This window comes from Chroicocephalus ridibundus, chromosome 2 (assembly GCF_963924245.1).
Source record: "Chroicocephalus ridibundus chromosome 2, bChrRid1.1, whole genome shotgun sequence".
In the NCBI taxonomy this organism is placed as follows: domain Eukaryota; kingdom Metazoa; phylum Chordata; class Aves; order Charadriiformes; family Laridae; genus Chroicocephalus; species Chroicocephalus ridibundus.
Window position 1 is genome coordinate 95,581,221 of NC_086285.1, and position 72,089 is coordinate 95,653,309.

Genomic DNA, 72,089 nt, shown 5'->3' on the forward strand with positions numbered 1-72,089 from the left:
CATCCTTACTTACACTTCATTCCAAGGATGTAATTTCCTTTACAGAGTGGGGATGTGTGCAAAAACAGTAGAACCTGTTCTTACTGATTGACTGGATAAGGAAGCCAATAACACACAAAAAATGCTGAGAAAAGAATCAGATTGTTTCTGAGGTGAGTATGTCAAGATTAGATAGTTTCTTTTTAACAAAGCTCAGATGAAAACTAAGCTCTGATGGGCTTCTGCTTACTAGCTGCCTTTGTAACCAAAATATTCTCAGTTTGCAATCATCTATGAAGCTTCCAGTCCCCCTTGGCTTCTTGGTCCTGCATTGTGAAGATAGCCTCACAGTTATCAATCCTACTTGAAAGTTACTGTCTCATAGGTGTGCAAAAGTGGTAAAATGATCCCAAAGACAAATGCTGACAGTCTTGCTTTTTCTTTCCCAATAAAATAGTTTCTTGCACAGGCCGAAATGGCTATGGTAGCTTTTTCACTGAATTGCATAAAAATTAGAAGAAAAGAAATACCTGCAGTTAAAATGATGAAAGTGGATTTATTCACTGAAAAAAATTAATAAGTTTGTATGTAAATAGCTGAAGCTATCCCACTGTTTTTCAACATCTCCTCTATGAAGTTTTCCAATGTGTTGAAAGGGCGTTATAGTAGGCATTTTGCAGTGTCACTGGCTTACCTCAAAGAGATATGCAATATCCATTGTTGACACAAACAGCCTGCTCTATTTTGAAATTCTTATATTTGCTCTCATCAGCAGCATAATGAAAGATTACAGCTTTATGAAATCAGCGAGCTCTCCCTTTTCAAGCTAGGTGTACTTCATTCCATTTTTTTGTGAAGGCTGCTGTTCTTTGGTTTTGTGTTGTTTTTAAACTAAAAAAAATAAATAATAATAATTACAAAAAACAAGCATAAACGGAAGTTGCAGGATATCTGAAAGGAACTGAATTCTGCAGATGAAAAGTTTTGTAAGTACCTTATGCTTTCCTGGATGAATGATCACAAATAGTGTCCAGTGATCTTGTCTTAGCTCACCACAGATAGACAATGGTCAAATAGTACTTTCCACAGTCTGTATTGTCTGTGGGTTGCTCTGACTCTCCCAGTTTCCAGTTTCCCAGCTTGCTGGCAAAAAGTGAGAACAACCGTCCCTATCCTCTGCTGTTACTGTCTCCTTGTTTAAAGAACTGTCCACAAGAGGGCTAGGCATAGCATGGATTGAAAACACAACAAATCCAAAAATTCACAAAAAACTTAATATAGGCACTAATATCATAACTGGATTTTGGTGTGGAACGGAATGTTTCTGAAATGCAACTGCTATGGTAGGTAGAAATTCATAAGCCTGTAAAACAGTTACATTTGTACAACTTGTGCACATCCATATGGCTTAACTGACAATTAGAAGTTACAAGTTAACAGAAAGGACCACAGAGCAGTGCTGTTCATAAAGACTTATTTGAATAAGTTGATTTTGTTTCAAAACCAAATGAACAGATAACACCCACCATGCAACAACAGAAAAAATATTTTCAAATGCTAAATAAGGAATTTGTCTTGCAAGACAACAGTTTTTCCCTAAGGCTACTCTGTACTTTCATGATTCATTGTAAAACTTCAAACTTAAAAAAAAAACAAACAAAAAACAAAAACACCACATAACACCTCTTCTGCTCTCTGTGTTGTTATTTCAGTGTGCAGTTGCGTGCAGTCACACCCGATAAGCCCATGCCAGCAAAGGCAGGGAAAAAAGAGAAACCAAAGTGAAAAAGATAAATTCTCCAGGAACTATTCCTTTGTTACTCCATTAAGAAAATTAAGTATGCTCTTTGGAAATACTTTTTTCCTTCATGAAACTGACAGATCTTAAGGAATCAGGCAAATTTGGGGGCTACCTCCACAAAAAATATTAATTCTTTCATGGACATAATGTGATTGGCTTTATCACGGTTCAAAGAAAGGAACGAAGTCTTTTATCTGACCAGCCTGATAGATGTCTCCAGCCCTCCCCTTTTTTTTGAAGCTGGTGGGCACACCCCTTACTAACTGCACATGGAATAGTGCTGACAAAACAGCCCACCACTGTCCTTCTCTCCAGCGTGCCTTTCTTCCAACAAAGCCCCTCAACTATTACTGTATTTGGGACCAAAACCATTAGAGATGCAAAGATGCAAAAAAACTGGCAAATTAAACTGAAATTTCAGTGAAGCCTGAATTTAGAAAAGCTGCAGTCAATATCTGTAGTTCAGACAGTATAAAATCCTATAGCAGAATTTATACATCTTTTTTTTTTTTTGCTAAAAAGCTCTGACTATATGATCCTAAGCAATTTAGGAACTCAGGTTTTTCAAAGCTCAATGAAGCTAGAAATACAATTTTATGACACTGTAAAGATACTTCTACACTATTCTGGGTACGAACCAACTGGGGGGTGGGGGGTGGGGAAAAGAAAAAGGTGCAAGTTTGTAAGAAGAGTAATACACGATCAAGGCTTTCTGTATAGAATGCTGAGCTTCACACGGTTTCCATAAACCCAGGGTGCAGACTGTGCTTAAAACAGCTTTTTTTTTTTTTTGCTTTTTTGCATTTTCTCCAATAAAAACAAAGAGAAAACCAGGAAAAAGGCATTTGGATTCATGCCCAAAGTCCCATTTTAAGGTTGTGTGAGTTTTTCTCCCAGCTACCTAATGGTAGAGAGAGACAATGGTAGCAAGAGAGCTATAAAATGTTCACTATATGTAAAAAGCTGTACTGAAAGAGCATTGTTAAACTTGCAAAATTAAGTACTCAAGACACAGCAAAGCAAGAATTAACCCTGCCTCCCTTCATATGCAACATCATGTAGTCTTTAAATACACCATGATGCAGGTGTTTTTTCCAGAGCCTCTCCCCACCTCATTCCGGGTACATGAAGAATGGGGTTCGAGTAACAAGCAGGTCTGATATTTTGGTTATTTTTGTTGTTCAGTGTGTGTCTCTAGGCCTCACCCATGCACACCACTCAAACCCTGAGCTGAAGACAGAATTATTCATTTTCTTATGGGCTTCCCTGTGGTGCTCATCATGCCAAGCTCTGTGAGCATCATGAAGGTTAATTTATCTTAACAAAACCTCTCCAAAGTGACAGGATAATATATCCCACTTTACAGATAGGCAGCAGAGGCACACAGGCAACAGTCAATGCTGAGCTACCCAGGATCCAAGTGGTGGGTTTTTGTCATGTTTTGTAATAATTTGCACTTTCAGGCACAGTACCCATTCACTTTAACTGCAGCGGTGACCGCTCAGTGCTTCATCTCAGTCCTCAGGATCTTTAGATGGGCATTCAGAAATGAGCACACACCTCTGTGAAACATCTGATGCAAGGGACTGTGCAACATCACTCAGGAACTCTGGCAGAGATGAACTCTACTTCTCCAAGCTTAGCCGCTATGAGGGGAAGGCTTCCGTCCTTTTCCAACACTTGTAAGAAATAAAGCAGAAGTACCATGTACAATGGCATCCTTTACTTCCCGGGCCTGAGCAGAAAGCCATTCTTAGACTAGGACAATTTTGGCTACTGAGTGAAGTATGAGCCCAGGTTAAAAATAGGAGGGCTTCACCTGAAGTAGAGCTTGCTCATAATTTCATGCAAATGAAAAGAATGAATTAAGAAATGGACAAACATCATTAATGCATTTTCTAACTTTCAACCTGTTCGTTGATACTTCAGGTCCTTCTCATATCTTTCTTTTCTATTGCCTTTCTCCTGTTCCTCCAGATTCTAATTGCAGGGGTTTTTGTGCAGCTAGTCCCTTTGCTTGTCTGTTCACTCTGTGAAGATGCCGTATATGCACTTAGCATTCAAGGCTGTGAGAAATTTAGGCACAATGAACAAACAGGCTTCTAAGGGGTATGATCTGTTATTGAGTATATGCAACTGCTATTTTTTCAGACCTTTGAATATGGCAAAATGTGCAGGAATTTTCACAAGAGTGGCAAAGGCACAACATACAAACACAAATGATAACTCTGTAAAATATCATGTCTCTTTTCCAAAGAGTAAGAGTGTGAGGGTATTTCAAATAAAAGATCTTAAAGATAAAACAGCACTTATTTCTAACCTTTGTTATAATCCCCTCTTCTTCCACTGTCGATTTCACAGATAGTCGATATGTTTGAATAAAAATAGGAAAAAAAACCCAAACCTAACCACCACCAGCACCTCAAACCCTGAAAGACATAGCTAACATAGAAAAAACACAGCCCAAATGCTGTTTCACAAAATGACACATTTAAAAACTACGAACATGGAGTGGATGGTTTGTGTGTATGCAGAACAGTAATCGGAACAATCAATCCCACAGAAGTAACAAAAAGCATCATTTAGCAAGTATTTTTCAGACTGGTAAGTGTCCCAAAAGCTACTAGTTTTGAAAGATCATAACTTTATTCTCTGTCATGATTAATGTTACAGTGTTACTCTCCTTGTGAAATAGCTATCAGTTGCATTACTGTTTCTGGGAGCCCATGGTGACATCATATACAGACATGATAAATTCTTGTCCATTACAAGAATTTGTAATATCTGTACATACAGATCTGTTTACATACAAATACATACGAATCTATACATACAGATTTGTTTAACTTTTGTCTGTTCTTCAAAGATTACAAATTCTCTGAGCATAGCCAAGTCTCTCACTGGTCTGAATATTGGTAATATTGGTAATATACTGTGCATGTGATATGTCCTTAAACTGAATAAATATGTAATTGTGTAAGAAGTCCCACTGATACTCTCAGGTTTGAACATTAACCCTCCACAAGTGTTTGCAGAATTATTACCAAAATAATTCCTTTTGGGTTATACTTTTACTAGCTCTGCTAAACTTGCACTTATAGAAGCACTGAAAAGTGATTTGTTCATTGGTTTGTTTTCCTTATTACAAATCAAGCTTGTTTATAGACTTCCTATATATTTTAATTACTTATAGCAAAGATACAGTGATACTGTTGCAAAGAGGCAACAGCGATATACTGGAGGAGGCTTATATGAGCACTTGTCCTTAGTGAAAAAAAAGCAACCTCCTTTTTTTAACTGTTACAAATCAGAAATTTTGTCATAAAATGCAAAATTTCCCTTGAAATAGGAAACAAATTGTTGAAATAACAGTAACAATGATAATAAGCTGAAAATATCAAACGATCAAAGAAAGTAATATCAAACAAAATATCAAAAAATACCTTTTTTGTTTTCATTTTTAACTGAGCTTGTTGGATAGCAACAGTCAGTCATGGTCTCATGCGGAAACATAAGCCATCAGCTGACCAGCTTCCTGCAGGGCAAGGCAGCCTATACCAGTGCATGTCCTTGTGGGACCAAAGCACTTCAAACCTCATTGCTGACTAGCTGCACAATAGCTTTAATTTCTAACTTTATTAGGCTTGGAATCGTAACCTCCACAGCCACCTTTTTCCTTAATAGTTGAAACAGATGCATAGACCTGAGATCTGTAGGCTGGGCATAGTGGTGAACATGGTTGGCCCTCTATGGTTTTGAAGGTGCACTTGATCTGGAACATGTACTGAAGTAGTAATAAGACACAGGATGAACTACACAATTCAGCTCCAAGGAAGCATAAATGGATCTTCCATTATTACATTTCTTTGGCATGTTTGAAAAGTCATTCCTGTGTGCATGGACATTCTGGCTATGACCTGGGAGAGTGTCCAGTGATGACTCCTCTGTTAGAATCATTGAAAGGGGAAAAAAGAGGCAGTAAAAAGCTCACATAAACCATATCATTCATGCCATAGAGCATAACTGATATTTCTCACATAAGTTAACCTACATGAAAACTCTTTCTACAGCACAAAAGGCAGACATTTTACAAAAGGTAACCAGACACATTCACTGCCCAGGCTCATACAGCATGGTTGATTGTGGACAAGCCACATTCATCAGGGTGAAATTTAACATTGATAGCATGAGGTGGATTATTTCTGTTTTCTGCTTGAAATATTTGACAAATTCATACGGCTTGTTGTAGCACATGAATAAAGTAAAAATAATAAGCATGTATCTAGGTTTTAGGATTCTTTCCATTAAATCCATTTCCTAATAAATGCATCCTCTGTTTCGATATCTTAATAACCATATATATTATTTTTTACCTCCCTGTGACATTAATTTAAGATTTCATTAGTTCCATTGACTACAAGGTATTTGGGAGAATTATTCTTGTTTCTAAATTACAAATTGATAAAATTCAATTTACCTATCAAGTGTCTTGAATTGGAATGGGCAAAAAAGAGAAAAAAAGTGATCTATTTTTGTTTTCTGCTTTCCTTCTAAACCAGGTGATGCTGCTTATATTCTTTTTCCTCCTGTCTAATTTACATTTAACTTGGCTGCTGATAATATGTCTCTAATTTGTAATTTCAACTGATTACTGATGACGTACATGGGTTTGAAGTGAATCCTATAATCAGCCTTCATTTTCAGGAGTGACTTAGGATTTTGGCTGTCCGTCTGAAAAGGAACTGATTTCTTTTATAGAAATTATTGAAACATCCACCATCTGAACCTGTAAAGATCACTATAGTGTGTGTCCTATCACTGAATCACTCACAGTCCTTGGCTACTTAAGATAATTTAGGTCCACCACCTTTAAAGACTTGTGCTTTTCTTTTGTTTTGTGGGTTTTCTTTGGTTTTTAATATATCCATCATGACCTCCTTTAAAGTAATTAAAACTCTGTGGTAATAGAAAATCTTTCAGGCAACATAATTGTTTTCCTATTTGGGGGATCATTTTGATAATTTCAATTATATTTGATTTATTGTAGTCATTTTTTACTCAGAATTATTGCTATGCTTAAGATATGACATCAATGGAATAGACCATTACCATGGGGAAAAGCCTCCCTTATTTTCATAAATAATGATAGGAATTCATGCAATTGCAAAACAACAAATGCTAAAACATGGACAAGAAGATTGCTCTCCAATGAAATGGCATTAGTTCTGTGAAAAAGATCTCTGCAGCTATGTCAGATGTCTTGTATGCATGCAATAATTTGGATGGTGCAGTAAGTAAGGTGAAAGTTGCATCCTGTACCATTGTGGAACTGCTGCCAGGAATGACAGAACCTGTCCAGTTCTTCATCCAACAGAAAAACATATTGCCCATGCAGATAAAATTCTCTTTAATTTGGTATGGCTTATATCTTTTTTTAATCTGTGTTTAGCAGTTAATTTCAGCTATTTTGCAGTCTGAGTGATTATCAGGTTCTCTTTTCAGATTCCATTTAGTCTTTGTCTCAGCCTTGTGAAGGTATTTGGTGTTTGCTTAGTGCAACAAGCACTTTCTAGATGGCTTCTTACTACAAGCAGCATGATGATTTTAGTCAGAGGAAGTTCCCTCAGTGCAGATGTTTTTCAGGGTGTTTTGAACATCTAATACAGTCAAGGTTAGTCTCTTGTCTAAACATTCTTAATATACATAGTCAGAAAACAGGGAACAGAGAAGGAAACATTCACTGCAGGAGGAAGCATTCTTTAATACGCTGTAAACACCTTCTCTGGTGTACATATATATATTACTGTGAGTAATCTGTAGGATATCAAAATCCATTTTGGTCTACCTAAATATTATTTCCAGAGAAATCTGTATAAATACCTGTATCTTAAGCACACTCTAAGTATCATCTTCTTTATCTGTCTTTGAAGACAAAATGAACAACATTTTAATGTAAGATGCTAGAAGCATAGTTATTTGGAGCAGGCAATAGTGAGTGCAGGAGGATTACTGACTAACTATTTTCACCACAAACCCTGTAAGAGGGAGAGAAAAAGGAGAAAACAGAAACAGCTTAACTCACCAAAAATCAAACCACTGCATTGCCCTCTTAGCCACTGAGTGTTTTGGGATGTAAGACCGAAGATTACATCAGTACAATAAAGGCTCCCTGCTCTCTCTACAATCGCAAGCTGTACACTAGGAAAAAAAAAAAAAAAGGCAAAAAAAAAAAAAAAAAAGCACAGCTTTACCCTGGCATCAGAGCCAGTAGAAGTCAGAACAGGTAGAGAGGTGTAGAGAACTGGGAGAGAGAAGGAAGGGTTAAAGGCATCATCGCAGCCATTAGAGGGAAAAGTTGAAGCAATACAGGCACAGTAGACTTCTCTCTCCCCTACACCCCCCTTTCTTTCCCCCACTCTCCTCTTCCCAAGCTGGATCAGTGTGTAGGGAGGGCAGTCATCACGCCATCCTGAGCAGTAGGAGCTGACGTTGGACGAAGCTGCCAGGTAGCTGAAAAAGGCACAGAAGGCAGCTGATATCCACTTTTCAACGTGGTTTTTTTTTTTTTTTTTTTTTTTTTTTAAGTCTGAATCTGGACTTCAAGCAACACAGCGCCTGAGACAGCTCATCTGAACCACACTGTATTGCAATACTCGCTCTTCCCAAAGAAAAAGACTCCACTGAGTAGCAGAATGCTGCCAGTGTTGCAGCTAGGGCTACAATACAGAGCCTTTTTGTAACATTTTAAAATCTCTTTCTGTTCATACATTTAGAGATACATACATTCATATAGCAATTCTTCCTTTTTTGAGGGCACCTTTGGCTTTTGTTACCCTGATGTGACTTCTTCTTCGTCTTGGAATGATGGGGATCTTTCTAGCTTATGTTGGATTCATTTTCTTTTCAGTTATCTATATTCAACAAGGACTTTCTACACAAGGTAAGATCACTTATTATAAAATACTTGTGTGTGTTTTTCTATGCTAAAACAGCCTCAGAAGGGGGGGGGGAGAGAAAGGGGGGATCGCAAGGAAAAAGAGAATAAATAGAAGGTAAACAACCACAATGTACAGGAGACGAGAACACCAAACATCAGGTTTAAATTTAGCTTTATTTTTTTCTGTAAAAAGAAACAGAAGTGAGAAGTTTCCCCAAAGTAAACAGGCTTCCTTTACTTGATTGCAAAGAGGAAAATAACAGACACCTTTGCAGAAGAGTAAAGGGGTGTTGGTTAATCAACATACATGCATTTAGGTTGTGCACATTAGTATATAGGCATGTATGCATACAATAAGTACCTACCCGTGCATGCTTAATTATTGCATTCAGACCAAGTGCCGGATGGCTAAATCTACTGCCTCCCTTAAAATATTGCAGTCTTCTTTTGTGCTGCGTCCCCTTTCCTCTCCTGTTACCCTGCAATCCTCAGAGTCAGACCTTCATTTCGATTCTGTGACTATGTGCATTTCTGGGCTCCCCCCCCCCCAAAAAAAAAAAAAAAAAAAACAAAACCAGAAAAAAACAACAGGAAAAAAAAACCAGAAAAAAAAAAAGAAAAAAGGGAGAAAAAGACAAGATCGACTTCTTTGAAGACCTCCCCCCCCACCCCCGTCGCCTTCCTCCCTCCCCGCCGAAACGCGCGCCTTGCATTTCAAGCAGCCCCGGCGCTGCAGGAGCCGGTTGTTTGGGACCTCGCGGCTGCGGCGACGCTGTCAGCACCATGGACAGAGCGCGCCGGGCCGCTCCCCTGCGCCCGCTGCCCGCTGCCCCCTGCGCCCGCTGCCCGCTGCCCCCACACGCTGCCCGCTGCCCCCTGCGCCCGCTGCCCCCACACGCTGCCCGCTGCCCCCACACGCTGCTCCCACCCGCTGCCCGCTGCCCGCCTTTCCCCGCCGGCAGCTCCCCGCCGGCTCTGCGAGGCTGTGCCGGGCTGCGCTCGGCGGTGCAATGGGGGAGGGCGCCAGCAGCATTCCCCTCCGCCTCCCCACACCGCTCACACGCACTGATCAGGAGGGGAGGGAACAAAGAAACCAAAAAAAAAAAAAAAGCCCCCCAAAAACCCCAAAACAAACTTACAAGCCCCGAATGCACAAAATGCACAGTCCTTTTGTCAGTTTAACTCGGTGACTAGCAATCGCTGACTGGTGGGGGCGGGGGGGCAGAAAAAGGGACGCCGTGAAATATAAAGCTAGTAGCTTTGCTGAGTATCTGTTGCCAAGCGCTAATGCAAGGGGAAAAAGAAGTAAAATTGGTCGAGCGTATTGCCAAATTATCCCACCAATTCCAGGCTAGCGAGGAAGCCTGGATAAAGAGAGAGAAAGAGGGGAGGAGACAGCAAGCAGTATTTCCTTCACATCATAATATGCTCTAGTCAATCTGTAACAACACATAACAGAAAGCAACATTGCAGGGTCTTTCCAAATTTTCTTCTTCTTGAAACACAAGTTTTATTTATTACATTGTTTGTCTGTAGTCCCCCTCACTTGCCTCATTGTGCAATTACGTTGCACAATTTTGAAGTGAGTTATAGGAACGGATGAGAAGGAAGTAAAGACTGAGACTTGAAGAAATACTGGTGCCCTGGACTATGTCCATCAGGATTAGTTTTTAAATCTAGCAGTGGTACATTGAAATGGGCAAATCCTGTTTGTTAAAGAACTGGGATACAAAGGTGAAGGTTGGTTCTAGAGAGTATATGCAAGGACTGAGAAACAGAATATGTATTGCTTCTTGGTCTGATTATGCAAGCAGAGGTTCTCAGGAAGAGTAACTAACTCAGGTAAACCCTTTGAAATGGGCATTTTGATGAGTGGTTGTAACCCGCACCTCAGAGGAGTGCCCGTTCCAACAGCCACTCCAGCCGGCTGTGGAAGGTTTAACAATTCACACTTCTCCAGCTCAGCCCTACGAAATACCATAAATCAGTCTGATTTTTTTTCCCTCTTCCAAATTGGTCTTGCACAAAATCCCTCAGTGAGTCTGATGAAATACTGCATTCTGCCCAAGGGTATTTGGACCTAATTACATAAAACTTTACTAGCCCATGGGAGCAAGCAGGGGGGTCTATAGCATTTCCCATGAGCAGAGCTTAGAGTGTAAAGAAGGTGGATTTATGCCTAAGGGAGGAAAGGCATACCCGGGTGTGAGAGAAACCGGGGAAGATAACGTGTGGGGAAACTGGAAAATCAGAAAAGAGGGGGAATGAGAAAAGAAAACAGATAAATTAATTAAAAAGGAAAAAGAGAGAGACAGAAGCAAAAAGGCAATACGAAAAAAAAAGAAAAAAAAAAACAGAGAATAAACAATGAGTAGGTAACAGGAGATCCCAATATCTTATGCATTTGTTTTGCAGCAAAATTCACTGAGTTTCCGCGAAATGTCACGGCCACTGAAGGGCAGAATGTTGAGATGTCCTGTGCTTTCCAAAGTGGCTCTGCTTCGGTGTACCTCGAAATCCAGTGGTGGTTTCTGCGGGCAGCTGAGGACCAAGAGGCTGGAGCTGAGGTGACAGGCACTCAGGTACTGACCCTCTGCCATGGGGTCCCCAAACCACCTGGGAATACCACAGGAGAAGGGGTTGAGAGGAATGGAGGGAAGGAAAGAAGTGGGGGGCAGGGGGGAAGAGGGAAGGAGCAGAGGGAGGCTCTGGTTCTCCCCAGGGACTTAATTTTGACCATGAAATAACAGCACAGGAACCTGCAGATAAAAATGCCCACCTCGAGGGATGGTGCCTTTGGTGGCTGTCACTCTCAGGATGCAGCTAGGGACATTCACAAAACCACACGGATTTCCAAAGCCTGCCTTTTTTCTTTTTTCTTTTTTTTTCCCCTCTCTTATTTTCCCTTTGGAAAGCAGCTGTTCAGAGACTGCTCCCCGTGCGAATTTTTTATTTCCCAAATGACAAGATCCTACACGTGCCCTCCAATTTACAGCTGGTGCAGTCGAGTTGGCAACCCTAACTCTCTGTGCAGCTGCCACAGGAGGGCACACGCTCTGGGGGGAGGGCCGAGGTGGGGGGGAAGCAGGGGGAAACCACTGCCTCAAAGATGCAAAAGTCCCCATCATACAGCAGCGCAATTTAAGCCTTCCGAGCGGGACAGAGGGGACCACGTCCACTTACATTGCCATCCCGGGACCCTCCTCCGCTGCCACCTCCACGCCGGTCTAGGCTTGCAGCCCCCCCCGACCCCACGAAAAGACGCCCAGGCGACTAGGGCGGGCCGTGGGTGCGTAGGGCACTGCCCCTCTGCCGTTCTTGAGGGGTGTCCGGCGGTTCGTGCCGGCTCTCCCCTGCGCGGCCCGCAGGTGGCAGACGCGCCGCGCCGCTCCACGGGCTCCGCGGCGGCTCCGCGGCGGGCAGCGGGGCGCGGAGCCGGGGGGACCGGCGGGGCGGGGGCCGGCGAACCCACGGCGGCGTTCCTTTCCCTGCAGGTGGAGCTCTTGCCCGAGCGGGACCTGGACAACGACGGCACGAAGATCAGCGTAAGTGGGGCCGCGGGCAGCCCCCGCCGCCGCGCCGGGAGCCGGGGACGCGACACAACACCCCACCCCGGCGCTGCCGGCCGCCGCCTCTCAGCGGGCACGGCGGGGTGCGGCGGGGTTGTTGTTGTCCCCTCCCGCCCCGGCTCATCCCCCTCCCCACCCGCACCGCAAACCGAAGCGGCCGGCAGCCCGCGGCTCCTTCCTCGCCGGCCCTGGTAGAGGGTGCCAGGACAGCCCAGCCCCACGCAGCCTACATCCCTGGGCACCCCTGAGCACGAAGGCATCAGCAAGCGAGACCCGGGCAAAACACACCCTTTGGCAGGCTCTGTTTCCACCCCGTGAAGCAGACAGCCTGCACCCATCCTTGTGCCTATTGTTTTCACATACCTGGGGCAACAGCCGAGTCTGCCTTAGAGCTCCAAAACTGGTTTTAAGGCTGAAATTTGGCTGTGAAGCTGCACTTCTCTTCAGTGGGGTGTGCAAATATTTAAATGGATGCTTTCCCAGGTTCATATCCACTGACAGAAAAAGAGCTCTGAAAGTCTTTGGGCAAGACCTCCCTGTTGGGACTAATCTCCTCTCTTGGCCACTGAGGCTCTTTCTTAGGAAAGTGGGATTCTGACACCAGAGTCACCGATCTGCCATTTTGAGATTAAACCACAATGTTGTCTTAAAATTATGAGCAACGTTGCTCCAGCCCTTGTCCAGGGAAAGGATGCCTTCCTCAGTAGACCTATATCCTGAGTCAGGCACAAGATACAGCCCCTGACTTCAGAAGAGTTCAGACCCTCCTCCCTCAGTGTCCCAAGAAATGTGCGGTGGTGGGGTCATGGTGTGGTGCTCACTGCAGTGGAAAGACACAGATACTATTAGGGAAACCCCCTTTGGGCTCATAAAGCAGTATCTTTCTCAGACACAATCCCTTCAGAAGTGCCTTTTAGATGCAGCCAAGGCTCTAACTACCAGCAAAGTTTAAAAGAGCAACAGATAGAGGTGAATCATTTCTTTTAAATCCTTTACTCTGCTGCTCTTTGATGCCTACAAATAACTAACCAAGTAATTACATCAGGTCAAAGTGCAGCTAGGTATAGCTAAAAGGCATTTATAAATGAGTGTTAGGTCCCAGTCCAACTAAATTGGGCCCGGAAGAGGTTCACAATGATTCCAAGTGTGAAATTGAGACGCAAACGAGGTCAGATCCCACTCACTGCAGGTCTGCGAATTTATTGTTATTCCCCACCAAAAGTCACTGAGACAAGCGATAGAGTAAAGGCAGAAGTAGAGGAAAGGCAGAGAAGAGAAGCAATGTTACAGAGCACAGCAAGAGTATAGTCACCACCACAGGCCCGACGACGTCTCGGCGGTCCTCCATAAGTTCAGCAGCATCCCATTGATCCGTGGTTGATGGTGGTGGGGGTCTTGGTCCCAATTCCCAAATTGTGGTGGGTTGCCGTGCCAGTTATAGTCCAGGTAGCCCAGGTCAGTCCGTAGCTTGACCAGTCAGCATGACGGTGGCCTTTGCCCAGCCAATTGTCATTTTACATGATTGCCATATAAACTTTTCCTGCTCCCTTGCTGTTTGGGCAGTGCTTGCCACAGTCATTGAGCTTCAGCAATTTGGGAGTTAACAACAGAGGCTCGGGTGGGCCCCGGGCTGGGCAGGGCCTGGCCACTCTGACAGCCAGAGGCCTGCACCCTTTCCAGCTGGGGGCAACACACCCTCCTCAGCTGCTGGCCATCTTGGGTGGTGACTGGCAAGCAGGAGGGTGGTCTGCAGAAGGTGCTAAATAGATACAAGCAAGCTTCTTATCAGCCTGCAAGCCTGCTGTTGATTTGCAGAAGCTTAAGCAAGCTTTGAGACAATTATTTTAAAGTTCTAGTCTTTCACAATGAGAAATCAGATACCATACAAATTCTAGCCATACTTAACATTTCCTATGATACTTCTCACCATAAACGATTTGTGTCATGGACCATATCTTCAGTTACATTTCTAGACTATCTTATAAAGGAGTGGTCTTTGGATACTATTCCACTAGACGTAGTGCTAGCAGCCAATTTATTCCTTATCAATACTGGCCCATAGTAATCCATAAGATCTATGACACAATATAGGCTGTAAAGTTTGTCCCATCTTTCAAGTTAAAGATCTCTTTCTCTCATTATGTGTGATAGTAATTCACAGTGGGGTATTTATACAGTGTTTTTATAAGCTTGCATAAAACTTTTTATATTTGCAATTAAAAAAAAGTCAACATTAGGTTGACAGTCTAAATACACTTGTTAAAAATGTAGCCTTCTTTTTTGCCTTTCTTGAAGGCACACAGAGAGTCTCCCTTACTATTACTGGGAAGTATCTTCATGAAGAGGAGAGCAAACTTTTAAGTGCATTTAGTAAATTCTTTAAAGAAATGGTAAAATATGCTGTGTTTTTAAACTGCTGAAATGCACCATTTCTATTGGGTTTAAATGATAATCAGGCATAAATTGAAAACATGTATACATGCTGACTGCAACCATTTCTAAATTTCAAATGCAAAACTCAAATTCTGTTTTCCATTAGTGCTATGCAACAACTTTGCAGATGTTGCATGGGAGCAAATGAAGGCAGAATATGACCTACAGATCCTCTGTCCAGTCATATGGCTCATGTGAAACTTCTTTAATCCCTTTACAGAATATGAGCTGTTCAGTAGAGATATGTTATTATTGAATATGATTTAAATAACTATCCAGCACTTTCTGTGTAATTAATATTGCATATGTTATGCCTGAAAGTATGCAATCCATACTTTCAACTCAGCTTGCCAAGTATAAATTCAAAGCTGGATACAACACAACAGCCCGTAAAGTCCATCCAGTACCTTAAAGCAATAATGTATTCACGAGTATTGCTCTTCAATTTATCAAGCAGGCAGAATAGGTGCTTTGCCAACACTGGTAACTACAGCATGCCAAGCTATCAGAAGCAATGTGCTGTATAATCACCAATACCACATGCCTAGTTTCAATCTAACAGCTCTCCATTTTTGTGGCCTACCATATATTCATTACCCTGATGTTTCCCCATTGCCTGTCACTGATATGATACAAGGCAGCATTTTTATGTTTACCATTTTTATGTAGTGGTGTAAGTAAACCAGGCTCAGGAGTTCTTCAAAGCTGAAGTTTTCTGTCCAACTGAATCCCTTTTAACTGGCTTCCTGTGGGGCAACAGATATTAATCCAGATAGAGAGTAATAGCCAATTAATTAAATATAAATTCTCTGAAGTGATGAACATACAAAAAAGAATCTGTATTACCTTTCCTAATGCATCTTAATACCTATCAGAGATTTCTAGATGCATAATTTACTCATGTGTGTTTTAATTATGATGTGAGACAAAATTATATTATGTTACCCTCAGATATTAAAAGCAATTAAAAATAAATCAGGAGTCTTATTTTAGCTGACAACTTTTAAAATGATCTTGAGTATGTGCTCCCTGAATATGTGCTGCAGAAATGATACATGACTTCTAATAAGTACACACTTACATAAATGAGACAAAAGGAACTACCTGACACAAGATGTCTTGTTACAGTTAATAAACAAAAAAATACCAAAGGTTTAGATGTGCCTGAAGGAGACAAATTGAATGTCAAATATGCAGTTTCAATGTAGTGAAGACTACAACCTAATCTAAGAAATTGTTATTAAAGAAGTTTAAATATTGGCAAACATCTCCAACAAATTTTTTAATGCACTAGTTCAAAAACTGACTTATTCAATAAAGCCAACTAACTGGAATGGTTTAACGAACAAAGTGCACAGATAGTAGGTTTATGTAAGAAAGCTCATTAAGAATGTTTATGATCCTGAGCAATTAATTAGAATGAGGCCAATTAGCATTTCAGAGCACACCATCTAAACAGTTTTGGAAAGAAGATGTCAGACATCCTCATAGGTACAAATAATCATATTCATCCTTGATGGAACTTCCCTGCAGTAAGCACAATCACACCACTGGTTAATTTGGTACTTGATCTTCTCTGGACAGGCTCTACATCGGTAGAGGCTTCCCAGAGAAAGAATAATACCTGACAACGTGTTTGTTTGGTTTTTTGTTTGGCTTTTTTCCCGGCAAATTTGCAGACAGTGAAAGTACAAGGGAATGACATCTCCCACAAGCTGCAGATTTCAAAAGTAAGGAAAAAGGATGAAGGCTTGTATGAGTGCAGGGTGACCGATGCCAACTATGGAGACCTTCAGGAGTACAAGGCCCAGGCATTTCTCAAAGTCAACGCTAACAGCCACTCTCGGCGAATGCAGGCCTTTGAGGCATCTCCAATGTGGTTGCAAGACATGAAACCTCGCAAAAACATCTCAGCAGCTGTTCCAAGTAGCATCCATAATTCTGCCAATCAGCGTGTGCGTGCCACCTCCAGCCCTGAAGCAGCAGCCAAAATCCCCAAACAAAGTCCACAATCAGGTATGGTAAAGCATTTTGAGCTTTCATTTGATTGCTTACCAGCATGTAAAAGGAGGCTAACTCAACAAGGTAACCAGGAATTGTGACTAGGAAGAGTGGGGTGCTCCTTTATTCCTCCTTCTTTCTGGCTCTGTCCCTCCTGCTATATCTCCTTACTTCCTCAAAGCCGAAGAATAAGTTTCTGGGCAGAAGAGACAAAAAGCCAACAAAAATTCCTGTATGTGTGTTTTATCTCTACTGGCTTTATCCACTTAAGGTTAGCTGTCTAATCAAAGTTTAGCTTTCCCTGTAGTGAGTGAAGAGAGAGAGGAGCATGTCAGTGAATGACTCATCTCACTTTAAGATGGCTGTGCATGATAAATTAAATAAAACACCCATCCGGAAGTTAATTTATACCATTTGCCTAACTTTTATATCTCTAATATATGGTGAAATTAATCTACTTTTAGTATCAATCCTGTTTTCATAGGGAAGTAGGCTTGTAAATCTCAGCAGACCTTAGATGCAGCAGATGATAGTTTTTCAGTTGTGTAGGCTTTAGGAAGACCGTGGGTTTGTCAGAGAATGTAGGTTTGTCATCTTCAGCAGCTTGACCGTTGGCTTTGAATCAAGCATTAAAATAGTAACGCCTCAATTGTCTGTCACATAGAAATTAACATACCACACAGTTTTTTTGGGAGATTTTGTACACCACTGTATAAATACCCTATAAGCAATGTAAGTTCATAGAATCATAGAATCATAGAATCATAGGGTTGGAAGGGACCTCTGGAGATCATCTAGTCCAACCCCCCTGCCAGAGCAGGGTCACCTAGAGCAGGTTACACAGGAACACGTCCAGGTGGGTTTTGAATGTCTCCAGAGATGGAGACTCCACCACCTCTCTGGGCAGCCTGTTCCAGTGCTCTGCCACCCTCAGGGTAAAGAAGTTCCTCCTCATGTTTAGGTGGAACTTCCTATGTTCCAGTTTGTGCCCATTGCCTCTTGTCCTGTCCCCGGGCACCACTGAAAAGAGCCTCGCCCCATCGTCCTGACACCCACCCTTTAAGTATTTATAAGCGTTGATAAGGTCACCCCTCAGACGTCTTTTTTCCAGACTGAAGAGACCCAAATCCCTCAGCCTTTCCTCATAAGAGAGGTGTTCCAGTCCCCTAATCATCCTCGTAGCCCTCCGCTGCACCCTTTCCAGCAGTTCCCTGTCCCTCTTGAACCGGGGAGCCCAGAACTGGACACAGTACTCCAGGTGCGGTCTCACCAAGGCAGAGTAGAGGGGGAGGATGACCTCCCTTGACCTGCTGGCCACGCTCCTCTTGATGCACCCCAGGATGCCATTGGCCTTCTTGGCCACAAGGGCACATTGCTGACTCATGGTCATCCTGTTGTCCACCAGGACTCCCAGGTCTCTTTCCACAGAGCTGCTCTCCAGCAGGTCAGCACCCAACCTGTACTGGTGCATGGGGTTGTTCCTCCCCAGGTGCAGCACCCTACACTTGCCCTTGTTGAACTTCATAAGGTTTCTCTCTGCCCAGATCTCCAACCTGTCCAGGTCTCTCTGTATGGCGGCACAGCCTTCCGGTGTGTCAGCCACCCCACCCAGCTTGGTGTCATCAGCAAACTTGCTGAGGGTGCACTCTATCCCCTCATCCAGGTCATTGATGAATATGTTGAACAGGACTGGACCCAGTACTGACCCCTGGGGAACACCACTCGTCACTGGTCTCCAACTAGACTCTGTGCCCCTAATCACAACCCTCTGAGCTCTATCTTTCAACCAGTTTTCTATCCACCCCACTGTCCATTCATCTAACCCACACTTCCTAAGCTTCCCTATGAGGATGCTGTGGGAGACCGTGTCAAACGCCTTGCTTAAGTCAAGGTAGACCACATCTACCGCCCTCCCCTCATCTATCCATCTAGTCATGCCATCGTAGAAGGCTATCAGGTTAGTCAGACATGATTTCCCCCTGGTGAATCCATGCTGAGTACTTCTGATAGCTTTCCTTTCCTCCACGCGCCTTGAGATGACACCCAGAACGAGCTGTTCCATCATCTTTCCAGGGATGGAGGTGAGGCTGACCGGCCTGTAGTTCCCCGGCTCCTCCTTCTTGCCTTTCTTGAAGACTGGAGTGACATTGGCTTTCCTCCAGTCCGCAGGCACCTCGCCTGTTCTCCAGGACTTTTCAAAGATGATGGAGAGCGGCCCAGCAATGACTTCCGCCAGCTCCCTCAGCACTCTCGGGTGCATCCCATCAGGGCCCATGGACTTGTGAATATCTAGATGATCTAATTGGTCCCTCACTCGCTCCTCCTCAACCCAAGGGAAGTCGTCTTCTTTCCCTGTTACTTTATTCAATGCCTGGGACTCCTGAGGGCTGGGCCGAGCAGAAAAGACCGAAGCAAAGAAGGCATTCAGTAACTCTGCCTTCTCCACATCCTCCGTCACCATGACTCCTGCCTCATTCAGCAGTGGGCCTACAACTTCCCTGGTCTTCCTTTTGCTTCCAATATACTTGTAGAAGCTCTTTTTGTTTTGCTTGATGTCCCTAGCCAGGTCTAATTCCAAGGCAGCCTTGGCTTTCCTTGTTTCATCCCTGCACGCTCTGGTGGCATTCTTGTAATCCTCCCAAGGGGTCAGTCCCTTCTTCCACTTATTATAAACTTCCTTCTTCCACTTGAGCTTTTTCTGAAGCTCCCTGCTCAACCATGCAGGTCTCCTGCGTCCCTTGGCCGATTTCTTTCTCTTAGGGATGCATCAATCCTGAGCTTGGAGGAAGTGGTCTTTGAATATCAACCAGCTTTCTTGAGCCCCTTTGCCTTCCAGAGCCCTAGCCCACGGGATCTCTCCAAGCAGTTTCTTAAAGAGGTCGAAGTTAGCCCTCCTGAAATCCAAGGTTGTAATTTTACTTCTTGTTGTTGTTTTGTGGATAGTACCCATGATCCTGAACTCAATCATTTCATGATCACTACAACCTAGGGTGCCCCCAACCTTAATGTCCTCTACCAATCCCTCTGTGTTTGTCAGTACCAGGTCCAGGAGTGCTCCTCTCCTTGTTGGCTCCTGTACCACCTGTGTCAAAAAGTTGTCATCAATGCACTGGAGGAGCCTCCTGGACTGTGCATGCCTGGCTGTGTGGTCTTCCCAGCAGATATCGGGGTGATTGAAGTCCCCCATGAGAACCAGGGCCTGCGCTTGCGAGGCTACCTTCAGTTGTCTGTAGAAAGCCTCATCAGTCTCCCCATCCTGATCAGGTGGCCTGTAATAAACACCCACAACAGTGTCCCTCATATTTGCCTGTCCCTTAATCCTCACCCATAAGCTCTCGACCCGCTCTTCATCAGCCCCTAGTGAGAGCTCGATGCATTCCAAATGCTCTCTCACATAGAGTGCAATTCCACCACCACGCCTCGCTGGTCTGTCTTTCCTGAAAAGGACATAGCCATCCATGACAGCATTCCAGTCATGCGAGTTGTCCCACCACGTCTCAGTAATTGCAATGAGATCATGAGTCAAGATCATGATCAAGTTTGCATTTTATACATTGGTACCGTAAATTTCAGTTATGCAAAGGTACATGAATATGCAGGAGGTGCAACTGTTGACCACTGTATGATGGCAATAAGGAGACAGGCAGGATAAAAAATTGAGACATGTTGTAAATCATCAAAAATCCTCTGGAAAAAAAACTGCAAGTTTAAGGGTTTCTGTGTTACTTCTGTTTACACTGAGGGCCCAGTGTAAGGCAGTAGATCACAGCCTGGCTTAAAATGTATAACAGAAGATAACCCAGTTTGTTGCGATGCATCAGTTTTCTGCTAGCAAATGCCGTGTCATCAAAACCAAAACTAGGAATATGACAAATTTCATAGCAGAACTATTGTGAAATCACTTTCATCTTTCAAGCATACTATTAGAAAAACATTTTTATAAGGAAAATATATTTAATTTACAGATTGGAAAAATACGATTATTTATATGAAAATTATTATTGCTATTAGAAAAGATGATGCGCATACTACCACCATTTTACCTCTGTATACATTTTTAACATTTATTTTAAAGTTCCTTTCAGTTCTCTTTCCCTGAAATGGAGCCACTTTCATTTTGTAGCACTTCCAAAAAACGTTTGAGCTCTTAGAGGAAAAAAACTATTTCAATTGATTTAAAATCATTGTTCTACCATGGCTTTCCTTTCAGAGAAATGTATATACTGATTATTTTCCATCAGACTCATACATTTCAAAGTAGCAGACTTGTCCATAAAATGAAAAATCTGGTTTCTGTTCAGTTCTATATGAAATTAATTAAAACAGTCACAAGTTTATGAAGTATATAGCTACTGACTACACCGCACTGGGGCCAAAGTGTGCACACAACAGCCAATCATCTACTAAATCACTTTGTATATACAATTGAATCTATAATATTGTTAATGTCTTTAGTCCAAGCAATGTCTTGCCTTATTCCTGGACATTTATTATTTGACAGCTAGTAGGTTATTTCATGTCCCTATAGCAAAAACAAACAAACAAACAAACAGAAACAACAATCAAAAGACACCAAACCAAATCAAACCAAACAAACCCCATAGAAAAGCTTCATCTCTATTTTTTTCCTTGAGCAAAGATTACTGCAAATCAAGTGTAGACAATCCCAATCATAAATAATTTAAAAATTAAACAGGTTAAAATATAATTTAGTTTATTAATTCATTTGTTTTATGATGGAGCACAGATTAATGCTGTATTCATCAGAGGTGAAACTCATCTACTGAAGAAACAAAGAGTGTACAAGGAATCCACATTAGGCTTAATTTCAATTTAACGGTCACTTGCTACACAGTAATTACTGGTGATATTTTTGAAGAACATCAGTTTAACACTTGAGAACCAAGATTTACTTTCCTTTTCTCAAGAAAATCTGGGCCTGATTTCACAGCTATGGTGTGATTTGGATTTTCGCTCCATTTTACACTCACTCTATACCAATAGAAATATCCACGGGAGCACAAGACAGTGGAGGGTCTCTATGTGACTTTGAGGACCGACTTCACCTAAGGAAGGAGAAACAACAGCTATGAGATGTCAGAAAAGCAGAAAGGGGGTGTCGTAGACAGTAATAGTCTTTCTTTTCGTGATATTGAATCAACACAATCTCCTTGATACTGTCAAAAGAGAAACTCTTCTCCTCTTAAACATCATGCTAACTATATATGCACGCACAAGACTGATATGTAATTACATTACATGTAAGCAATATATCCATCCAGCCTAGAACACAGAAACATGTCTGAGTACAAATTTATCATTATTAACCACATGTTTGTATTTGAAAGACATAATGGGTGATTGTGATATGCTTGTTCATGTTGAATAATACACTGACTTCAGCAATACCGTTTCAAGAGAGTACTATGAACCATAGGTAATTGTGTCAAATAGTCTCCAATATTAGAGAGCTGGTACATAGTTATTAGCAAGCAATATATTTCACTGCCCTGCTCACAGACTATTGCAAAATACATTTACAGCAGAGGAAAACATGACACTGTGAAATTATTGGGAAATCTGTATTCACTTATTTCTGAAGAACTTGGTTACAAATACAGGAAAGATTGTCTCTGATTATATGACTGTTTTGTCTCAAAAATTTATTAAGGGTAGATAGCACTTTACTTAACTCATTCTATCCTGAAGCACACTGCAGAATTCTATTTATTTCTTAACAATAGATGTTTAATGAGTAGCTCTAGAAAAACAGATTATAGTCACTGCCATTTTAAAATTACAGCTTTTCCCAGCTGAACATATGTTTCTGCCATTTTCCCCTTTTATTCAAAAGTAAGAATATCTGTGTTAACTATGAAGGGGTTATATAGCCAGGGCTGAATTAACGTGATAAAAGGTCCATTCAGGATTTCACGCTGCTCTGAAAAATGCTATGTGAGTGTAAAAAAGATATTTGTTATTTTTAGCATAATGGAGATTCTATATAGGAAGAAAGAGCTAAAGAGAACACGTCCCACAGACAGTCTTCAGATAATATACTGAGAAGCACTAAACGTCTACAAACGTCTTCAAAAAAGTCAAGAAAGTAAAAGTCAAAGCTAAAACAGCTTGACCCTTTCATTTCATATGCATGGGCTGCAGCAAATGAAGTAAGCCATCATATTTTAACAGGAATCTGAGTAATTTGACAAGCTAATCTGCATATATCCAGAAAATGTCCTATGTAGGTGGAGTGACAGACATTTTTTTTCTGCATAATTCATGACAACGTATCTTAGCCCAAAGCTAAAAGTACAGAGTTATCACGGAGGCTTGTAACTCTAAGCAATGCTGCAATTAACTGAGGTCTAAAAGCTGCAATGAATTCACGCAAAAGAAAGCTAAATAATCTACAGGCTGTACCAAATCTCACCTTTTCATGGATATAAATCTAGACAAATTCTGCTACCTGCATTCAAGTCACACAATATTTATAGCAACACAAAGGGTTGCAGAATTTGATGTGCTGAGAATTTGTATATCCCTCAAACTCTTCCTGTTCTGCCAATGCCATGTTAAAGCACTCAAAGTCATTAGTTGCTTTTCAGACTCAAGATCAGGCTCAGAGAACTTAAAAGAGAATAACTACAAATGAAGAAGTGACATTCGGACCATTGTCTGACTGCTTGCATACAGACTCTGCACATTTCTAGCAACATTTTGTTCTTTCCTGATGTAACAAACTCAACTATTGGCCTAACTACATGCCTAAACTCTTCCTGTGATGATGGTAGTGTTGCGGTGAGTTACTTGAAAAGGAACACAAAGGAGAAGGTGGTCCTTACCTAAGACAGAATGACCTGGATTTTTGGCATCATAAATCACACTGAGAAGACAATCATCAGGCAAAAGAATGCAAAAGAAGAGAATGAAAACATATATCTTCAGTCTGTTGATACTGATAAACTGATGACATTCCTTCCAGCCTCCATTTTTATCTAGAGAATCCAGGATTCTCTTATTATCAGACTATTGTAAGCACAAATTTTATGCCAATTTGGAATGTTATGGGATATAAACCCAACTTCTGTGTTGTTTTTGGTTTGGTTTTTTTGTTTCTGTTTTTTTTTTTTCTTTTATGCTACATCTCCTCCTAAAGTGAAGGGACAAAAAGTCTGCTCTAGCCTCCATCAAGGCGACAGACAACATTACTGCTTCCTTCACTAACAGAAAGACTTTGGCTTTTGAGGCTGCTGTTTTAAAAACTGTGAGTACCCATAAGGCTGAGAGGCACCAACTGTTTCTGTGATTGTTTCACTGCAAAAAGTCAAGTCTCTGTTTCCTTAGGACTACATTAACTACATTAAAGCAAAAGCCAAATGAGAGTTTTGTTCTTCTGATTCCAAACCTTATTCTCAGAAATTCTTGCAAAAAGATGATGCAAGGACTATCCCATTTCACACCTGCATACACTACAATCTCTGCTTTTACTTGAAATATACACTTTGGTTCTCCCTTCCTGAAATGAAGTCACTCCACTTCTTTATATTCTCTGAAATAATGGAACAAATCCTAACCATATTAATTGATGTAGCCCTATTAGCCAGTTAGTTGTTAGCCTTGAAACTGTAAGCATCTTCTGAGAAGTGCTAATCTGCTCCAAATAACTTAATTGACAAAGCAAGGTCTTAACAGCAGCTAAACCTCTTTTTTTAGGCTGGGGTTTCCAATGCAGAATGAACTCACTTTTGCCTTATGTTTCTTTCAAAAAACCCCCATCTTATACGTGCATACTTACTGATAGAACCAAATGCATAAAAGTATTCAAACTCCTTTTCCTAGTGCTTAGTCTAACTGAACCCAATAATAAACAAACTGTTTTCAGTGGATCTGCAGTTCTAAATCCTGTCACAAACAAAAGGGTATCTACTTTTTGTAACTCGCCCTCACTGCCGTTGCCAGTCAATAATACTGCACCACTGTCACCTTTCTATTCATTTCTCTTCCTCTTATAAAGACACAGGTTCAGGAACGAAGAAGAAAAAGCCCTTGCCAACAAATACGTGTTCACTTTTGTTGTTCTACGATTTTTATCAGTTGCTCAATCCCACATGCCCGTGCCAGACTAAGTACCAGATATGCTTAGTTTCAAACATATCCTCTCTGAAATCAGAGATATTATTTCATCCTTAGTTATGCCCATGGTTAAGCGCAAATACTGAATCATAGAAGAAAATCATGGTCTTCTCAGAATTTTTGAGATAATCATGGGTTCTGTCCTTAAACATACGATATCTGCACTGCAAAAGTGATTGTGTTTGGAAACAAATGCTAAATAACCTTAGCTTATCTACTTAAGGGAATTTGAGAAACGTAATGGCATATTAGAAGCAGCCTACTGCAGGAAAAGGGATTCCATTGCAGATATACATTTTTATTATCAAACATAGCCTGTACTACTCTTAAGCAGTTGCTTTTTCAGGTACCGTACAGGTTATATGCTTGAAAACATGGAAAACTGTCTTTGGATGCTGTACTACATATTTGCCTCCTGTGAAGCCAATCCAGAAACAGTGAGGACAAACACAGCAGGAACTAAATGCCCAAAGTTTGAGAAACTCATTCTGCCCTTTCTCCATCTACATTGTTTTTTATCTACACACATATATACTGAGATCTTTCCTATTCTTTTAGTAACCTCATCAGTATATTTCACTGTCCATCTGGCACTGCTGTGTATGCACTTAACCACGTCTTTTCCTTTCTTTTAGCTATTTAAAAATGAATCTTTCAGACTTACCTCACCTCTGGAACAAAACTGATACATAAAGTTCTGGTAGGGGACCCCACAGGAGTTCCCCGAGTAGCAGAATCACAGTCATTCTGTTCTACTTGCCTGATATAACTTTATTTGCTAATTAACCACTAGAAAGATTGCAGATGGGCCACAGAGTTAGTAAAGAGAAGAAAAGAAAGGAAGAAAAGAAAAATGGGGGGGGGGGGAAGCTGTTTATGAGTTCTTTGTCAGTCACTCAAATTGCTTTTCATTGCTACACAATTGGACAGCTTGCACTGGGCCTTCAGAGATTGCAGCATATGTGTCAGGGCCTGCTCTTGAAATAACTGATGGGATTTTCTTGCTTCAGAACACAACTCGTTAGTTACTTGACACATATATAGCAAAGCAGAGGGCATTTTCAGATGAGAAGCAGGAAGTTTCCCATCTATGGTGCCCTACTTCATTATGAAAATCCTTTGCATCACTTAAAATTAAAACAAATTGGTAGAATTATGTGGTAGTTGGAATGGATACAACTCTGCTGAAGCCAAAAGAACTGCATTCATTTACAATAGCAAAAAATTTGGCTCTGTCATGAGGATGAATATGAATTCTCTTCTACTCATAAAGTGAGAGTGAATTATAAGAAGAATCTAAGCTTTACCCAGCTTGTACCACCTAAAGTTGTTTAGGACGGTGAAGCTGTCTGGCAGCAAAATGAAGGGAAGGAAAAAACCTGAAAACTGCTATTTTCAGCTCATTCAGATTGAGGGGGAATGGGTATTCTTGGTGGTGGGTTTTGTTCCTTCAGGTTTTTTGTGTGTTTTCTCTTTAGCTTTGACCAACTTTTTCCTAGTATTTATCTTGAAATCTTAGGCTGAACTATCTGGAAAGCTCAACATTCTTAGTATTTTCTTATTCTCTGGACAGGGATTTTCCGTTTGATTAAATAATTCATGAGCTTCAAAGATATTCCAGACACAAAACCTTCTTTACAGCTGCAGTAATAATCAATTAATCCTGCTTTGCTGATGATAAAGCCGGGTGTCATTTGAAGAGCAGCTGATGATCTTTCTACTGGCCTTCTGAAAAGAAGACTCTGCCCCAAACCTTCTATTTTACCTTATCGTAAGGAAGTTGCCGTCATACTTTCTGGGAGTGCAACTTGCTATCCTGTCTGTGTGTGGGTGTTCCAGTCTGATCCACCTCACTGAAGTTTTTTCCCCCACCTACTGACAAATGCTATTGTCTCGGAACAAAGATGCCTAATGTGCTGAGAAGAATAAAAATGTGAAAGTTAACTGCCACAGCTAGAATTCCCAGAGCTTCAAACACACAATCTGTGTGTTCATCAACAGCAACGAAAATACAGATAGCAAATCTGGATGACACTGCGACACTGCTGCTATTCCTGTTTCTACTGCTGTTATTCCCACAGCTGCTACTGTTGCCTGCAACAGCGACTGGGGCTTTTGGCCACCAAATCACAGCCATAGAGCTGTAATGATTATAGAAGTGACTTCTATATGACCATAGAAGATGGTGTATCCAACTCCAGTTCATTCTGTGCAACTGAAAAAAAGAGTTAAAAGGACAAGATATTTTGTCAAGGAGCAATAATACATGAACTATGAAGCCAAGAACTAGCAGTAGTTCTCACAGAGAAGTAGACATTCAGACGCTGCAAAGCCCTTTAGTAGAATAATACTATTTGAGAATATGGATACATAGCATTGTGCCTGTCTGAAACTCTGCCAAAATAAGAGGCCGAATGCCTGTTTTGTATTCTGTTGAATTATTCACATGCATACAATACGTACTGATCAGTGACCATCTTATATCTGAAGAGTCTTTGAATAACAATGAATGACATTTCATGATTACGATTGATCCCACATCTCAGAACTGTAATGAGAAAGGTAAAAAAAAAAAAAAAGAAATAAAAGTAGAAAAAAATCAACAATATGGCATGTGAAGGAGATAGAATTAATACAGGATTTGGCACAAATACTTCAAGCTTCATTCTCACAATCTACCATTTTTGAACTAGTGCACTGTGGTTGTAGGGGCGATAATGTTGTATTTTTTTATTTGTATCACAGTAATAACAAGGGTGAAGCCTTTGAGTTGTGAACTCTGATTTAGCTCTTACAATTTAAAATGTTGCCACCCAAATTTTCTGTCTTGCCCCAGTCAGAAGTTATTGTCCCAAACCTGAACAGCAGAAGGAAATAGGGGCCTGCTTCACAGCTCTCCCAGTTCGCAGTGTTGAGCATTACATTAAGCCTCTATGACAGCTGATAAACTAAAACATTGGGGTTGTTAAATTGACATAAATTAAGAGATGGCATGGGTTTTGCTTATATCACTCCTACCTTTGGGGGTTTAATTTCCATAAGAGGGGGAGGTAGGGAGATGGAGGCACTATCATCTTAAACTGCTTCAGCTAAAACCATTAAGAGCTCGTGAGTCATAGCCCTTAGACAGAGGTATGTTCTGTTAGTCAGAGGCATTGTTCTAATCTCTATAACAACTACATTATCCACCCGGCAAACAAAGGATCAAAAGAATGGTCCCTGCCTCAAAACACTTACCATCCAGGAATCAGGCAGAAGAAAACAGACTCATCCAGTTGGATGGGTACAGATAAATGTGAGCTTAGCTGAGTTCCTTGAAAAAAGCTCTTATATAAATGATATAAATAGAAGGAGATCAGGTTGACTGTATGTCAAACATAAGCCTAAGCAGTGTCAGGTGTGAAAAGCAAGCAAAGGGATTGAATATCTCATGCTGAAATATTTACAAAGAAGGATAATTTTCCTTCTGTCTATGTTATAATAACCCTCTTTGTATATATTTTTCTTGGTATGACAGTGCTGTTAAAGATGATAGAGTAATATTAAGTACCATCCCACTTAAGATTTTTTTCTGATAGATGAAAGGAGGAACAGGATGCAAAAACCACAGGAGGAAAAAGACAAGTTCAATTCTATTTTTCTTCAAATAACAGTCTTGTTGCAATTTTATGGTATCTTTCAGAAATGGCTTTGTTAACGGTTTCATTACAACGTGGCATGTATCAAATATACACACATTAATACATATTACAAAAATGCTGAGCAATTTATGCTGGAGCCATGTTTAGTTACAACAGCAGAAGCTGGTTACTAACAAAAGGGTCAATGCAAGAAGAATTTTAATTAACAACCCAAGTTCCCGCCTTCATTCAGGATGGGGCATAACTATATGCAGGTAAAAGGATGAGGACAGGTCACAAAAAACTGCATTTGCTTTGGAATCAGCTGTTACCTGCAGATAAATAGAAATGCACTGGTTTATATATTTTTTCTGTCACACATTTAAAAAAGTCCAAGATATTTTATATCCATGGTTTTCCGGGATAGAATGAGAGAGAAAGGTGCCCAGTGCTGATAAGAGCAGTCATAAAGCATGCTGCCAGTGGTTCTCAAACAATACCAATTAACCAATTTAGGGCCTGCATATACTTGAGCTTGCCCCCTTCCTCCTCAGATTTTAAATGTTGCAGTGGGCACCGGATATTGGACTGATTCTCACACTAGTTTTATTAAATAGATAACACTGATATTTCACCGATGATTTGCAAATACTTCTCTTAGCAAGCTTTTTCCAAAAAAGTACTCTCTCACTGAAATAGAAACAGCTGAAGTCAATGCATTTTTTATACACATGAAGAGATCTTCAATGTAAAGAAAGAAAAACACAAAAACAAAAAAACCCCAAACTTTGCAGACTCAAACACCAACTAAAAGAAGGAAGAAAATTAGGATATCTGCTACAAATGGCTGATGCCTGATCATTTGTGAATGAGAGCCCAATGTCTTTCTCCGAAGAAAAGAAGGTCAGTCAGGGTAGTTTGAGTATCAAGACAGAAAAGCTTCCACAATATATTAAATATATAGTGATGGAAGTAGTCATAGTTGCACAGCCACTAAACAATTCAGAGACATCAAGAACTCACTATATCCTTGGCTGAACACACAAAATGTGAGGTAGCTGAACACTAAACAAGTTTTAAGCTGCTAGAAGGAGGAACATGCTTCTGGGTATATCTAAAGCTGAAAGCTGTGTGCCTTAGGTTCAAAAATCATTTTGAGTCTAATATATTCTACCCCACATATCACCCGCAGAGAGAATTAATCTACACTTCATTTCACCCCGAATGGGTACCTAACTTACTGCTACTTTACTATTTTCAACTTGTTTATGAGACTATCACATGAAAATGTTAGGAAAATTAAAATTTCAGAAGCTGAATTTTTGATGGAATAGTCTCTCCAGACAGCTAGACTTGCTTTCACACCAAAACAGCCTAAGTAAATTTCTAAGAAGCATAAGCATAAGCATTTAACAAAACTTATGATCACAGCTATAGAAATGAATGTCAACCATGAAGCCAATGCAAAACTGTATCAGGATTTCCTAATCACGCTAATATGTAAAATATTGTTTAGTCCTGAACTACTTGTTAACACAATTTAAACAAACTACATATTAAAATAGAAGGAAATGCAGTGATGAGAATGTAGGTTCTGAATTACAGGATGAAGAACACAGGAGAGTGCAAAAATTACACTAGAGGTGGACTAAGCCAACTACACTATCCAGTTCATCTTCCTGAAAAACTGTATTCAAACTCAACAGTGATTTTTGGCTATTTTCATCAGAACAGTATGAAAATCTGTAAACGTTGAAGCACTTTGCATTTCAGTAATATGTTTCACAATCTCACTCCTCCCTCCTGCCTGTTCAAAGTAAAAGGATGACAGGGTCAGATCATTCTGATGATCTCATTTTCATCTTTGAGAATGACATTAGACATCTTCCTTCCTTCCTTCCTTCCTTCCTTCCTTCCTTCCTTCCTTCCTCCCTTCCTTCCTCCCTTCCTTCCTTCCTTCCTTCCTTCCTTCCTTCCTTCCTTCCTTCCTTCCTTCCTTCCTTCCTTCCTTCCTTCCTTCCTTCCTTCCTTCCTTCCTTCCTTCCTTCCTTCCCTCCTTCCTTCCTTCCCTGAGGAAGGAAAGGGGGACCTCAGGTTTGTGTAAGGGAAATTTTCTTCCTGAGTGTGGGTATATATTCTAGCAGTATAGGAGAGCTATAGGTAACTGTGATTTCTGCAATTCAGAGGAATAAAAATGATAATAATTGGTAGGCCAGAGAAGAAGAATCTATTTATTTAAAACCCATGTGACACATATTAAAATAAAATTTCAAATAAAATCAACCATAATTGGTTTAACCTGTCTTTATGGATGTAACACTGCAAATGCCTTCCAATAAATCTTGTGGTTCATTAATATCCCCAGTAAAATTAAGGCAGGTATTTCATGAACATTTCCTTACTTTACATGGAAATAGTGCAAAATTATGATTTCATGTTGTTTCAGCTGGGGTTGGCAAGAAGGCTATTTCAAATCTAGCACTACAAAGCAAAGCTGAGTGTTGTAAAACAGCAAACCAGGTGCTTAAAGATGGAAAATATCAGCACAAATTCCTGAAAAATGAAACTTCCAAGGTTTTAACACCTATGTGATTTCAGAAACCAGTAGTAGAACAGAATTAACTCATTCAGCACAAGCTGAATATATATCCCCCATATATATGCAGGGATAGTTTATATAATGCAAACAGAGAATCTAAGATGGACTTTGGTGTGACTGGCTGTATTTCTCCTGTACTGATCAGCACAGAACCAAGACTACTCAGGCGTTAGTCTTCACTTGTGATCAGTAGCTTACTAATTAAAGGAAACTCAAGGATACTCTCACTAAACTTAGATGTTTAGTAAAATATTAAAGCAGTGCTGTTGAATTCACAGATGAGTTCTGCTTTTTATATGACGATACACTAATCATTGTAAGCATAACTGTAAGAATCCAGTTGTCCGAGGCTCTGATGGATATTGAGGCTCAGCGTGCAGGAGGCTAGTTCATCCCAGAGACCTCCCAAACCTTAGCAAGCACAAGGAATGCCAAACTTGCTAAACTTCAACTCTTGCAGATTCAAACTATTTGAGACCCAAGGTGGTTAACCATGTAAGGTACTCTTACAAATAGAGGATGCTAAAATTGTAAGACCTGAGGCAGCTGCTTAGTTTACAAATCCCTGTTTTGTCCAGTTGTGAAAAATAAATGGTCAAAATTATGAAACCAGCATTTGCTTTTTTCTGCTTGCATCCCAAAGTCACACGTATTTTTACACAAATTTTGTCTGATCAATATCTTAATGAGAGCGAGGGATTATAGTCATTCAGGCATTCAATAAGTAACTAGTTTTTTGATCAGTTTGGGTTTCCTAACAATTTATAACTTCTGCTGGTTTTATTTTATACTTAGATGCTCTAACATTAATCTCGAATGAACAAAATTGATGTTTAGCTATTTAGTCCATACACCATGAGCCTTGAAATATGGTTCAGCATTTGTGACAGAGATTATTTTATTATAAAATAATAAAACTCAGATCACAACTATTTATCACTATTGCTTTTTCTGTTTTCCTAGCATTTAAGTAAACCACATATTTGAATAAATCACAGTTTCAAAGAGCTTAATGACATGAACTACTCTTTCATGCTGTTTCACAGAAACTTATCTCATGATCACATGCCTTTGGCAATACAACATTTGTTTAGAGAAGAAGGCTAACAATTTCATGGTCACTTGCTCTTTTGGATGTATGTCAGTCACAGGAAATTAAAGAAAACACATGGGTATTTACATCTCACAGGAAGAATTTAACTGAATCCCAGTGGCTGATAGGTAAAAACATGAGAATCCCTGACCCACATGTCAAGTAGAGTTTAACTAATAATGTAGAAATAATATATGCATATACTACCGTTCTTCTTCCAGGTTACTGTCTTTAAGGGTAACATAATTGTAGTCCGGTTTGCCCAGTGTTTTTGACCTGCAATAAAATTTCTTTTAGCTCTCATTATGTTAATTAGAAAATAATGTTAGAAATGGTGAGGAAATGAATAATCAATTTAGCAAACCCACAGCCAGATCAACAGGGTTTTACTTATATTACCGTGCTCACAGTTCCAATGATACTAAGTCCTGGTCAAAACTGTACACCAAAAACACATCTACATAAAAATTCTGAATTTTTATACTCTGTATTTTTGAGTCATTTGGATTTGGATTCTGGTCTGTACTTTACCTCTTACTTAAGTCTAAAAATAGTGAAACTAAATCTCCGATTTAAACATCATATGACTTTTAGATTCACAGTCAAAATGGAAATTTCCGACTATTTCTGGTCACTTATCCTTTATCAAGATGGAAACCAAAATAATAGAATATCAGCAAATATGACAGAATAGAAAAAGTAAAAAATCTAAAAGGACTACTTTTGATTTTACTATGTATTTTTACTATGTATTGCAGCTTTCACCCCTCCAGTATCTAAAGAAACACTTGGGTTCATAAGAGAACAAATATAGGTTTTTTACACACCTAAGTATATTTAAACTCCAATTGTATTTCATCAAGAATCACCAAAAAGATAAAAGTACACCTAATAGTCATATATTTCACTGTATATTGCAAGGCAATTTTATTGGGGGTGATACATTACTCAAAATGTATCAGTTTGGGTTAGACAGCATTTTGGAAACTATTGAGCCAGTAAATACAGACCTGATATGACATTAGAATATACTAATCAGCTCCTGAAAACATGCAGAGGACACTGTTTATGACAGTGATTTGCAACAGTCCCAACAGCCTCTTTCTTCTCCTAGAAGCTGAAATTGTTTTAGTTGCATTTTTTCCCTTAAATTTTTCTCATGTGTTCAGTATTGCTTTAGCTTGTGCTTACTGCATGTATTCTAACCTAAATCCCTTGCAAGATAAACAAACTTGCCGTTTACAGAAGAACATGCTATAGAACATGTGATATGAATTGTAGGGAGGTCATGATTTATACAGAGACTGAACATTAAAAATAAAAAGATTATCATGTGTATGCAATATATGACACCTAATTTGGGGATCTGCAGATGTCATATTGAAAAAAAGGCAAAGCAAAACAAAACAAAAATCAAAGAATGCTTTGCCTGCAAATATTATGGTGCTGCTTTTCCCACTGTGAAATAGTTTAAGTCAAAACTATTTTGTATCATACTGTTTCTCTTCTACACAGTACAGCTTTCAAATTCTCAAATTATAATGCCATTAATCGTTAAAAAAGCTCTTTTGAAAATATCCATGAGACTTTTCTGAGTATTTATCCTTATTTGCGTTGTATGTGTCTTGTGCAGAGGAAATGTATCTCCAAAGACTTCTTTAGAATTGTCTTGAGCAGTGTATTTTTCTAGTTCAATCAAAAAAATAATTAAATGGAATAAAACAAGTGAAAACAATTCAATACACCATGAAATAATCTAACACTAACAAAGGTTCTAAGTTCTGCTAACCTCGTCAGGAAAAGAAAAGCCTTTATAAAAAACTGTCAAATGACAAATTTTACATCTTATATAAAAGAGAGAACAAAGCCATGTTGCCGTAAAACCAAAACCAGAAATTGAACTTGACCCTCGGGTGCAAGCTTGTAAATGCTACCTGTATGAGAACAGCCCACAGGAAGAAGTTACACCAAATTTGCTTGTGTGTTTGCTTGTTCCTAATACAGAACAAGTGTTTTGAGAAGCCTAGCAAACTACCGCAGTGTAGTACAGGTAGACTAGCATTATCAGATGGGCAAGGGAAAAATAGGCTTCTCACTCATGTCTATGTTCAGTAAGAGCTCAGAGTTCCCTTGGACTTCTTTGGAAATCTCAGTAACGCCTTTGAGACATGTCTCTATTTAAAAGTTAATATTCATTTAGAAATTCAGTTCACACATAGAGAATGGAAATATCACTGTTACGTAGAAGCCCTTGTGTATGTGACAGAGGACTAAGAGTCTTTTATGGCAACTACTACGTATGCAACGTCTCACGCCATGTATTTACAAAAGGAAGCAGTGTTCAGAGGTCTGGGATTTAGTTTAATCCTCATTTTTGAAGGGAAAAATTTACTAAAACCGGGAACAGAAATACTTCTTGCTACACCTATAAACATAGTTAGCAGATATAGAGAAATGTTTTACTGATAAATATCTGAAAACTTCTAAAAATGAGCATTTTCCTTGAGTTCTTTTTGTTTTCATTGAGTACATTCTTGGTAAGAAGATAAATGTGCTTTTAGGGGCTGCAATGGGATTTAGCATTCTGTTTAATGTTAAAATCTTTACAAAAATAGCTTATACATGATTAATAGATTTTTTAAAATATAACCAGTTATTAAAAGCCCAGCATTATTATGGCCTGCTTATAACACCTTTATTACTTTGTTATAGAATTGATGCCTGTAACCATCAATACCATCCATCCTTTTCAAGGATACAACACAGCTATAAAATCTATTAATCACGCATTAACCTGTTATAATTGTTTATAGTGTAACCAAATTAAATTTATGGTTTTCACCTCAAGTAATACATTTCAAATTCTGAATGTAATTCTTTATGATATAGGGAGTTATCAAGCACTGAGACTTGGTGTGCAAGACAACTAAATGATCATGTCCTTGGTGTGTGAACATTTCAGTCTAATTAGTCTAGTTCTGAATGGTTTTATTCTGACAACGTACTTAAAATATAAGGTCATGTTTTTAGAAATAATATGTACTATTGTTTTCATAGTTTTTAAAAAGAAAAAAGAAATCTGAGAAAATGTAATTTCTCAAAAATAAATACTCCAGACCTTTTAGCATTCTGTTCCCCCCTTGTAAATAGCACAGCCATTTGCCAGTATCTGTCTCCTCTGTTTTACAAGAAAACGCTCTTTAGCCATTAGATGAATTTTTTGTTAGAAGTCAATGATGTGATGCTGGAAATTATTTTGTAAAGAACACTCTGAGGTGCAAGGTGGTTGGGTTTATTCCTTTTGGTATACGGTTTCACTGGATAACGTTGTTTAAAAAGAGAAAGAAACAAAAGCAAAGCAAAACAAAAAACTCCCTGGGACTGAAATACTTTGTATGTGTTGTTATTTGCAGTGCATGCCAAGACATTCATGGGCACCAGAGCCAACCTGGCGAGCTAATTAAATATATAAATGTATGTGTTTAAAACAGCCTTATAAGGAGCATTGGAAATCTGCAAGATGAGCGAATATCTTATAACTTCTTCCGCAGGTGCGAGGATAGCTACAAGCCATGGACTTTCTGTCCTGCTTCTTGTTTGTGGCTTTGTGAAGGGTGCTTTGCTTTAATCTAAAAGTGCTGACTTTTTCCAATATCACTTTCTCTTCTTAAAGCAAAGAGCAAATCGCCTGTAAAATCCACGGAGCGGACAGCAAAGTTGACCCTAACCTCCAACCACCACTCTGCACCCAATGTACTCTAAATCTCTACACAAGGAGCACCTTCTTCAGGAAGTACAAACAAAAATACTAAATAAATAAAATTAAAAAAAAAAATATTATAAAAAGAAGAGGATACCACATGTTTTCTTGATATATCTTATTTTCTTTGGCGTATCACTGATCTTTTATTTGAAGAGAACTGGTGTGATGTAATCAAATGTTTTGTAACAGCAAGACCTAGTTTCCTTTTCTTTCGGCAAGGAGAAGCCTCATCCTTGACTTCTCAGGGGTTGGCCTGCGAGTCATCATTATTACAGAATTAACCATCGATGACATTTGGTTTCCTACGCTGAAAGAACCGTTCCAGCCTGGAAGCAAACAGAGGCAAAATAATGAAACAAAACATAGTGATTTAACATCGACCCCAATAAAATACCCCACAAACTTTATAAAAAAAAATATTCTTTTTTCATTTTTTTTTCTTTTTGCATGAGGAATAGGGAGGAGAAAAGGAATTCTACAAAGCAGCTAAGCAGACTAGAGGATGTTGTTTCTGGAGGACAAATTTTTTTTTTTCTTTAGAGTTCTTTAGGTTTTGTGGTTTTTTTTATTTTATTATTATGCATTTTCCCATGTGGGTTTTTTTCCTGTCTTTTTTGGTTGTTTCTTGTTCAATGGTGGCAATTACTGACTTAGGCCAACCCCTGATGACTGTGTGGAGGTTTATATATATATATACATCTTTTTTTTGGTTTTGTGTGCGTTCTATATTTCAGTGTGTTTTCTCTAATTTTGCAACTCCTGTATATGCAAAACTAACTTAAATTCTGTAAATTGCTTACAGTCTGTGTGATATAACTTCAGAGTAGACATACTTGGTCCTCATGCAAGCCAGTTTTTAATATTATCTATATGTCGTGCCACCAATCAACATCTTTATTTCCTTTTTTGACAAAACATCACTCTTTAGTTTGTAATTCAGTACTGTGTGGATTTTGTAATACATACATTCACTTCCACAGGTTTGACCCCTTTCAGCCCTCTGTTTACTCTGTAAATGCACATTAAAATTTGTTATGGTCTCTAGACAATGAATTATTTTAGTTTTGTGTATGTTGTGTTGGAGTTCAGTTGCTGAAAGCTCTTTTAATTTGTGATGTTTATAGAGAATTAAGTGATTCGGTCACTAGAGACTGTAAAACGCAGGTTTGCAGTTGAATACTGCATGTAAAGGAAGGTTAGAAGGGGAAAAGAGACAAATAGAACATGGCTTAAAGGATATTCTTTTGGTAAAGAGTTTTAGGAAAGTGAATTTATTACATTGGTAAAGTATATTTACATCACAGCTCTTTCTACATGGCCAAAGAAGTGTCTTTTTTTTTTTACTTTTTCTGGAAGTGGATTGTCTTTACTCATTGCTATTCTTAATTAAAATACTTTATGTCTGTGAACTGAATGTGAGAATTTTGCTGTTGAATGAAGTAATATGCATTACATGAATTACATTCATTAATGCAGGAAGGAAAAATTGCTACCATTTGCAGCTGCAATCAGGAAGGTTTTTTTTTCTTGTTCCCCTCCTTCCACTGATGCTGAACAATCCACACCCTTTCATTTACCAGCACAGACAATCACGTATACCACATGCTTATTATGATCTATTTACAGCAGCATTAAGTAGCTGCAGTGTGGTCAGCTGTGTGATTTCTCCTCATTTTGCAAGTAATATAGAAGGAAGTAAAACAGTATGTTTAGTATCTCACCAGTCCGTGGCCTACAGGCCTAACATTTTATTTTTAAATGCCCATAAGTCTGAAGTTTCCCCCCATTAATTTCCAAGGAGAAAGAACAAATAGTCAAATAGAATCAAAGGGTAATACACGAACATTTTGGAAGAGGATAACATATTTGTGCAAATCTTATTTCCCTTAACCATAGATTGTGTACTATACACTTGACTGGGAATAGTCAGCCTTTCTTTGTTTTTAGAAGTCTTAGCAGTAATAAAGAGAGTAGAAGTTTTGTCTAATAGAGATAAATCAGGAATAACTGTCACAAGAAAAAGGGGAAAAGTTCTTTTATTTCAACATAAAACTAATGACCCACTAAGAATATTGTGTATTGAAAAGGTTTTGCTCCATAGGAATAACATTTTACCAGCTTACTGACAAAGGACATAGAAACAGTCCCCGTTAGAGTGTTCTGAATCAAAACAAATATTGTGGACCAAAGAGGAAGTAAATGAAAAAAAAGAGCCAGAGCTTTTAAAAGTTTCATTTTATGACCATACCTTTGGAACAAAACTTTCAGAGTTATGGAGGAAAGGCTGCATTTTCCCCATGAAATGTATATCTGTGAGTGCATACTGTGAGAAGTTCCCGTGTGGAGTTTGGAAACCTCAGTTTCCATTGGTCTTAAGCAGAACTAAATGCTTAACATCACACGTGTTTCGTATGTTTACTGTATACATATATCTTGTATGAATATTCCATGTATGCACATAGTCCTATAGACAACCTGCAGTGACATACGGCATTTTTCAGAAGCAGTTTTGCCTTGCATTGTTAAAGTTAGCCTCTGGTTACTATGTTAAACTGATACCGTGTTTTGCTTTATGCTGTTAGATGCTTAGATATAAATCACCATGTACTAGAAAGTAAGATTAAAGAACCAGCTGAAATTAAAAGCAGAATTCTAGACCACTCGGACTAGTTTGACACAACTCAGAAGACATTACCAAGGAAAGTGCCGTATTGTGATCTGCTATTGTTCTTCAACACTGTCAGCAAAAAATGGTCAAAAGAAATCTGTAGGACTTTTGAAAAGCCTTTAAGTCTTGCATGAGATGCTAAGGGAGTGCTGTAGAACTCCTTCTTCCCCCCTCCCCAAGATAATAAACCCAGATTCTTCAGATGACACTGGTTCAGCACTTCTGGTTGCAGATGTAGAGCCTAGCTTTACAGTTTCTGCCAAGCTGTGTGGATGTATCAGCAACACCTCCTAATAGGAGCAAGTATTGCGTTTCTAAATTCTATGCTGTGTCTCAAAACAGAAGTAGCCCCCCTTTTTCTTAAGAATTCAGTTATGAGTGATGTTTGGTATAGGAATGGAACCACTGCCATTTTCTGCTCTGGCCCAGTTCTAGTTTGGATTTAACACTAATGGAGAAAAAAATGGCATAATTGTATCCTTAGAAGCTCCATTGAGTTAAGTATCTAAAAGGGCAATTTACATCTAACAGTGACAAAATCTCTCAAAACTCAATGTCCTTAACCTTTCTGCAAAAATAGTCTAGTTTTGAGGTGGTCATTTACATGACTCATGCTTCTCACTTGGTGTCCACAAGACCTCATTGAATATATGACTTTCTTCAGGTTGTTCTAACAGCTTTTGTTTTTAATAGAGGAGTAAACACAGGTGAGTATGAAACACTTTTTGTATTTCAAGATATATGCTATCTAAATACAGCTCACACACTTTGAGATGTTATGTCTTGTGAAGCTAAAAGAAACATATTCCAACTCCATTAAATATCCCTGACAGCTTTTGTACTACATGAAAAAAGATCTATAGCTCTTTTGTACTAGTATCAAGGATTAGTACTGCTACAGAGCCTGTCCCATAGATTCTCCTTCATTTCAGTGTTTACCAATATTCTTTTAATCTTGAACTTCATGCGTGCAAGTTGCTGCATAACATGTTTGAACTTCCCTTTCTTAATCGCCTTTTGTAGATTCTTTCAAGACATTTATGGAGGAAGAGGGGTGCTCAGACCATACATTTAAAAAAGCTTGGCAGACCAATTTAAGATAGACTCTTTGTTCCTCAGAACTCCTGTTAAGAAAGGTACTAGAAAATTTGAATGGTAAACACTGAATCTATGATGAATTATTGTTATTTCTTTTTAATTCTCAATATTGAATATTTATATTACAGCACTACCCAAAGGCAAAGATCGGAAGTAGGTATAAACATATGAGGCATCACAGCAAAAGCAATAGGATTGCTTGGAGGTTCATACCTATGCACATAATTCAGTGCCGCTGCGATTTAGGATCAGAACATGCCCCAGGACCAGTTTTTCTCACATTCATTCTTTGAAGTATTTTACCTTCATTGAAATAAAATGGGGAAACAGTTGCCACTGCAGAAATCTGAATGCTTGCCTAATATTTTTCAGTGTTAAACATTACACTTCTAATGATCTCTACAGTGATGTCATCATTTAGTTCACCATTTAAAAAAAAAAAAAAAAAAAAAAAGACTGCGCTGCTGCCAATATTCAACTCCTTCCTCAGAAAAAAGGAAGAGAAAACAATCTAAACCTTTGTTATTTGCAGGACAGGGGAACATTTGTCCGTGACATTACTATTGGTAAATGTCAAATGTTGTTTACAGAGCTAAAAGCATTAAGAACCAAGATTGGGATCATCATATTTTGCAATATAAATTTTTAAAGGTTAATCTTCTATGATTAGCTTAGCTAAACAATGCTAAGCACAAAGTAAATTGCTTAATGCAAGTCACCATAAATGGCTTCAGTCTTTTGTTCTGAGCTTCCGAAATATTGATTTATTTGATTTCACAGTCATAAAGTTTGCACATACATTCACATAATTGAAAGATTATACACTGTTTTCCTACTGCTCTTCATCTAAACAGTACAAGAAGACAAGAGCAAAGAAGAAAGTTAAATTTGTCTGTAATAATGAATCACAATCAATTGGTAGAGTTACTTGCAAGGAAAGAGAAGCCTGCTTTCTTGAAAGTCAAGTGTAATTGCAATCTTATTTCATTTTCTGTTTGTGCTATTCTTTTGTTGCCAGCTTTTCAATCTAAAAAAGACAATACTGTGTTTCTTACTACTCACTTCTTACAAGGTGACAGAGGACAAAATAATGTTGCTTTTGTTACGAAAGAAGCTGGGGGGAAAAAGAATTGTTTCATTTAACAACAACCTAAATGTTTACAGTGTCCTATCACCTCAGAATGTCTCTGCTCATAGGTTTATGGGGAAGGAGTGACAGAGAAGGTGTTTTGTGTTTCAGCTTGACTTCCCAGATCTAAGAGTGTTCTCAGTTAATTGTTATCTTACAGCTAAGGACAGGACTCTTCTGTAAGTTTCACAAATACAGTACTTTTTCCTGTAACTACCAGTGACAGATTGGTTTGAGTTTTGAAATGATAGATAAATACTTGCAACTCAGAATATTTTTTCTTAGAGTTATAAATGTTGTGAGGAATGGCAACTATTAAAGCCATAAACAAGTCTGGAAGAATATCACAAACTAGTAATCTCTCAAAAGTTTCAAAATATGACAAACACTTTGCTCAAAAAAAGGTTTTTGGTGGGATTTTCATTTAAAGTTTTATTGTAACCCACTCTTTTAAAAAAGTAAGGCAATGTTTACATAATTTCATAAGTATTGTAGATTGTTGTGGTTTTTGTTTTGCTTTGTTTTGTTTTTTTTTTAAATATGTTTCTTAGCACTCAAGATAACAGAAAAGGCTTAAAAAGAGACCCAATAGCATTCTAAAGCTGTGTATGTGTGAAGAGCTGATTGCATTAATGGCAAAAAAAAACAGACAAAAACCTCCTGGCCTTGAATTCTTTCTAATCAGATATGAGAAATGCCAGGGAAGGGAAATGGCCAGGAAAAAGCTGTTGGAGTGATTCTGGTGATGGTGATCTGATCTTTGTCTTTAACCTTTCCAGTATACTTCTTGGAACCACCAAGGGCATAAATTCTGAAAGGACTTACTGTGCATGTGCAGCAGCAGAAATAATGTATGCAATAAAGCTGACGATCCTGTGCAAAGCACAGGACCCAGTGAGTTTACACAGTGGCACCGTGCACATGGGCAGAATAGCTGGCATTGTCTGGATTCTAGAAATTCTGAATGCCTGGTATGTACTGAACATCTCATCACACATCCCAGAAAGAGCTGCAAGATATAGGCTGCTCTGACCTCTGAATAGGATTTGTCTAACTAGAAATGTTGTTTCCTTTCTAAGGCTCCTAACCTATAGGACAAATAAAATATAGAATACTGAAAAATAAAGAATGTTGAACAAAATTCCTCAGGTATCTCCCTCACTTTGTGTGTTTGTGATTGATGCTTCTTACGTGGAAGTTCAAGAAAACTGCTCTCCTCTGCAATAACCTCCACAAATGGACTTGGAGAATATTGTTTCACCTGAAGTTTACAGCCCTACTTTATTACCTTCACTTTTGAAAGGTATGCCAACATTTAAATAGAATATAAGCAAATAAAAAGAAGCAAAAGCAGAACATTGTGCCAAATCCTCACTCAAAACAATATAAAACATAAATTCTCAAGTATATCTAATAAAAAACCTAACTCTTTTAATGGACACATTTAAAGAATCACCGATTTCTCATCATGAACTTTAAGGAGACATCTGGGAATTTATGCTCTATTATTCATTTGTTTCAAAAAACAACAATCTTAGAGATGCTTGCAATTTGGTAAATTAAATGCTATTTAGTATGGTGAACTATAAAGTTAAACAATATAGCTTATCTAAAACATTTGTTATGAAGATGTACACAGAACACACAGAATTATAGAGACAGACCTGCTAAATCTGTGGTAACACAGATTTTTTTTTCAGCAGATGGATAAAGCAGATGGATGATTTGTGTTTTCTTCACACTTTGCCTACTGATCAGCAGTTGCCAGCAGTAATATCAGTGTCTACCCCGGAAATATATACATGCAGAGCATTTTTTCATTAGCCACTTTCCTTCATCAGACTAGGCTTTTGGTAGTCCTCAGAAATACGTAGTGCATAAAAAACCCACAGGCAGTTACACAGAAGTATGTGGGCCTTCAAGTATTTTCACTGGACAAATAAAACTAAGCCAAACATTTCCTTAGGAAAAGAAAGACATGATGTTATTCTGTAAGATGAGTTTGTTGTATACAAGTTATATTTGAGACAGTGTTCAGAAAGATTTGCCATCACATATGCCACAATGGAGGCTCTACTTGAAGCATTCCCATTGCAAAATTCTAAAATATCTTATTTGTCATCATTTTATTGTGGATTTCTGTATTGTATTCTGTGTTCTGTTTCAGCAATTTAAGCTACTAAGCCATACAACATGGCTGAACTGGATAAGAAGCACTTGCACAATTTGTTTCACCAGGTCAATTTTGAGGCCTCTGACTTCCTAGCTGTACAGTGGTAACAAGCAGGTGGAGTGGCAGAAAGGTTTTAAAATGTCACAATTATTTCTGGTCACCAAAAAAACCCACAAAACAACCAAACCATCTGGGGGGATTTAAAAGCTATGTCATCCAGGAAGCTGGCACGAGATCTACTGACAAACAAAGCACCTAGTGTAGGTGAAGCTATGCCAGTGGAAGACCACAACACTGGACAGGTGAGATAAATAAGCTGGCAACTCCTTTTCTCTGTCCAGGTTCCATCTACTGCAGAGGGCTCTTCTAGTAACGCTTATATTAGCATGGGTATAGGTTTTGAAACTTCATTACATAGGCAAGGTCTTAACACATCTGAACCTACCACTGGAATGGTTTGTTTCTGTACTAACTGTAGTCATTCCAGAGAAGGACTGATGCTCAGTGTGACGGGATCAATGAAAACACCGTTGTAATGATTAATGGGTAAACAAGCAGAAAATATATTATGACATACATGAAACTACGCATATAATAAACTCTAAAAATAATAAAATGACATGACACATGTTTCTGCTGCATGCTGCTGAGGAATACTACATGCAGGTTTGGACTCATTATCAATGACAGCACCAATACCAGAATGTGGCAGTGAGATAGAGCCCTACCTCAAAATGGAGCTGCGATGGCTGAAGCCATTGTATCCTAAGAAGTAACTATGAGTACTTAATGATAGATAGAAAATTTTCAAGTGAAAGTGGACACTTGTAAAGATAATAATAAAATCAACAAATCCAGTGGTGGAGGTTTTTTTAAAAAGCTTGTGTGGGTGAATATAAATCTTGATGTTTGAGGATTGAAGGCAACAAACATCTACCAGTGGTGAGGAATCAAATAACCTTTAGGCATATTATTCCATGAGCACATTATTCCATGAGATTTCATTTGCCTATTTCTAAGAAACATGTAGATATGGCTACTACTTAACACTAAATACTGAACTAGGTAGAGCCCAATACGTGCTGCAGAAATGAACAGTGCAGAGATTTCAGAGATTTTTCTGACTGGGATCATGGCTAAGACTGTAAAGCTGTAGTGTGCCCTTTTAAACTTCCTACTATACACTATAATTCCTACACCCCAAGAGTTAACTTTCGAAGAGAACTGTGAAAACCAAGACTTTTTTCATAGCCTTTTCTGCACTACTTTTCAAGCTCCAGAAGGAAGACTTTGTTGGTTTATGAACTTAAAATAGTTTAAAACAATTTACTGCCAGCATTTCTTAGAGGGAAGAAGGGTAGATGTGGTGGTTACTTCAATATATCATAAGTAGAGCATTAGCACTAGCACTTTAAGGCAGTGTAACTGAGACTTTTGATTTGTAAATTCATAAGATGTTGTAATGAAGTTGATTGATAGTATTATTTTGCTCTGGTTGGAAGCACAAGCAAATAATTGTCATGTGTCAAGAAAACAGAAGTGTCAACTCAGCCAAAGACATCGGGCCACACTGCTAGCTACATAGCTAGGAGAAACATACCTTGTATTGACTTTTAAGCTGATTTCTGTCCTCTCTATTCAGCACATATTTTAGCAGAAATAAGCAGTCTATCCTTAATCGTAATGCAGTAAGACAATCTTGCCACTGACTCACTTGAGCAAGAGACAACAGGCTGCGTATGAAAATGGAGGAATGTATAAATTAGTACATAAAGATTAAACACAGGAAGACTGGCAGATAAGTTATCATCGCTACCAGCTCACGTCTTTCTTGCAGGAACTACCATGGAAGCATTTTTTTGCCTTTTAATATCCCAATCTGCTAATCCTTTTTCTTCACCACCCCCTTCATTTTCTGTTTTCTTCTTACACATTTATTGCAAAGGAATGTATAAATATGATGTGCTCAATTATTAATCATGTATAATTCAAGCCTGGCAAGCAGCTTCAGAAATAAAAATGCAGAGAAGACTTAGAATTAAATCCTACTTCAGGAGTTTTACCTAAAAATAGCTGTTTCCTGTATCAGCCATATCCTGTTGATTTTTATCACTCAAGTACCAGGCTGGAATTCTAAGTATTCACAAACTGTAAGACATACTTACTTTTTTAAAAAAAATAATTGAATGAGTAAAGCTAACCCAACGCAAACTCGGGTGCTTTCCTCTGGTGCGTTAGTACAAAGAACCTACTGTCTTTTGAAACTGCATCTAAAGTCATGCAGTAATAGGATTTGTTTGCCCAGATTACAGAGGACTGATACTAAGAACAGAACAAAGCAAAGCTTTAAATCATATTCTACTTCTGGGTGTCCAGCTTGAAGAGGCCTGATTAGAAATTACTAAAACACTTTCTGCATTGTAAAAGAGCAGATTATTTAAACCATCACCAGCACAGTACCTACTAAAACTAAGAACAAACAAGCTCCATTTACTTTTGAAAATACAGGTCAATTCTGAGAGAGGAAGGAAAGGAGAAGTGGGAGAACTGGAATTGCTGCTGCTAATAATAAGGGCAAAGTAGGACAGTACACTCCTAGGGTGTAATTTTTTTACTAATCTCTCTTCCATAAAGAGCATCTTCTTATTACATAAGGAGACATTGCTTCCCTTGCCCTCAGACTGGATGTAAATGACAAGGTTTTAGTAGTGTGGGGGCTACAGTGGTGGTCCCTGCATAAATAGGTTGGGAACTGCCCTGTGCTGGACACAGCCAGTTCCAGCCAGCTCTGCAAGAGATCTACCACTGGCCAAAGCTGAACTCATGAGACTCGTGTACGGTGCCTCGGGGGAAACATATTTAAGAAAGGTCAGACAATGCTGGGGAGAAAAAGGAGGAGGGAACAAAAGAGTAAGAAACAACAAAGGGAACACCAAAGTCAGAGGAGGAAGTGCTCCATGGAAGAACCTGAAGGGACTACAGCCTGTGGAGATCCCACACCAGAGGAGAGGAAAAAAGTGAGAAGTAAGGAGCAGCAGGGGGAAATGACTGTGTACTGACTATAACTCTCCCTCTCCCACCCAACAACATTGCATCATGCGTTGTCTCGCTGAAATGTCTCTTCAAAATTTCTGAAGAGAGTTGCTGGTGTTAAAATGTAGAAGGTTAAACGGCAGAAGGTGTATATAGCAAAGGTTGGTCAACAAACTGGTCATCTATGAAACACAGCCTTTATAAGCAACAATCACAGAAGCAAACTAACAACGTTTATCCAGAAATCCTTGCCTTATACTGGGTTGATTACCTCAAAGGAGCTAGCATTTCCCACATCAGTGCCTGTCACTGACTGATGATAAGGGTGATGGTTCTTTTCCATTTCCTTCTCTGCATTGATTCATTGTTGGGTCCTCTGAATGTTTATTTATTAATGCATTTATTTTCCATGGCAGTTCTTTATGTCTCTTGTGGGAAGGAAGAAAAGGGAAAAAAAAGCTTTGATGTGTCTCTTGACTAGAAATATTTGTCCCCAGATGGAAATGAGTACAGCTATTTAGTATGGAGAGCTGGGGTGAGAAGTCAGACAGGCAGTGTCAGGTCAGAGGGAGAAAATAAGACTGTTTTTCCTTAAAACATTGACTTTTAAAAATGAGAGAGTAACAATACTAAAGATGCCTAGAAGCCTCTCAAGGATTAAGATTTGGAGAGCAGGGAGCTCTAAAGCCAGCTAGATGCTGGAGTTTTTTATCAATGAGGGAATCTTGCCAATATAAAACAATCCCTTCATTAGTTGCTATGAGAAGAAGAAAGACATGAGAAAGAAGAATGGTATTTTAAGTCTTTCAAATAATAAAGTGATCAAATTAAATGGTTACTTAACCCTAGAAATATCACTAGCCGAGAAAGGACATTCAGAAGAAATAGGGAACTGGTTACATTGAGAATTTAGTCCTGAAAACACAAATTCTCAGGTCTTTGAATCACTTGGGCCACAGTTTTTCCTCGTTTAGGCAAAGGACTTCAACAATGATATGAGATTTTTTTTAGCTTGTAGGAGGTTTTTCATTGTCAAATTCTCCTCTTAGAATCTGTTCAGAAGCTGATTTTGTAGTGTCAAATGGCAAGCATTGTGAATTGCCTCCCATACTTCTATAACATGACGTTCAACTTTTCTTCAGAGTCATTCTGTGCAATGATAATGATGGTGTTAAATAGCATGGGGCAAATCACTAAAAAGGCCTCATGCAGACAAGGGTGAAAATGTGTAAGAAGAAGGAGTTCAGACTGTGTAAAATAGGAAAAAAAAATATATTAGTGGTTCTGTGGTGAAGGGAAAAAAAAGCAGAAGATAAGGAAAATTCTGATAACAACAAACCTTTTAGCAATGGTTTGGAACAGAAGAAAAATGAAACCCGAGATATTCCAGTTTATCTGATGAAAAAGTGGATGATTTCAACAATCAACTGTGTCTGTTGATTACACTAGTTAAGCTATATAACACACAAAGGAAGACAGAGATAAAAAGAAAGCATTCTTCAGCCCTTGCTCAATTCCGCATGGTAAAAGGAATAGAATTTATCACATAAAACTCTACATACCACCAATAAAATCAATGTAAGTATATAGATCTGGCTAAATCTCTATGAACATGTCACATTGCTCTCCAGTTATTTTGGTGCATGCTAAATTGGTAATTGCACCATGCAATTAATTGTACTTTAAGTTTGCCCACATACTAGAAAACTTTAACTCTTTCTAAATATATTTTTATCTCATTAGAAAGTATCTATGTATGATTTCTGTATATTGAACTATAAAGTCACTTGTTGCTTTTCCTTGTGGAAAAGAGAAAACTGAGAGGAGGTATGATAGAGGAAAATAAAACTACAAGTGTCATAAAGTAAGATGGACTGAAATTGTTCACTGTCTTTTCTAGTGCAGGAAACAGGATGTGTCCAATTAAGCCAGTACAAACATGTTTCAAAACAAACAAGAGCAGGTGCAAAAGACCTTACCAAAACTGCCGTGTATCCTAGAAGTTCATGTGTGTTGATTGGGAGACTGAAAAGGTTTCTTGAAGAATAACTCATTGTGGGTTACAAAGGTAGAGAACCACATAGGGTCAGGAGATTTCTAAAGTGAAAGTAGCTGTAAACTGAAATTAGCATTAGGGAGAAGCATCATATTATAACCTCATCTTGCTCTTCCTTTTTCCAAGCCATTCACTTATGGATGTTGTTGGATACAGTACACAACACAGCCTTTGGCTTGAGCCACTACAGGTGTTAAAACTGTATTAAATTCTCTAATTGCCATAACCCACTGATGTCTCCAAGTGAAACTGTAAATGAGTTTTCAAAGCTATTTGACTCTATTAACTTCATATGGTCTCAATATCTACTCCAGGGATTCTTAAGAGTTTTTTAATAACCTGCAACTTTCCTTCTGTTCCTACTGGTTTCCTAAGGGAGATTTATTTATTTATCTAATGCATTTTTGATGTATTACCCAAAACCATAGCTTTGTCTCCCAACAGAGAGCATTCTGCTGCACATGATTGTTTAGAGGATATATCCTTAGCCAACACTTAATCTCTTGCTAGTCATATACATCAAGCTGGCTAGTCTGACAAGATTTTGGTCTGGAATGGATTCTAGGAAATTTTTCATGTGCCTGCAAGATGAACTAAGACTTTGCTGAGCAATGGAAACCCAGTTAAACTGTTCATGTGGACACGTCATAATCTTCCTTTTTTATGCACAGAGAAGTAATACTAATTCCTTCATTTTAAATCTTGCTCTGTATAACTGTGCAAATCCACCAATCTCTCAATTTCTCACATGGAAAGTTTTCCTCTACACAATATTTTTCCTGAACCTTGCTGACATGAAGTAACACAAAGCTTTCCATTGATTAAGATCATGAACTGTCTTTTGTTGCTTTCCAGGGTGGTAAATTTGACTTTAGTATCCAATTTGGCTATCTTGTGGTTTATCGTTGGTCATATATCACTTTATTTTTCTTTATTAATACTGTTTTCTCTTAATAATAATAATGATTTACATTCATATAGTTCTTTCTCTTGTGCAGTCCTAATGTACTTTACAAACTATACATTGGAATCACTTTGTCCTGCCCTGAATTTTATCCACATCTCAGCTGAAATATAACTACCTAGTAACATTCTGCAACACCTTCACAGAGGTTTAAAACAGAAGAGATCAATATATTAAGGTGAAAATGCAAGCATAAGTTTTCAAATACACACAATCTAAGTAGCTAAATTAGAATCATGGTCAGCACACTACTCTTAGAGAGCACCAAGGAAAATTTATTAATCAATAATAGGCAGAAGCTTTCATTTTATTTGACATTTTACTTTTATGGCTAACCATTTATTAAACAGATCATTGTTTAAGAGAAAACATCTACCACTCATTTATAAGATATCGTATTTATTTTCTGCTTTAAGGTTAGAATTTTATTATGGCATTAAGACACCGCCTTATGCTAACTTTGAAAATACTGACTCATCCTGGCAACAATGGTATAGCAGTGCTTCCAAAACAAACCCAGTTTTCAACATTCAGTGTTGGAGTGGCTGGCACGGTTTGTTTCCATCAGCATCTCCATAATTCTAAGATCAGAGTGAGTGGATATTTGTTTAATACTAAATTAATACCTATAGCCCTGGCTCATACAGTGCCTACCTGTGTACTTATATAAAGCTGCATCATCTTCACTGACAGCACCCAACTGTATATATTATGGAAATTCAGAGTTGTTTACTAGCTTTCTTCTAACTGGTGAAGAATCCAAATCAGTTGTATACCAACACATTGATAATGAAAATCAATTAAGTTCACCACCTGAAAAAGCAGCAGTAACGATTTGCTCTTCTGTCTTAAAAAACACACAAGCTTTTGCATAAAATAATCCTAAAATATTGTAGTATTTCTTAAAATTATTCAGTATGTCAACTCAAAAGAAAAGAAAAAAAATTACTTCAAAAACCATTATCCAGAAAAATTACAAACAACACGATTTATTTCTACTTTCTACTTTGTGCAATGCTATGGCTTAATAACACCTATCCATTGATTGCTCTTAATTTATCTCTTATTTCTGTATCTACCTACATGTACAGCTAGACTAAAAATGGTTCAATGAACAGAGTGTGCACTATATGGCAAAGGCTTTTCTAAGTTACTATTTACCTGCACAACTTTGCTAGCTCAAAGCCTTTTTTCTAGAGTGTTCTTTTTCTTTTAGCACTGATTTAATGAATGTGACTAGAGAGTCTGTTTCATTAGAGGTTTTTAAAAGCAGATTAGAAAAACAGTTATCACAAAGTTTGTTGTACAATTCATCCTATATTGGAGCAGTGGAATAAATTCGGTGACACGCAAGGTCCCTTCAACTTACATGCTAGGCTTTTACAAAAGTTAACAACAAAGTCAAATGTTAGAGATGACTTTGACAACTTTGGGCATGAACCAATGCTATGTAATATCAGTGATGGCTTTTTCAATCAATTGCAAACTATATAGGATTAAGTGACACAACAGTGATTATTCTAATCCATATTTTTACAGTCTTTTATATCTTTTATCATTATAGCATAAGTTGTCAGTGGGATGATGATAATAGATATTGCAAATACATTAAAAATATATTTGGACACATACATACATTACAGAGTATCAGACAGCAATGTGTAATCTAAGTTGTCAAATGTGTTTTGAAAGCTGTGTTTATAGCCCAGAGAGCTACTCAGTGATTTGTTGAAGGGCAGACATCTGGATCATTATAGTATGTGTATGAACAAAAAATAGACAGTTGATTTCACAGCCATTTTTGACCTCTCTGAATAATTTCAATCTGACTATGCAAAAACTCTTCCCCAAGCAGACAACAGCATTGTACCCATGTCAATTATTGTAGGCAGTCAATGTATGGCTGGTGAATAAGTGATTCAGTCCTTACAGAATTGGTATTTAGATCTGGCATCTGTTTTTCTTGGCTGCTTTCTCTGCTGACTCTGCCAGCTTCTTAATCTACGTCCCTTTCTTTCTCTTACATGCATAGACATTTTTCCTTTGCCTCTCAATTTTCTGCACCAAGCAACACGTTGACCTGTCTGCTTTTCTGTGATCACGTTTTTTTCAGATGCAGTGTGAGACTCCTTCTATAATTCCAACAAGGATGTTCAAGTTTGAGCATATTGTTTGATTTTGATTCCCGTTGACATTGCTCCATACACAAAGGACTGTGAGACAAAATACAGAAAGATCTGAATTCACTGTAAAAGTAGAATACTTGGGGTAACAATAGGAATTTTTCCTCCCAAGTGCATATTCCTTAAGCGTGGTTAAAAAAGTGTTAGGACACCATAAAAGACATTCAAAACCTACTGCTTCAAAACTAGAAAGGCGGCAGAGACATCAGAGATGATAGGTTTCTAACAGGGTTTTCACAGCCATTTCATCATTTCCTTCTCTTTAATTTAAAGAAAGCAAGGGCCATTTAATCTATATGTATCCTGAGAACCTAAACAGCTATCAAACTTAGACCCACCAGTTGCCTAAACACCCACAGACAATGCAAAATCTATCCACGATACAGAACAATATGAGGTAACGGAACTCAGTACAGTGTAATACTGCTTAAAACTACCCAGAATCTAGGAATCTCTTCTGTAACCTACCCAGCTTCGGGCACAATGGTTTAAAATGTAAACACATGGATAGTGGCCAAGGTCACAGACTAAATACAGGACTAAAGGACCCTCACCTCTCACCCCGGAGGGCATTTCTAATGTTAATCTAGAACTCTAATTATATAGCCTAACAAAAAACCCTCACTCAAATAACCAGTTAAGGTCACTAAATTGAATAGATTCCAGCCACAACTCTAATCATATGGCAGCTGTATTCACTGTTCACTTTAGTATTACCAAGCAAAATATTTGCATGCAATGTAAACAGAAAGAGAAGGCAGTTCAAAATTAAGTTCTTGGGAATGGAAAACAGAAAAACAATTGGTAATGACGACCATTATGACCAACATTCTCTACACAGATGTACATGCAGGTGGCTCACAGACATAAGTAGATGAACTGAAGCCATGGTTTTGGGAGGGCTTTTGGAGACAGTTGAAGGACTGCTTCCCATAATAATGAGAGGATGGAACAGAGTTTCTAGAGGTATCTGTTTTGCAAGGATTGTATGTAATGATTATTTCACTGCTGTTGAGCTCTTGTCACCACCACTGGCAAGAAAAAGGCACTTTGAGAAAAATAAAATCTTAAGAGACTATGGGAGGTGGCCCTAATGACCTTTTTTATTGCTACTTATCTGGCATTGATTCAAGAAAGGTCACAAAACTCTTGAAAATATGCTTAAGTTTCTGTGGAACCTACCAGTAATGTCAGGGCAAAAATTAAAGGAAGTCTTGACCTTTCTCACTCTTTCAGAGATCTCAGAAGATTATTATCTCCTCGTTTCAGTGTATGCCTGCCTCCTGGACTCTTATCCACAGAAAAAAGCCAACAAATTCATAATCACCAGTGGTATAAAGAGTATGTTTTCCTATTTTTACCTGTGGTATTGACACAACTTCACTAAATCAGTCACTCACTTACCTCTTTGACTTTCACAGGTCCCTTCCAATTTATACATTATTACTGAGTCTCGAAGTACAAGGCCTGTTGAGCCAACTACATCATCTTCTACCGGGCTGCTCAATTAAACACCACTACTTTTCCATGTGCAAATAAAGGAAGTATTTTCATTGTTTCAACACTTTATAACCCTGTTCTTCTTTCTTTCATTTAAAGAAGTTGATCTTCATTAGCTTACAAACTTAATGACATTTGAAATGCCATGCCATTCAATTTCAGCTCCGAAAGTAAAATAGCAGGGTTGACTTTGGGAATTCCATCAAAATCCAATAACCCAACTCTTACACTCCACCTTTGCTCCACTACTTAGCACGTGAAGGAAGAGAGCTTCTGCAGACGTCTACTTTACACAACCACATGTATTAAAGGTATGCTTTCATGTCCTGTCCTCCCCCAAGTAAAATGAACTTGTACTCAACCCAGCAACATTTCTCTGTGTCTGATCAGTACCCCCTGCACCTGAACCCTGTCAATATTCTGCCAAGAATCCCCAAATGAACCTGTCTGTCCCTGTAGTGTCAGGTGACACTGGGTATCTGTCTGTTGCACCTCATCTTTGAACACCATGGGACATAAATTCCAACGTTTCATAGAACACTTTATAATCATTAGGACATGCTTTTAGAGAAAAGTGGAACAAAATAAGAGGTTGGTAAAAGAGGAAAAAATCAAGCAGGCACATAGGTCATTTGGCTCGACAGACTTAAGGATTTTCTTCCATCTGCCAAGACAGCAGTTAAATACAATAAAGTTAATCTCTGACAGCATATCTCAGCAAAATTTTCCAGAGCTTTTACATTCCCTTTAATAAAAACATTTTTAAGAGGCATGACATTATTTCTTACTCTCCAAATGAGTTACTCACTGACCTTTACTGACTAGGAGCAATCTTAGTACCATCTCAAATGTTATAAAGAATATTTGTTTTATTTTCCAGCACTACCTTTTCCTATTTTTGCTACTGGACATCACATTACAGAAAATGAAATCGGTAAAAATAAAATGCAAAGAATTCTCTTTGAGAAGCCAAGTCATATTCAGAAGACCGTTCCCAAGGGAACGGTCCCAAGGGAACAATTCTCCCAAGGGAGAATTGTTATTCTCTTCAAATCTTTCTTTTCTGTCTTATGTATATTCCCACCACTCTTGCAATTCCACAAATTATGGACTGAAATTACGTTAGCTTTTCATAGACAGTATACTGATGAGAAAGAGAGGAGGATCATCATTCTCTTGATGTTTTCATGTTGTGATTTCTTTGTTGTGTTCTCCGTAACTCCATCATGAGTGTTATTTATTAAATAACTAGGTTAATTAATGATAAGACCAAGCTGTTTCACCTTGGGTAAAATTCATAGACTAGTAAGATTGTTCTGATGTTTATGGAAGTTACATATTAAATATATAATTATATTTAAAGAACTCAGGTTTGCACGAATAGGCAAAGTTTGCTCTGCCAAGTCTCCATTTTTAAATGAAATTAGTTAAACAGTGCTTATTCAAAGCAAAGTCAATTTCTTATAACTTGTCAGCAACTTCTACATGTGACAGCAATGGGTGGAATTATTTTTACTTGTAAAAATACAGTACATCTTATTCTGTAATATGTGTATGATACTTAACTTTTTTTTTTTTGGTGGTTTAACCAAGAGCAGTTTGCCAAACTCATATTAGGGTCCATGAGCTCCAAGCCTAGTCCTCAGCTACAAGGAAGAGTAACTCTTAATCCAGTTGAACTGTAGCAAATTACAACCTCAGCATCTCATTCTCTCTTAATCATTTAGAGTTTAGAGTGAGACTGTCACCTTCAACATCCAGACTGATTTCAAGCTTTGATTTGCTTCTATTATGTGCATCTTTTTGTGCAGCTGCAAAATCGCAGCACCTAGGTGCTCAGTTGACAGCAAAGCCTCTCCTAATTTGATTTTATAATTTGGATTTTGCAGACGTTCTAGATTTTGATAGGACTGACTGCATATGCTGGCATTAGCTCAGCTAGTTTATGAGCCTACATATAACTGGTACTGACAAACACAGAGGGACTGGTGGAGGACATTAAGGCTGGGGGCACCCTAGGTTGTAGTGATGATGAAATTATAGAGTTCAGGATCATCAGTACTATGCACAAAACATCAAGAAGTAAAATTACAACCTTGGATTTCAGGAGGGCTAACTTTGACCTCTTCAAGAAACTGCTTGGAGAGATCCTGTGGGCTGGGGCTCTGGAAGGCAAAGGGGCTCAAGAAAGCTGATTGATATTCAAAGACCACTTCCTCCAAGCTCAGGATCGGTGCATCCCTAAGAGAAAGAAATCGGCCAAGGGACGCAGGAGACCTGCATGGTTGAGCAGGGAGCTTCTAAAAAATCTCAAGTGTGAGAGGAAAGTTTACAATAAGTGGAAGAAGGGACTAACCCCTTGGGAGGATTACAAGAATGCCGCCAGAGCGTGCAGGGATGAAACAAGGAAAGCCAAGGCCACCTTGGAATTAAACCTGGCTAGGGATGTCAAGCTCAACAGGAAGGGCTTCTTCAAGTATACTGGAGGCAAAAGGAAGACCAGAGAAGTTGTGGGCCCACTGATGAATAAGGCAGGAGCCATGGTGACGGAGGATGATGAGGAGGCGGAGTTACTGAATGCCTTCTTTTCTTCAGTCTTTACTGCTCAGCCCAGCCCTCAGGAGTCACAGACTTTGAAGAAAGTAACAGGGAAAGAGGAAGACTTCCCCTTGGCTGAGGAGGATCAGGTGAGAGATCAATAAGGTCAATTAGATATTCACAAGTCCATGGGCCCCGATGGGATGCACCCAAGAGTGCTGAGGGAGCTGGCAGAAGTCATTGCTGGACCGCCCTCCATCATCTTTGAAAGGTCCTGGAGAACAGACGAGGTGCCTGAGGACTGGAGGAAAGCCAACGTCACTCCAGTCTTCAAAAAGGGCAAGAAGGAGGACCCGGGGAACTACAGGCTGATCAGCTTCACCTCCATCCCTGGAAAGATGATGGAACAGCTCGTTCTGGGAGTCATCTCAAGGCATGTGGAGGAAAGGAAAGCTATCAGAAGTACTCAACATGGATTCACCGAGGGGAAATCATGTCTGACTAATCTGATAGCCTTCTATGATGGCATGACTGGATGGATAGATGAGGGGAGGGCGGTGGATGTTGTCTACCTTGACTTCAGCAAGGCATTTGACACAGTCTCCCACAACATCCTCTTCGAGAAGCTTAGGAAGAGTGGGCTTGATGAATGGACAGTAAGGTGGATAGATAAGTGGCTGAAAGACAGAGCTCAGAGGGTAGTTGTAGGTCAGTGACAAGTGGTGTTCCCCAGGGGTCAGTACTGGGTCCAGTCCTCTTCAATATATTCATCAATGACCTGGATGAGGAGATAGAGTGCACCCTCAGCAACTTTGCTGATGACACGATGCTGGGGGGGGGGCGGGTGGCTGACACAGCAGAAGGCTGTGCTGCCATACAGAGACCTAGGCAGGTTGGAGAGTTGGGTGGAGAGGAACCTTATGAAATTCAATAAGGGCGAGTGTAGGGTGCTGCACCTGGGGAGGAATAACCCCATGCATCAGTACAGGTTGGGGGCTGACCTGCTGGAGAGCAGCTCAGCTGAAAGAGACTGGGAGTCCTGGTGGACAACAGGATGACCATGAACCAGCCATGTGCCCTTGTGGCCAAAAAAGCCAATGGCATCCTGGGGTGCATCAAGAAGAGTGTGGCCAGCAGGTCGAGGGAGGTCATCCTCCCCCTCTACTCTGCCTTGGTGAGGCCACACCTGGAGTATTGTGTCCAGTTCTGGGCTCCCTGGTTCAAGAAGGACAGGGAACTGCTGGAGAGGGTGCAGCAGAGAGCTACCAAGATGATTAGGGGACTGGAACACCTCTCTTATGAAAAAAGACTGAGGGACTTGGGTTTCTTCAGTCTGGAAAAAAGATGGCTGAGGGGGGACCTTATCAACACTTAGAAATACTTAAAGGGTGGATGTCAGGAGGATGGGGCCAGGCTCTTTTCAGTGGTGCCCAGTGACAGGACGAGAGGTAACGGGCACAAACTTGAGCATAGGAAGTTCCACCTAAACATGAGGAGGAACTTCTTTACTTTGAGGGTGGCAGAGCACTGGCACAGGCTGCCCAGAGAGGTGGTGGAGTCTCCGTCTCTGGAGACATTCCAAACCCTCCTGGACACGTTCCTGTGCAACCTGCTGTAGGTGACCCTGCTCTGGCAGGGGAGTTGGACTAGATGATCTCCAGAGGTACCTTCTAATACCTTCTAAACCTATGATTCTAATTGTGCATTATGAAGCAGTGACCATGGGGAAGTTCTGCTGAATTGCAGGCATTTATAATCTTCTACATCTCCTACCAGATTCTTTATTTCAACTGTGAAATATGCATCTTCTCTGTCATGGTACAAATACAACTATTTGATTTTTTATGTTACTAAAGTTGTATTACTCATCTTACACTACATGTCCTAACTCTTAGGAGGGCTCTATATCGTGCGTGTTGTGCCACCAGATCTATAACACATCTTCTCCAATCATCCTTTCCTACATCTGATTTTTTTCTCTCATTTGCATAAAGCTCAAAGATAAAATTGTTTTTCTCCCTTGGATTTGTATATTTTAAGTCTAACTTGATTAGTTAAATTGGTATTTTTCTGCTAAATGTGAACAATTACAATCAAGCACAGCAAGAATGATGTTCATTTTTTCCCTAGTGTTCTTGAAGTTCAACAGGTCCTACTGTAGCAATTAATTGGTATCGTTCTCTTTCTGCCTTTTGGTAATTAGATAGAATTTCAGGATTTTTTACCCAACAAACAGGTTCTTAAGAAAGGAAGTCCACTATGTATTCTCAAAAACTTCCTGCCTCTCTCCTTCTGAAACTTTGAAGAGCTTTTCAGTGTTGTTTTATGAAAAAGGAAGTATCATGAATCATAGGTAAAATACAATAATTATTTATCTGAAGCAACTGCCTACAGATATTACAGTAGTAGGATGCCACCAGTTCATCTTTTATTGCCTTCTACTTTCTGTGTAAATGGAGTTCAAGAGGGCTATAAAAATCGGTGTGGTATTTCCTGAACAGAAGCATAAATAGTAAAAAGCAGGAGATTTGCTTATTTGTAAGCTGAACTCTGGAATTTATGATTTTAACTAGTAATAATCAGTTCAGGATCTATAGATACATTTAATTAAATATATTCTATTGCAATAGAAGAAGCAAAATGCTCAACTGATTGCTATACTTTACTACATTGAGTATCTTGTACAGCATAAGTGCTTAATCAGATCACAATTCCATAAGAATGGCACATTCTATAAACCATGGCACCTTTCAGTATAATTTTGGAAGAGGGCTTGGAAGAGGCAACTGGGCTGCCATTTGAGGACCTACAACAAAAGAGGACCTGGGACTAAGACATAGCTAAAGAAATTCAACCTAGTTGCATGTATTGACTCTCTCACATGGGTCTCTGGAGAAGATGGTGAAAAAATAAAAATGAAAAAGGCCATGTAGCATTTAGTAGAGCCAGCTTTCAGATGCTGATTAGTGAACTGCTTCTTCACAGGTATGGGGAAAATTGCAATTCAGGTGCAACATTTGCTGTCCCATTCAGAAATTCTGCAACAACCAGTAGCCATTACATATGCAAAAGGTAGAAAGATCCCACAAGTTTATGCTAGTTCTGCAATTCCAGAAGCTGACGTTCAAGTGAGTATAATTAATAACTGCTTCGCTTATTATATCAACTCAAATTTTAATTAATATATACTGCATTTGTCTTGAGACACAAGGTAGAAAGATCTAAAATGTTCGCTGACTGCCTAATGATTGTCCCACAACTAGCCTATCTAATGGCTCCATAGTCTGACTAACACACATGATCTGGCAGTAAAAACAAGTTTGCAGTGTGCTGAGATAGTAAAATCACTTCAGCTTTTAGGGCTTTGAGGGGAAGATGTGATGTCTTGCATTTTACCCACTAAAAAAAAAAAAAGCTTCATATTGCACAGCACAGGAAATCTATGTTATCCCTCTGTAGATGTCAGATCCCCATAATGTCAATTACCACAGGGGAACTTGTGTACAGGTAACAGTACATATCTATGTACCTATGGGAAGGGAACAACACAGATGAGTCCATATGTCAATCATGCAAGTGAACTCACAGACATCAGTCAACAAGCAAGTATAGCCTGTAGTGTCAATATGCTCTTATTGATATTGAGAGGAAGCACAATTCTCACAACAATTTCTCCAAAGTCATCAGAACGAGCTGTGGAGCAAAACAGCATACAACAAAAACATGGGGATCTAATAAGTTATAGGAAAAAAATTAAGGGTTTTGGCTCAGAAATTAAGGTTTTAGAATATTATGCATGCTTACTAAAATATGCTACCTCATCCCATGTACCCTGAATAAAAAAAAAAATAAAAAAAATAATCTCCCATGTGTTGTTTCAGTGGCATAGTTCAAAACAATCTTCACTTAGAATAAGTCAGAAGATGAGTATGATACTGTCTAGGTCTGCAAACACAACTGCCTATTGTCAACATACCTTTCCCTTTTAAGTAGTTTCTGTCATCTGAATGTGTGTTATATTGCTCCCACTATGGAGATTATACACTGTCACAGAATGCCAAGGAACAGAAGATCATTGGGCAAGTTCCCCAATGTGCAGCGTATGCTGTCGTCATGAATGCATGAGCCTCGTCACCTACTATGAACGCAAGCTGTTCCCAGATAATGTGAAATAATTTGCTGTTGCATATACAATAAATATTAAAACCATCACCGCAGTGTGAAATTAAGTGGCTGCCTGTTTTCTGAGAGATATTTGTATATTTGCTAATGGAACAGGCATTAGCAAAGAAACCATCTATAATCAGTTTTTATTGAGAAATGGCAGGAGAATTTAAGCTTAAGAATTAAATTAAATTAAATTAAATCTTAAGAAATATGTTTTCTGGAGGGGCTATTCAGCCTTTTCTACAAAAATTTTACTTCACTTCTATAAATCAATGGGAGTTTTGTCATTGTCTCTAAAAGAAGTAAAATTACACCCTACTTAAACAACCTCTTAGTTATTAGACCATAGGGAATTCAAAACTGCTTTTCTCCTCATGCATAAAATTTTCAGTAATCTATAAAATACTGTTTTTCTGCATACTGTAACCTTTTGACGTGAATGCTTGGATTGAATTACACACTTCCTTCTAGTTTGCTCTTGACAGTACCAGCTCTTACCAAAGTATCTCTGTATCCTGGTATCCTGGCTGGGAAACCTTTGTACGTTGATGAATTAGTGATCTATAGAATTGTTTGAATGGCCAAAAAGGAGGATGTTCATCCACAGGCAGGATCTGCAGAGTGTGCCATAGGAAAATCCATGTGTTCTGTCCCAGGTTGCACAAAAGCTGGGTTTCTCAGCATCTGGTGGGATATAAGATTTACTCATTATATATATTCCTCATTTTACTCTGTCTCATTAAAACAGCTATTTTCTTAAGCCATTTGTTGTCAGGCCTTTCCTACTGAGATCCAGAAAGAACCCCGCATCATCTCTCTATCTCTCACACACACACTTCTCCTTGCCCCAGTGCAGAAAAAATTCTCAGGGCTATTCTTGACTCATCTATCTTTTATATTTTGTTCTTCTTCAAACAGAAATGGATCTGCAGAATGTTATGAAGCTGATTAGCCCCTTTCTCCAAGAAATCAGTCAAGAATATGACTGCAACTGTAGTTGCAGAGCTCAAGTTCTGAAGTCATTTAATCTCAGAGCCAACATTTTTAACTTGAGACTTTTTTCCCCTCTTTGGGCAAAATAAAGTATATTACTACACTATTGCTGAGTGGTTAGCACAGATTATAACCTAACTAAATTCACTGAGAGTCTACAAACACAATCTGGATGAAAAAAATCTCAAAAACTCAGTTCAGCCAGAAAAAGTCTTGGCAACCTAGAAGGTAACGCTCTTCCAGTAGTCAATGGGCAGATGACTAACAGACAAGGTGATATTATGGAATCCAGCTTTCAAAAACAAAACCTGTTTTGCTCCTGAGAGGCTCACTTTGAGCAGAGGGAAGACGGCTTAAGTGTCCAGCTTCTGATCTCACCTGAATTTACCCAGTGTGAACTCCAGAAATGGCTGCTTTTTAGCAATGAAAATACCATTGCAAACATACAGCTGACAAAGTTCAGGAAGGCTGGGGAATGAAAACAGCTGTGTGAAATCTAATGCCAGAATCCTTCAGGTTAGCCTAGAACTCCATTAAAGAAGATTTCTTGCTTAACACAAAACATTTCAAAAGAATTATTATTTGGGGAGCTTCAAAATCAATCATGCTGATAGATGGTTTCATTTGTCTGAAAAAGGGCTGTTTCAGTACTGTGGGAGGGAATAAGGAACAGCAGCTAAGTCGGCTGTAAGCCACTTGGCACAGTGGTGCAGCACACACTGGTCTGCATCATGGTGATGGAAGGACAGAAAGCTCTTAGAAAAGTAAGTGGATAGAATCAATCTCACATGAAGCAGCCAAAGTCCTAACTACCATTTTCATCTGAGGATTTCTTCATTAAAAGAACTGATTCTCCCCATTAAGCAGCAGTCTTTGCTAATAAATGTGACTGGTTTTGTTCAAGTATTCACGGAGTAATACTGAAGCAGCAGATTTCCTTACTGAGAGTGTCCTGAGCAAGTAACTATTAAATTAACTATATTTTACAGGCCGGGCCAGAAACTCTTGCATATATAAGGATTCAGAATTAAGCTACAATCAAACTACACGGTTTCCACTCAGTGCAAATGATGATGGGCTTTAGAGGGCAGATATTCCTCATCTGACAATCTGCTACATGGCCACTCTAATGCTAATGGCACTGGATCCCTAATGAGGCCAATGCCAGTACAGGATTCATCTGGAGTGATGAAGGTCAGCTGCATCACTCTCAACATGCCTCCTACCAGCACAGGAGCCTGAGGGGAAAAACTAACGGCTCATCAGTGGCACAGATGTGCCTGCAGGAAAATGTTCCTCTGGTTATTTATGGTTGGATTAAGTCATTTACAGAATCTCAGTGGAGCCAAGGGGCCATAACCAGACTTGAGAATCTATTTTCTTTTTTTAATCCTCACAGGAATTTCTGAATACTGTTACTAGACTGCATTCACAAAAAGTTCCCCTCAAAGAAAAAGTGGTTTCATCCAAACCCATTATTTGAAAGAGGTTTCGGGGGGATTTCTGCAGAATATTTCCCACTAGAAAATCAGGGTGAAAAGAACAATTGGCATGTGTTCAAGTATAATCTATCCATTTAGTAGGGGCAAAAGAAAGCAGGAACTATAAAGGAGAATGGGGTAAAAGAGACAATGACCCAGTACCCTCAACAGTCACCAGAAATATCTCTGGCAAACATACAGTTTAATGGTAATGCTACTAAAGCAAAATATTCTGATGTATGCTAAAGTATTTTTGGAACAATTTCCCCTCAAAAAAATGGGGGTTCTGTGTTTTTGCTTTTGAGCAGATAGAGGCCAAAACAGTACATCAAAATATCAACACTTCCTCAGTGACAGAAATTCTCTTTACTGGTCAGTTCTACCAACGACTGGCAAGGATTTGTCTTTGATGAGTGAGAACAGAAGTTAATCAGAAGAAAGGATTATGTGAACCTTGAGATGGACAAAGCTGAGATATTTCAGAGGAAGCCCCATAGAGGAACAAATCAGAGAAAGAGTCAGCATATGAATGAAGTGCAGGTTTAGGAAGAAACTGAAAAAAGATGGTTAAACCTTAAGTACAGTCTTCCTGCTAATGGTCTCAATTTCTTTTTCTATTTTAGCCCTCTAAACATCATTTGTTAAGGATTCTTGTTACAGCTAAATGATAGACCTAGTATGTGATTTAACAATATTCTTTAAAGAATACATTGCTTAATTTTCATCAGTCTTTCTCTTTTCTACTACTTAAACAGTGCAAAGTGATCTTCCTTTGGATCGTTTCATATATTTAGGCCGCTTCCTATACACAAGTGCATCAACACTGAATTATTCCAATTATCTTCATATTATTTGTCATACACATGAAGAGAAGGTCAGTTTTAATTTATTGCATATGTAAAACATCCATCTGGGAAGCAGTATACACAAATTTAATCATCCCTACAGTGAAGTGAATCACCATTTCCTTCCCTCAGCACATCATAAAACCTATCCTAATAAATAAAAAGTTTTCTCGATTTCTGCATTAGTTCTTCATTAGCTTTCTCTGAAAAGTCAAGATAATTCCTGATACATGTGCCATTTTATATAAACAAATTATTTTATCTTATTTCTCAAATTCTATAATCTAAAACACTGTCAAAATCCTCTATTAGATTATTTTACATGTAAATCCTTTGTGCCTAAGAGAATAACGTAAACTCACAAAGGTCATTTTTGTTTTCTATCATATAGTCAGTCTACTCAGTCAGAAAGTACTAAACAGATCTATAGTCACAGCACTGAATAAAGTAAAAAAAGAAATAAAAATTTTCATAAACAGGATAAACATTACATATGTGTGCATAAAACACAAAACTAAGTACCAACATTTAGTATTTTACAGGTAGCATATATATCTTTAATTCTCTTCATAATCTCAAATAATCCTGCAGGTTATTGTGATTATGCTAAACAGTGTCTAGGTTATCCTACTGCTAAAATCATCAGTTACATTAAAAATATTTTTTTTCACATTTTTGAACCTTTGTATACAGTTCTGAAACTTATAATTGTGTTTAAAATAATCAATGATTTACTTATGCATTAAAAATTAAAATATGGACATTTTAAAATTGTTAATGATGAAAAAGAAGAAGTTTTAAAAAGTCAAAACTAGATCTGCTCCATCGATGTAAATAGTAAGAAACTTCCATTTGATTAAAACACTACTCTTAAATGATAAACCTTTTAGTAGAATGCATATTCATGTTAGAAAATAAACTGTTCATTTTATATCAGATGAAAAATTAGCTTTGTTTTACTTAATTTCCTAGTGGAAACCACTGTGGTAAATGACAGAATTTGCAGAACAATGAAAAGGGCAGAAGAAGAAAGTCGTGCACGTGAAAGAATAAGAGGTTTTTGTAAGCATTCTTTCTGAATTTGTATGATATCATATGCTCTACTACCTCAATAAAAGGAAGGTTCAGTGTCCTACTTTTAAATAAAGAATTGAAAATCATCATGCAAAGTGGAAAATATTCATCAATGTATTCATTTAGTTTTTCAAGCAGCTTGCACAATGTTAAAATTGTGCCGCACATGACATTTCAACACACAGGCAGGATAGACTCCTCAACTGCATAAAAGCAAATGTGCTTGCTTAAAGTAGAATACATGTTTAAACAGAATGATGAAGAGCCAAAATAAAAAATGTGCCTGTTCACCTATACTTATTTTAGCTCTACCCCAAAATATATTAACGAATGAAGCAATCCGACTGCTAATGAGCAGTTGTGAGTTACACAATCTCCAGACTTACTAAACTGGACATAAAGTTTTGCATATACTGCTTGTAAACAAAGATGTAGGGAAGTGCAATTTTACTTTAACAATGTGGCTTTCTGTGAGCACACTGAAAACATACTGTAGTAACAGAACAACCCTGAATGAAATCAATAAGCTTAAAGAATTTAAATAGCTTCCAGTATTGGGGACACAGAATTTACTACAGGGTACCAACAGCCTTAATTTGGCAAGGCCCGAGTGCTTTGCTGAATAAGGACTTCAACATATGCATAAAGTTTAGCTGTAAAATATTACCAAGTACGGCCCATAATGAAGAATTAGCTGAAAATCAGGAATGCTTCTGGTCTTTCAAGTGTATTTTTTGCTTGAAGTTAATAAAACTTCTTTCACGAATATTTATTATGGAACAGACTTTCTGAATTTTATTTCTTTGCTTGCAATCCTTTCAGCCATTAATTAAGCAACAACACAGTTTTAACATTTCTCTCCATGCTTTGGTTCATGTCTTGTAAGGTGGTCTATGAAAAATTGCAAGTGTTCAAGAGATCAATTATAACCAAAATAGGAGTCAAATATTAGTTCTTGAAGAGCATTGCTTGGGGTTTTCTATGAAATAAATTATAAGCTAGGGTACTGATTTCCTTTGTGAGAAATATATTTATAGAATACTTGCACTTTTCAAGTTTCCCTGAAGAGTTTTGGTGAAATCTGTTGCCTAGTCCACAAAGCCCTTCATGCTTATTCAAAATGAGTATGTATTTTGATTCATATTCACAGATGCTTACCTGGAAAATTTTAGGTTGCTTTGGACGTAACTCAAAAAAAAAGTTGTGCTCGGAAGCATTTGCAACTTTAACTGGATACTGACTGACAAGTACATGTGCAGACAGGTGAAAAGACCAACCTCTCTTACCATGGATGTGCTGGAATCTCCATTACCCCAGATCAAATTTGGCCTTCTGTCAATAGTTTGCATAGAGAGGGAGGATGATTAGTTACTTTGGGTCAAAGATGTAATGCTAAATTCCATACTTACTTATGCCTTCTGCACATCACCTCTAAATAAGGTAAAATTTTCTGTGACCTTGTCTATTGCTGTCGCTTGCCACTGTGAAGATCAATTTAACTTTACAGCATCCAAAGCATCTTTTATTCCCTTTTGCTGCCACAGCATATCTCAACACGATTCTTTCATTGAGTGCTCTTAGGTCCCCAGTGGGCACTTAAGACTCTCAGGGTAACTGTAATAAAATGCAGTCTGACTGGCTGCAACCTACTGGCTTTCCTGCACTCCAGGAAAAAAAAAATAAAGAAAGAAAAAAAGAAAAAAGGAAATCTCACTTCTACCCTCCAAAGAAACATTGCAGGGGGCTTAATGTTTTGGTTTTTAGAGGGAAAAAAAAAAGGGGGGAGGGAGGTGTGAAATCAAGGTGAATAATGTGAATATCTAAGGAGTGATAACAAAATTCAGAAAAAAAACTAATAAGCTGGCTGCAAGCATTCAGTGCAAAATCGAATTCATTGCGTGCAGAGTAAAGACTGTGATTTGAAGTCAGTCATAAAAGCAGAATTAAGGAGAAAACTAGGCCTTCAAACAAGGAGTTCTGATATTATTTTAAATGCTAGATAAGGTTATACCATCCAAAGTCTCAGTTTTTAATATATGTTTGCCTTCAGCTCACCTGGCAGATCTGGCAAACAGAATTAGTTATGTAAACCATCTACTCAATGTCTTCTCAAAGTCACACAGAATAAGCAGTTACATAACTTCTTCAGCATATGTTTTTTTAAAAATTTGTTTACTATTTACTATTCTTATTGCCTGCAGGTGGTTGCTAGTATACAACAGCAAACTGAATATGTATTCTAAAACAGTTTTAAACTTCAAATATTGTTCAGTACTTAACAATATTATCATCCACCTCGTTTTCAGCTTGCAAAGTCAGATTTCAAGGGAAAGATAGAAGAAAGACGGTGGACTTTAGCTCTTTAAAGAAAACCGCTTAAGAGTCCCCACTGTTTCTGCTTTGAAATTAGTTAGAGGGGGGCTTGATGCTAATAAATTATTCAGTACAATGTGCAAAATTAAATGCCATTTACAAATATTTTAGACATTAACTTTCAAACTTCATTTTAAAAAGGTATAGTCACAGAAAAACAGAGGTAGCAAGGTATTTCATCATACGAGCATTTAATGTTTAAAATTATTAGCTTCAAAGGAAAGCAGTAGTTCTAAATAAGAGAATATGCTGTTTTATCTAATTTGTTTTTAAACCTCAAGATCTGTATGTTTTCATGCTGCACTCATGGAAATTTTGCAGACCCAAATTTATTTCCCTCGGTCAGTGTGGCTGCTCAAGCATTTAACTGTCTATTTATAGGTTTTTTGAGGAAAACATGTAAATTATCTGTCTACTGAAAGATGACAGGAAGATTAAAGGAAATATTTGCTGTTTAAGTATATATAAATATTGTTGGTTTACGTTTTTCACCTCAAACTCCAGTTCAGAGACTTAAACCAATTCAAGCAACTAGGTGGGTATGGAAGGTCTGTTAGAGATAACTGCTCTCTGCATCAGCAGTTACACATCACCCCACTGCAATCCAGATAAGCTTGCAAGATTGAGGTATTTTTCTCCCAACAAGACAGTTCATGTCCTACTTGTGGTGCTTTAAAATACATCATACAGTCTTTATGTACCTAATTACAACATATGTTTTGAGATAAACCTGAAAGTATAAATTGTGCACTATTTCTGTCTTGAAAACTAAAAGTCCAGCTCTTCTGTTTGGGGCTGAGAACAGTCTCACCTTGCAGCAATCACTCTGGCTAAACCATGGTGTTAAGATATAGAAGACCAAGCCCACTAAAACTGATTTGCAACTACTCTGCATCTGATGGGTAGAATCACAACCAAAATAGTGGATTTTCAGTACTGATTATTGGGTGAATTTGAAAATTATAATACATCCTTACAGCTATACGTCATTACATCTTTGCATGAATCATCACCAAATATAAGAAACGTACACACATTTTTTTATATATATATGGTGCTTCGAGAATATTATGATTTATATGTTCAGTGCATACGCTGCAAAAAAAAATCATGTTAATTAAAGGAGTTCCAAACCGTGTCTGCTTTTTCATCATTTAAAGACTGACTAAAACTTCTGTAAACGTAATTACACATGCTTGTAAATACACATAGGTTAATTACATGCTTTAAAAAGAAAACTTTATAGCTTTTGCCTTACTTATTTTTCTAAGATGTTTTAGATAAGGAACATTTTATATAAGCATTCATTACCGTGGCTTGTGCAATGTATAAAATATTTCACAGGAGAGTATTTTACATGCAAAATATATCAACAAATGATAGTCTTATTAATTGAAGAGCCATTCTGATCAGAAGGCAAGTAAGGCCTATGAATGCCACTGCTAAAGAAAAAAAACCTCTCAGTACTGAGTTTATTTCATCCCAGTAAAGCATGTTCAGGAAATGCCTATACTTCAGAAAAAAAAAACAACAAACAAACAAACAAAAAAACACCAGACTAAAAATGTGTAAAAGATTTCTGTCTCTTCAGGATATAAAAAAAGCAACATGAGAATCTTTTTTTGGAATTCAGAAACTACATTCTCCCCCTCCAGCCCTCCTACAGAGAAGGCAATATAGCCCCATAGCCCACTAAATACAGTGTCGCTAGCAATAGGCTATGGGCTTTGTACTGATGTTCAAGGCCTCAGAACTGAGTTCTGTCAGGATTACTTTGAACTTCTCTCGACCTGCCTGGAGCTTTCTTTTAGCTTGTTTAGCTATAACAGCATTTTTTTCCAGTGACTAGTTGCCTATGCCTAGTATGTTTGATTTTTGCCAATCTTTGTATTGTATAATCATAATAATATACACACTGTTGTAACAAGTAGTTACTCTGTGTAGAACAAAATATTCAAGACCCTAACATAATGGTGTAACAAAGAGAAATACAGTCCTGATATGACAGTGGAGGCTTTAGAACCAGGGACTCAGGGTGCAATGTAGAGGAGCACAGGCATGGGATGATAAGAGAAGAAACACAGGGTGGCTCTAGAGACCCCAGAGCCATACACAACTAGACTATGATCAATTAAAAGAATGCAGGCATAGAGCTGGGCAGAACTAGCTAAGGGTAACAAGGAGAATAACAAGAAGTATCCAATATATGCAACACGCTTCCTACATAGTAAATTCAGCTTTAACAGGGACTTACAGACACACAAAGAAAGAGCAAAATTTGCAATGTGTGTTAGCTAACACATAAAAATGACTCTAAGCAGATCCTACAGTTAGGAGGAGGCAATTATCATTAACATCATACTGCTCCCAGCAATAGACTCAGGATCCCAACAACTTGCATGCCCAATTGAAGCTGTCAACTGTATGAACCCAAGGGGCAGTGGAAGGGTGAACATAACAGCAAATAAAGGGGTAGATACCAAGAATTCCACGTTTAATAATTTTACTGTATTACTATTATTGATGTTTTTCTATGATACAGGTTGAGGGTATTTTGCTTGCTTTTTATTTATTTTTCTGTAACAAATGTGAAGCAATGAATATTCTTTCATTACTCAGTTAAGATTTCTATCACACGAAGAAATTATTGGCTTTACATGTGTCAGATTTGTTTACGTTTTGCCCTTCAGAAGACATTGAGTGTAACAGAAGCTTCAGTTTAGACCCCTGAAAAATTCTATTAAAAGATTTCTTAGTGTCTCAACAATAGGAAGTAACCTTCCAGTTCAGTCAAATCTATGCAACCTGATGTTCATTTGGAACATTTTCCCGCAGAATGTTTCACAGACTGTTTTTGCTTCTACACACCATTTATCTCTGTTTGTGTGTACCAACATTTACATTTAAAAAGAATTCACAGGGGTCTATAGATTTGTGCAGATATCTGAAGAAAAAAATATTTTTATGCTCTGCTGTCTACTTTTTGAGGCATTTAATCCTAACAATATTATTTGGATAATGCTTTTCGTTTCAGTTTCAAATAACATAGAATGGAAGAAAGGTTTGATATAATTAGGTTGCTTCTAGTAGAAGCTTCTTTCATAAGGCTTCCTGTAACTTCAGGGTATCTGGAGCATCTGTTCACACGGACAACATATCCCTTAAACTGTGAAGTGGACAATGTATCAGCACAGACTGCATACTAAAACATCAGTGTACTTCTATGACCCTCCCTTCTCAAATGAAAATGAACATCTTTAGCTGACCTTTTGCAGAAGTCCTTTCCCAGAAATGTAAAATAATAGGAGTACATACCCCACATACTGCCAAAGGATATGGTCTGCTAATTGAGGAATGGTTACATGCAAGAACAAACATGAGAAGAGACTACATAGAATATGGTTTCCCTCATGGAAATATTCTTGCAAAACAAGCCAACTGTAAGTAGAGTAGGTTGCAGCTATTCTAACACTAGGTAACAAATTTCAAAGCTGAAGGCATCCATCAAGCTAATAATTTTAACTTCTTTGCACACACTTTACAGTTACTTCAAGCAGATCTGGAAATCTGAAAGACTATAGGTTTTGATTGAAACAAGTGCTGCTTCCTTACTGACTATGCTAATTCAGCAAAATGGTAAAACTGAGATGAATCATCATGTAAATCTGTAAGAAGCTTTAAAATACTAGCTGCAAAATGAATACACATTTTATATCTATTCATAAAGCCAAGAGACTAACAACCTGAATCTTCCTGAAATCTGCTGAACTTTACAATATGCTACAGAGTAAGAATTCTAATATTAAGAATTTAAAAACCCACTAAACCTAGTACATGGTACAGTCACAACTACTTGGAATAGAACTGCCTTTTCATTTTATCTCATTATTATAATGTGCAGAGGTAACGTACATTTCCTGGTAGAGACATTAAGTACGTTCATGTTCCAGTACAAGACACATGCTCATGATGTTTCACTAATAAGTAGCAACTAAGAGAAATATGCATCAGAATTCTGCATCAGAATTCCAGCTGCAGAGGACCTAAAAAAATCTCTGCATTTGCACTTCTAGCTTCACATTCAGTTTTCAATCCCCTAATATCCAAAATGCCTAAATGTTAACATGCAGCTGGCCACCCTTCTGACACACATCAACAAGCTCCTTTGTCAAGAGAATAAATGTGGCAGAATCTACATAAACACATGAAAGTGTTGTCCCAAAACAGACTACTGCATGCAACTAGCAAGCTCCAAACAAGTTTTGCAGCTTCCAAAGCATGGGAACAACTGAAAAACACCCTCTGCTTTTTAAATCTCAGAGAGCATCCAGGCACTGCTTCAAAGACGAGGTATCCTTATTGAAGATACTGCTTCAGAAAGCAATTCAGACCAGGAGCTTAGCCTGTCTTCTTCCTGAAGTTGATCCACAGAATTCCATTCTTCACTAATTATACAAATATGTCAGCCTTGCTTGCCTTTCCTTCTAGGGCAAAGGAAACTATATTTTGCCTGAAGAGGCTCTGCTTCAATAGTGAAACTTGCCTAGAATATTCAAGATACGCATCTCCCATTGCTGCAGATGGTTGGTCCCCGGTGTGGTGACTGAAGGCACAGTGGTTACACTCTTCAACATTTGAAAGGTTGTGCTTGCAAATTCAAATGTTGAGCAAGCTGGAAACAATGAGGCTGGATGCATGTGGTCTCAATGCATCCCAAATCCCGAAGTCTACTATTTCCTGCCTGTCTCTCTGAAAACTCAAAATCAGCCATTAGGAAACACCAATGCAGATAAAATGGCATAGAGAGAGCAGTACATTTTCTAAAAATGCATACAAAAGCTGACCATGCCTGTCCATGAATATCTGCCATTCAAAGTTTCAAAATTAATTATGCCTTCAACAAGTGGATCATCATTACACATAAGCAACACCACACCATACATCTAAAATTTTATGTGTTTGTATATCTGTACATTACAAGAAAAAAATGATTTTTGCCAAGATTTAAGCTGCCTGAAATGAGACTTTCAGTCTTGCGAGGAATGAATCAAAACAGTTCAACAGATGAGTAAGAGAGAAAGAGTGACCAAAACAAAGAAACCTAAGGTGAGAAAAAAATTACAGAATAGTTAGGAGCCTGTTTACGATTTTTTTTTCTATTCAAAATTATAGCAAAGATTTTAGTTTGCTTCTGAAAAAGTGAATAAAAATCTGCAGATGAGTTGTCATCTACAGTGGGACTTAGTACTTCAGTACTAAGGAAAAGAAGCTTAAGGGCCTTTGTGGACTATATTTCCTGCTAAGTGTATTATGTGCATCAGGGGGTGGGGGAGGAAAGGAAAAAGAAAAAGGCTCAGAAAAGTGTAATTCTCCAAAATGTATTCTTTCTAATGAGTGACTTATTTTCTATGTCTGAAAAGTCTTCAGTTCATAATTTATTTTAGGGATTAGAAGTTTTTAAAAGTTCAAATGAGTCCCAGTTGTCATGTTATGCCAATGTAATGACATTGTTATGTGTAATATGTCATCAAATTGACATCTTTGTGGTACCAAAGGGGAATGAAAGATAATGGATTACAATGAAGGACCTTGAAAAGTTAGGTTTCAGAGTTTAATGATTTCAGCTTACACAGAAATCCTTTCTCAGTGTAGCATCCTACTTCCTCTTGTTAATCCTGTTATTTCATTGTCTCCTTCATTTAGGCTTAAAATATTGGTAACAAACTATTCTTTAACATCTGCTTCTAACAACTGTATTTTTAATAGTGGTCTTACTTCAAAGCATCCTATACTGCTGTGATTAGCCTCACGAAGTCTCTGACAATTCCAACCATTGAAATAAAGAGTCATTCCCTATATATAATGTTCTGGCCATTGTCCATT

General features: G+C 38.4%; 1 protein-coding gene across 3 annotated transcripts; it reads left to right on the forward strand.

Annotated features, from left to right (window-relative positions):
• The first annotated feature begins 8,040 nt into the window (after window positions 1-8,040).
• Window positions 8,041-41,970, forward strand: VSTM2A (V-set and transmembrane domain containing 2A). 3 transcript variants are annotated; one of them, XM_063326252.1, is made up of 5 exons: window positions 8,041-8,720; window positions 11,133-11,299; window positions 12,212-12,262; window positions 16,399-16,735; window positions 35,582-35,711. In XM_063326252.1, the coding sequence occupies exons 1-5, from the start codon at window positions 8,642-8,644 to the stop codon at window positions 35,626-35,628; spliced, it is 681 nt and encodes a 226-aa protein (XP_063182322.1). In that variant the 5' UTR covers window positions 8,041-8,641; the 3' UTR covers window positions 35,629-35,711. The 3 variants fall into 3 exon arrangements, with proteins under 3 accessions (XP_063182322.1, XP_063182320.1, XP_063182319.1); XM_063326250.1 differs by lacking the exon at window positions 35,582-35,711 and adding an exon at window positions 35,720-41,970 and having other exon boundaries at window positions 8,042-8,720; XM_063326249.1 differs by lacking the exon at window positions 35,582-35,711 and adding an exon at window positions 35,842-41,970 and having other exon boundaries at window positions 8,042-8,720.
• The last annotated feature ends 30,119 nt before the right edge of the window (window positions 41,971-72,089 follow it).

Coding starts and splice junctions, on each gene's coding strand:
- VSTM2A (XM_063326249.1), top strand. CDS start 8,642: ATGATGGGGATCTTTCTAGCTTATGTTGGATTCATTTTCTTTTCAGTT. Junction 12,263..16,398: donor ACGACGGCACGAAGATCAGC/GTAAGTGGGGCC, acceptor GCAAATTTGCAG/ACAGTGAAAGTACAAGGGAA. Junction 16,736..35,841: donor CAAACAAAGTCCACAATCAG/GTATGGTAAAGC, acceptor CTCTTCTTAAAG/CAAAGAGCAAATCGCCTGTA.